Below are 72,089 nucleotides of genomic sequence, written 5' to 3' on the forward strand. Positions count from 1 at the left end.
TCAGAATCAAAAGCCCGCAATGACGCTAGAAAATGTGTTTGCTACCTGTATGGTGATCCCTTCCATTTTGCAAAAGACTGCTTACAGAATCGCCAAGAGAGGACGGGCAATCGGATGCGAAAAACCCGTCGTGAAATAAGTTGCTTGTGATGCAGTGATCTTGGACATATAGCATCGCAGTGCGAGGGAAACACCATAGGGTAGGAATCATAAGCATTAGTCTCTACTCCGACATTGAGAAGCTTCGCTCCCATGAAAGTAGGTGTAGAGGGGCAAAAGTGCACAGGTGGATGCTCTACTGAAGGAAGGAAAAGAACCGGTAGAATAAATGGATGAAGGCTAGGTGACTGACATGCATTATTAAAGTGGATATCCAAGTTTGAAACGAACGTTACCGAATTGGTAACTCGATTGAACCGCAAGTGTCCAAAAGAGACTTCTAAATCTGTAGTTAAAGCTTCCAAAATCTATCGATCAATAGATCCGGCACCTGTTCCCAGGAAACAAAGGAAAAGTTTGCGTTAAGAACAACTGGTTCATATTAACGATTAACTTTACCCACCGCAATTGTAAGAAGTTTCTATCATCGATTGTGGTCCTTCTAGATGTGAAAAAAGGCGGTCTCTGCGTCGGACAGGTGCGACTATTGTTATCCGATAGTTGGAAAATATTTTCCCTGAGCAAGAATGTGCAATAAATTATAACGTACACTGCGATGTCAGTGCCCCTACTGACCGATCGAAAACGGAATTGTAGAAGGAAGTAATAAAACCGTTAGACTATTGCAGTCAGAAAGAATTGATCAATGTTTGCCCAAAGGATGACTTTTAATTCCACATCATCAGCTGATCTGCAACATGGATATCATGTTCGAATAAAAGGCTATTAAAACTACCCATTGTCCAAACGTCATCCCTTTTCAACGAAGTACCCGACAAAGACGGAGCCAAGCCCCTTGCCCTGTTTGTGATTATTTGATCACAAGAGAGGGTGAGGAAAATCGTGGCTTACCTGTCTAATGTGTGTCGTGTTAATACGCGCAAGGAAAAATATAAATGGAGTCATCGCTTTTAATTTTTTACGATCACGTGTGAGTAACGCAAACTCTATGCAAATTAGATTATGCAAGCCACATAAAAAAACGGTAAAAGGAACGGCCGCTTACTTGAAAGACGGCGGTTTATGCGAACGGCCGTGTGCATTATTAAGATTATTGAAGCTGACACAAAAGATTGTAGACAGCACAGAACACGATTTTACAACTCCACTGAAATCTAATTTCAAACTAAACACTCGGTGTCGAAAAAAATGGAACTGTAAAGTAGGGCGGGAATGAGAAGACTGTGGCCGGCATGCGGTCAGAGAGAGAGAGAGAGAGAGAGAGAGAGAGAGAGAGGGAGAAAAGTCTATATCGGGCGAGGAAGACGATGGCGAGAGATTTTAAGTGATATACAGACAAGAGCAAACCGGTAATGAAATATATGTTAAATAGAAAAAATGCCGACCAGGATTTTTATTTATTTCCTTTCTTTTTTTAAACTAAAGTTAAACATATACCTGAAAAAAAATGAACAATCCAGGTTGTATTCGACGGTTGTACATCTAAACAATATGATATAAATGCGGATGCACCTAAAGGGTCGATCCTTGGTTTCTTATTATGCATGATAATCATAAATTCCATCCCTGATAAAGATGGATATATTTGCTGATGACAGGCACGAGAAGAAAGCGATTGAACATATATCCAATAAAATGGCCAGACCACTAGATGAAGACCTCCAATCTGTAATCGAATGAGGACAAAAATGGATAATCACATTCATTGCTCCCAAGACTAAGCTCGTTTCCTTTAATAATTACAAGAGGACTGCTCAACCAGCAATAACTATGGCTAATGATAAGATTACATGAAAGTACTTTGTTCAAACTTCTCGGTTTAACCTTCACAAAGAACATGCATTGGAACATATACATCGAGGGCATTGCCATAGCTGCTGCGAGGAAGGTGGACTCTCTCTCTACCGTGCTAGAAAGTTACTTACATCTGAAAGAATCTTGTGCCATTACAAGGCCACCATGCGTTCATGCATTAGGTACTCTTGTCACATTTGAGTTGGTGCATCTACTATTAGTCTTTCACTCGTTGAGAGGATTCAAAAGAGAGTCGCACACCTAATAGGTTCCAGGATGCCAGCTAAGTTTCAACCTCTGTTGACGAAATGCTGCACCCCTCTGCCTGTTTTCTAAGTATTTTAATTGTAGATGCTATGACGAATTACATCAAGGAAAATACCCTCGACAAACCCGACAACCAACAATGTTTTACTTATATACAGTAGATATCTTCAGGTACCATATAGTATTCTAATCTAATAGTGCCTTTCCTACAACTGCTAGACTTTAGAATTCCTTTCCAGATTTTTACTTTCCAAATTGTGCTGAGATGCAGTAGTTCAAAGTGAAAATATGTACAAACAAACACATACACACACACACATATATATATACATATGTATATATATAAGTATATATATATATATATATATATATATATATATATATATATATATATATATATATATATAAGGGAGAGAGTAAGAGAGGGATAAAAAGAGAGGGTGGGTGAGAGCAATATCAATGACTTCGATAAAATAAAATACACTTCTTATACCATTGCCTTTTTCCTCTCGGATATATATTTTCCCTGAAATGTCATATATTATAAATAGTTAGAAAACGACTTTAGTGCACTTCCCTCTCTGTTACATGATAAGGGCTGCCCCCTTTTCATGTAAGTATAAAAATAGAGAGATTTAGTTAAAATGAAAATGAAATAGAATAGACGAAATTCGAACCTCGTAAATTAAGTTTAGAAATAGATTACGAGAGATAATTAGAAAATGGAATGTAAAACAAACCATTGTTTAGCTTTGAGATCAAATAGTTTCAAGAACAGAATGTGCGTTGACAAGTTTGTTATGAAAAATTCAATTGAGGAAAGCAACTATACAAGATAATTTAATAAACATGTTTTTACCATATTGGAAAAATAGGTTATTGGGAATATAGGTTAAAATTCCTTTTGTAAACAAAGTAAAAGGTTTTGGGCACGCATGCGCAGAACACGTGAAAGAAGACACCTGTTTTAACATGTGTATGACGTCATGGAAAATGGGAAGTTCTAGATATAGTTAGAAAACTTAAAAGTTAAGACGAGAAACTGAGAGGGAGTCTGATGACGACAGACGGAAGTCCAGACATGACCATTCGAACGTCTGGAAGCGAGACGGTCACTTTTGAAACTTAGAATGTGAAGCTTTGAATTCTTGACTCAGAAGACCACGGCCGGTCGTGAGAAGAAATAAACCCATCATGTGTTTTTATAAACGTCGTCTTTGTGTTGTAATTCTACCAAAAGGTAAAGTGAAAATTGTTATTATATGTCTTGTATACCATGTGGTTTAAAATGTCTTTACATACACATCTTACATACCAATATGAACACTAAGACTGTCTGAAGACTGTCTCCTCATATTACAAATCTAAGTATGAACGTTTGTTTTAATATATATGAATACCGTCATAACACGAACAATCTCTCTTACAACAACACATCTCTCTCTAAGACTCTCTCTTTTAATAAGACTTAACAACAAACAATAACAATAATAATAACAAGAACAATAATAATAATGAAACCCCTAAATATAACATCTCTTTCACTCTCTCTCTACATATATATATGTGTGTGTGTGTCTCTCTCTCTGTGTGTGTGTGTGTGTGTGTGTGTGTGTGTGTGTGTGTGTGTGTGTGTGTGTAGAGCACATACAACACCTAAAATTCTCAAATGGTCACCCATCTGGTATTAAGTTCAACGTTGCTTAACTTCGATTATCTGCGAGAACCGGTGTGACAACGCGAGTATATATATATATATATATATATATATATATATATATATATATATATATATATATATATATATATATATATTAAGGCAATGATGAAGAGAAGACGTATTCCTTCGGAATTCATTTTATATTTTTAACAAAAGACCAAAGAGATAAGAAAAATGGATAGCGACTAAAAAAAAATTAGGGAAATAGAGGGGAAAAATCAAAACGAGTCAATTGACATGTTTCGCCCTCACTCATCAAAATTGGAATCGAGGGATTTACTTTTATTTTAGTAATATGTTTTCCTTAATGATACAATCTAAAATGAAACGGGAGTTACAGCAATCGTATGGTTGTATTTTAGAGGCTGATCACGTTCAAACCCAATAAGCAGGCCTTTTGCTTACAAAGGGAAGGCTTCCTAAGACGAACGTGAACAGTCTCCAAGGTTTTTAAATGATATACGGAGTGAGCTCGACTCAAGACGGAGAAAGAGTCGATGCTGAAGTTCGTTGCACAATCCCGGTATTTAATAAAGTGTTTCGTTATAACGGATCCATATGTGTTTTTTACAGCGTCGGTAGCTAGGAATGTTCCATTCCTGATTTTGTTCGGCACATGTTATTGTATGCGACTTTCCAATTTTAAAGACGTTCTACCTACGTAGTCGGCACAGCAACCGCATTTAAATGAATAAATTACATTACTAATATGTAGAAAATCAGTTTTATTGGAAGCTATTAATAGTTTTGTATTATGCACAACGCGAACACTTGAAGCAAAATAACATCCTTCAACAGTTGAACTAATTTTTTGGTGAATTTTTCAATTACTTTTCTCCAACCACGGCAATCGAATATATATATATATATATATATATATATATATATATATATATATATATATATATATATATATATATATATATATGTATATATATGTGTGTGTGTGCGTGTGTTTGTATGTGTTTGAATGTGTATATATGTGTATATATATACTTTATCATAATTCATAAATATCATTACTAAATTAAGTAAATTAGATTTTTATCGTCGTAATAAAATCATTAAGCAAAATAAAAAAAACAACACTGCATATAGTTTGAACATGATCGCCTCTCCCACCGATATCTGACGAGTATTTGCAAAATATTAAAAGTAAATTTCCTTGACGCATTCCAATTGTCTCGAACACTCAACACATAATCATACTTAGAGAACTTGGACGTAAATTTGAACTCACATAGAAAAATCTTTTAACCATCACACATAAAAAACCCTGATTTACTTCATTCGCTGCATTGCACTTTCAGCTCATTCTTCAATTCTATACATTATTGCATTATTTTTACATTAAAAACTAATTTTCTTTATAAAATATATATGATATTTTTACGTCGTTTTGATTCTTTGTCTACTATTCATCAATTATTCGTGAAGTATTATTATTGAATGTTTGGAAACATGTCGTTTTTCTTTATTTACATAATTGACTGTTATTAAAAAAGGTAACATGTTGTTGCTTTGTTTCAAATGAATAGTTCATTAATGCGATTATACAGTTTATTAAGTCGGATGTAATAGCCTATTTTCATATACAGCATATGCCACTCATTTGACAGTGCCATTCTTAGAAACTTTTTTATAAAAGAAATTATTCGAGTTTTACTATTATAAAAATACAAAACATCTCATTATATGACGTGTTTATTTGAGATGCGAATTGGTTATTCGCATTATCGGGATTCTTCGGGCTACAGTTCTGATTTTGAGTATCAATTGCACAGCGTTTCTATCGGTTTAAACTACGACCTCTTTCAAGTTGAACCTTGTTGAACTCGGAAATGTTTCTGTCACACCCTGGAAGTTGATAGTAATAACATGCGTAATTTTCCAAAGGCAAGGCTTAATATCAATGTCTGTACAAAACACCTTGGAAATTAATTCAAAACACTTCTTATATTAAGATTGTTTATATTCATTAATTTTTATTTCAGACTATTATTCTCATATTTATTAGTTATTGTTTTTTTAATCTTTTATTGGTTTTTGTTTATTCCCAACGTTTCGGCCAAGTATCCCTCTGGCCTTCGGCAGGGGGTAACCGCGACAGATAGGAACTTCGAATCTCCTAACTGCCTTCTCAGCCATCACTGCCATCTGTAGTTGTTGCCGTCTCACGACATTTTGACCAATTAACCTCTGGCACGCTTTGGGGAGGATTGAAACCGCTATCTTAAGACAATGTTCATCTGGAACTGTAGAGATTCAACGTCTCTATCAACTGCCCCACGGGCCCCGAAGGGCCATCAAAGTTCGATTCTTTGATCTTATAAATCCACGTTTATTTATCTGATCTTCTATAGTCGGGTCCGTACCGATTAGTATATGTATATATTATTCCTTAATTGGAATTCATTTTTGAGATGAGCATTATATATTAATGTATTTTTATTTCGGACTATTATTCTCATACCAAACCAATAAAAGATCAAAAAACAACAACTAATAAAGATGAGAATAATAGTCCGAAATAAACATAAATTAATATATAATGCCATCTCAAAAATGAATTCCAATTAAGGAATAATATATATATATATATATATATATATATATAAAGATTGTTAATATTATGATGAAATATACATATTTTTTGTAAATGTACACGTATGAATATATGTATGTATGTATGTATGTATGTATGTATGTATGTATGTACATGTATCGTCATACAGCATATAACAGACGACGTCATCGATTGAATAATAGTTTTCTTTTAAGTAGGGGATTGTATAGGAAAGATTTGAAAATTCAGGCAATCCTATTGGCCAACGGAACTTGTCACAGAAAACACGACGAACAAAAAGAAGTGCTCCTAGTTATTAGAAATGATATGAGAAAATGTATAGGAATGATCGATCGATTAAGTAATCAATATAACGATTAATGAAATAGCCCAAATGCACGTTCAATAAGTGATGAAATAAAAAATCAACTCTCGCATTATACATTTTTGATATACAAGTTTATATTAATATATATGTAAATTTAATATAATAAAAAATAATACAAAAGATATAAAATTATAAATGAGTACTGAAAATATACTAAATACGAAATATAAGATATTATTATGTAACTAAAGTTATCACACACACACACACACACACACACATACACACACACACACACACACATATATATATATATATATATATATATATATATATATATATATATATATATATATATATATATATATATATATATATACTCGGGTTTTTTTATATTCAAAAGTAATGGACTAATGAATTCAAAGAGGTTGTTAGATAGTGCTCAATAAAAAGAGCTGATAATATTTGTTTATTGTTATATAAACATGCTCACATCCCGCTGCTACAAATAGCCACTTGTTTCAATCAAACAACAGATATCATCCGGCAGCGACTTGACTATTCAAAAGTTCAATGAATAACACTTAATTAAAAAGCCCTTCCCTATGAATAACATACTACATAAAATTTTCAATAAAAATACAATAAAACTTAGTTATAGCTGTAATGAAAACCTTGAAAAAATAATTAAAAAACATAATAACAAAATATTAAACAAAAATAACACACCCATTGCTACCGAAAGTTGTAACTGTAGAATTAAATCAAAATGCCCTCTTAAAGGAAATTGTCAAATTACTTCTGGAGTGTACCAAGCAACTATTTCTACTAAGGAAAATCCGAATGAAAAAAAAATATTACATAGAAATGACAAATAACAATTTTAAAGAAAGATTTACCGGTCACAAGTGCTTTTTTGAAAATAATGAGTACAAAAATAGAACTTCCTTGTCTAAATATTACAATGAACTAGTAGAGCAAGGTTACTCCCCAATAGTAAATTGGAAAATTTTAAAGAAAGCTAAAACCTGTTCATCTTTAAACTCGCCTTGCTAACTATGTCTTCATGAGAAATTATTTATACTTACTTTTAGAGAAAGAGATAAATTATTAAATAAGAAGCACGAAAATTCAATTAATTGCCAACATTATAAAAACCATCTTTTAAGTAATTTAGTTTAGATATAAAATTTAAATAAATTTTAAATTGTCACTGATTTCTATAATTTATTAAAATACTATTAATATACTTTCTCCTCGCCTGATTTCATTCTTTACTTCCCCTATCTTATATACCTGTGTGTCTATGTGCATATGTATGTGTTTATGTATTTACTTTATGACCGTGTGCACTTAGATTTATATATTTCTATATTTTTTGGTATACCCTCCCATGTTTATTCATTCCATTTGTATGTTTCTATGTGTGTATGCATATATCTTTACTCTTGCCAAATTATTTGTATTCTTATAAATTTCTATATATATAGTTTATGTAAATTATACATATTTATGTGTGCGTATATATATGTGTGTGTGCGTTGTTGTATATTAGTATATGACTGTGTGCATATATTTGTGTATTTTTGTATGTATGTGTATACATAAAATTATATATATATATATATATATATATATGCTTATTTGTATGTCTTTTGGTTCTCTGTGGGTATATACATATGTATTTTATTATTTTTAATTTGGGTACTATCTAACTGTGTGTAGCTACTTTTGAGTACTTCGTTGATTTTATTACTTCTTTTGCCTGAATATATTTATATATTTAAAGGTAAGTGTACTTGTATCTGTGTTATTAGTAATCTGGTCTTGAATGTATTAATTTGTGATTTAATATGACTTTATATCTATACTTGAATAGCCTAAACGTTCAACTTAATAGTATCGTAACACCTTTACTTATGTGCATGTATATATATATATATATATGTGTGTGTATGTGTGTATATATATATATGTGCATATATACATATATGTATTGTATTCTTTTTATATACATAAATATTAGATTTTTATTTATAATTATTAGCCCTATTTAATTTATTTAATATTATTATTATCATTACTATTATGTTTATTATTACTATTATTATTATTATTAATTATTTTAATATTGTTTTATCATTATTTTTTTCTTTTATTTATATATTTATCTAATAAAAACGCGAAAACTTTAAACTTATATCATTTAGCATAAAGGGCCTAATTAATTGTAGACGTATGTTTGAACTGCGTTGATATTACTCGTGGACGTATGTAAGATGATAAATATGTTGGCTGGATACATTCGCTGTCTTTTTTTACATGTTCATTTCTGACGCTTGGATTGTATCTTCTGTTTGTATCTGTAATAATGTTTCATTACTGAATTGTATAATTGTTCATAAATTGGTTGACACGCAGATCTTTTTTCTTTTTCTATATACTGTCAAATTCTTACTTTCTCTCTTTCTCTCTTCCTCTCTTTAACTAGATCTCATCATTCTTTCCTTTCTTTTCCCTTCTAGTCCTTATTCTCTTAATAATAACCATTTATATCTTTTTTCTTTTCTTCTCCATATTATATATATATATGTATATTGATATATATTTTTTATCTCTATTTTCTTTCTCTATTTCTTTCTATATTCCTGTTTTTTCTCTTCTCAATCATTCTCTCTCCATTGTAATCTTTTAACTTTATTTAAATTGCCCCTCCCTCTTTACATTTTATAATTAAAGTTATGTGTTTTAAGTTTTTTAAATCCAACTTTTAAAGAGTTCCTACCTAAAATAAAAATCCATTATTCATTGAACTTTTGAATAGTCAAGTCGCTGCCTGATGATATCTATTTGTAGCAGCGGGGTGTGAGCATGTTTATATAACAATAAACAAGTATATATATATATATATATATATATATTTAAGGAATACAAGAAAAGGAGTTTTGTCATGATGAATTCATGATGTGTGTATAACAATGTGTAAGAAAACACATAAATTAACCGATAATATATAATACCACTATTTCTTTAAAACAAAAATGATATTTTTTTTAATTTAAAACATAATTTAACATATATAATTTCTATAATGCCATATCTCGTTTTATAGTGTAAACTCCTGCTGATTTCTGATATAAGATCATCTATTATATGATCTGTAAAATAGGAGATTCTATCGCTCGGTCACTAATTAAAATGGGATACTGGACCTATTTTCTCAAGTTTACCTACAAATTTGTTTATCGTATTTGGGTAGTAATTTCTTTTCCAGTTTTATCTAGCTTGGATCAGGAAGAATATTGAATACTATTACATATATTGTAAACAAATGTTGTTTAATTGCCGTTTCTTAGACTGATTTTCTGTAAGTTTATTCCACACATATACAACATTATCAGATCTATTATTGCTGTTCTGTTTGACGCACTTAATGGGTCCCATAGTTCACGGATCACGTTATCATCTTATTTCGTAATAGAACATTATGTTGTAATCAAATTGCAATCCTGAACATTCAGGAAAATAGTATGAACAAAACTAATTGCAGTACCTGAAAAGGAGAATAACATATTGCTATGAGACATCAAAGTTCAAACAGATAAAGCAATCCATAGAATGAGACCAGATGTCATAATAGTAAACAAGAAAATAAAATTCTGCAAAATCGTCAGTTTCCTCGTCCCAGTAGCTTAGATCGTGAATATCAAGAAGAAAGATAAGCGAGGCAAATATGAGAAACATAGCAGATAACTTGTAATGCTTAAGTGCTACGAAGAGGATCAGTATGTCTGCAATAATCAGTATCATAGATAGTACCGAAAATTTAGAAATAAGACTTGACAAATTTAGATTAAGGAGGAAATCTTAGTAAATACAGAGGGATGCAATAATAATATAAAAAATAGATAAGAAAAAACACTCCGATCACGAAACAGTTATTGTGATGGCTCAATCATTAACTTATTATTAACTGATGCAATTCTCTATCTATATAAAAGCCAATTCCGTCCAAGAATGGAATACTGCTGCCATATCTGGACAGGGGCTGCTAAAAAAAGCCTATCCTGCCTTGACAGAGTACAAAATAGACTTCGGGGCTTAGTGGGGGATGCCCTTTTCTCTTCCCTGCAACCTCTCTCCCACAGAAGAGACGTTACGAGTATGTCTTTGTTTTATTGTTATTTCCATTGCAAGTGCTCGTCTGAGCTCCAAAATCTGGTGCCCCCCTCGCCAATCCTTTACGAAAAACACCCGTCTAGCTGAAGCCACTGTCAAAAATTTTCTCCGATCTCTATCTGTGCCTAAATCAAAACGTAGATTTCATGAACACAGCTTCTTTCTTAGAACAGCACGCCAGTGGAACTCTTTTCCGTCTGCCTGTTTCCCACCTGATTACAACTTAGATGTCTTCAAATCCAACGTAAACTAATTCCTGATGAACCGCCCCCTTAAGTAGACACTTTATGAAATCTTAACACTAACGTACAACGTACTGTACATACAATAACCCTTTCTCCCTGAGTGGCTTCCGGGCCTTGATAAGTGGTGACCTCCTTGTAAAAAAATCTATTCAACATAGAGAAAGTTTGACGACATTGCCATTCTTGAAAATTTACAGAATAAAGTATTCATATTCTCTTCCTATCCATCTTTCGCTTTCTTCCTTATATATATATATATATATATATATATATATATATATATATATATATATATATATATATATATATATATACATTGAACGATAAGATAGCTGCCCTAAAAAAACACACGATTATTTTCCGTTAATAAAAACCGGTTTTAATTTTTTTCTTATAAACTTTTTAAATTTGGCCAGTTGTGCACAAATCCCAAGAGCGATATGAGCCATCTATTTTGTCTGAAATTGACACAATGTTAAACGAGCGATATCAGAGAAGCACCACTGTAAAACTCATGCTCCCCCCTCAAATTTATGACTAAGGAATGATTGCAAGCAACCCAAAATGCAAATACACTTAAGGGTACAGCTCAACGATGTTTACGGCAAAGTTATAGTTTTTGCGGTTTCAGGTGAGGGCCGGATCATGCAACCTCAAACCTTCGAAGAACATGGCGTGGCTTGTTTTTTTTTTTTTTTTTTTTTTTTTTTGATTGATCGGGAATAATTAAAATCTTTTTACCACAATGCCAGGGAATTTTCTAATGCCTATCCACTTTTGATATCATGCTATTTTTTATAGTTTTTTTGCGGGGGAAATTCAAGTTTCAGGATATCTTTTTTTACTATTATTAAATTGTTGATTGTAAGCCCATAATAGTTATATAACACCCTCCTCTTCATATTTTAAGAATGGCTTTCGAAATAATAACTTATGAAGATGTTTTTCTCAAACTTTCGGACGGCATAAGACTACAACAAATTGGGCGAAAAAAAGGTAGCTGCCATGTAAGAAAGCTTTTCATCAACCGGGCAGTTTTCGCTGATATGAGTTGTTAATATGGACATTCGCGTTTGAGGGTTTTTTTTTGTTGCCCTCTTGAACGCCACAGTTTGATAATGCACGCTGGTTTCAGCCGTAATTTTGCGAAGGTCCAGATCCGGATTGCTGTTCATCATTAACATTTACAATTTCCATATCTCCAGCATAGTCATTGGTAATATTTCCTCTTTTTGCAAGTGGGCACTAGCATCCATGTCACAATGGTGATTTTTTTTTTGTTTTTGTTTTTGACAATTGGTATCAAAATTAACATCTGCTGCTCGGGCGTGTGCATGCGCGTCGAGTAAAAAGTTAGCCCGCGGTGTTGTAATTGGATGATCGTGTTTTGACGTCAGCCAGCAGCTAAACACGAGCTATTGATGTCGTCTTCCGAGAAAAGACGAGACGAACGATTAGTTACGCCTTATTTAAAGGGTATATAAGTGCCAAATATAATTTAAAAATATAAATATATATCGAAATATAATTTTAATGTTTTAATATTATTTCTAGTTAATGAGTGGTTCATAACTGAAAATAAATATGTTAAAAACGTGAAACATTTATAGATTAATTTTCAAATTATTGGGAATTTTGTGCGGTATGATTGCATAAAATCCGACAAAAGTGTGCACCTCTTTGAACTGCGGAAGTGCCCTGTTTAATTTTAGAAGAGTACTTACAATAAAATGTTATTGTCTTGTTATACGATTTTAGAAGGTATATGCGGCGTTATTGGAGGTCGTATCTGTCATAGAACAAATATATTAAAAGTCAAGGTTGCTCAGGAGGAGTAGCATTAATTGTTTTTTTTCGGAATTGTCACGGATAAAAAGTGATATAGCAGCTGTACTCAAACGCAACTTCATCTTTCTTTTTTATATGGCCCGTGCAACGCCGGATAATCCTGTTAGTACACACACACATACACAGATATATATATATATATGTATATGTATATATATGTATATATATATATATATATATATATATATATATATATATATATATATAATTTCCTTCTGATGGGCTTTTACAAAACAGCCTGCAACATAAGCTCTGGAACAATATGCCGCAAAATTGGTAGCCAAATTATATTTAAATAGAATATTCCTCAGCATTTTGATGGCAAATGTGATAACAGTTGCCTGTTTAATCGCTCTATAAGCTTAACACCCATCAAATTTAAGAATTATTAAGTTTAATGCCTCGCTAGAATGTCAAATATATCCTACTCCTCTCCTTGTTTAAATATATAAAAGAAAAAATGATCGTGTGTCTTTAACAAATCTTACTACTGTATAGCAATAACATATTAAATTTCCAAGTGTTTAAAAACTACTTAAGGCATCCAGTATATGCGAAATTATTGGAATGATTTAGTTCTCCCAAACTGAACAAGACTTAATGCTGGTATGGAGCGATACCATGTAGATACTGATTGAATTAAAAAAAAAAGAAAACGCAGTTAAGAGAATACGTAAATCTGTATGAATTGATAGAATTATGAAAAATCATCAATTAGAACAATAATGGAAAGTACAAAGAGAGGTTTTAGAAGTTAGGGATTCTCACCGTATTTGAACTGTATAATGACCGACATGAATAGAATGTTTCTGTTTGTTCTGCAAGTTTTCCTCTTCTCTTCAACTCTTGCATCAATAGCATTAAATTAAATTTCTAGTTTTATGTCGTCTTTTTCCCCCCGTGTAACACATTAACATTAAGACTTTTTTCACTTCCCTTCTTTAAGTATTGTCATGTTAAATACGGCTTTTGGAAAATATATCCGAAACGCCCCATGTTAAGAAAGGCTTTCGGAATAGAAACCACTAACTTGCTCATCGTAAGAACGGCGTTCGAAATAGACACACCACACATCCATAGGTAGAAAAAAACGGTTTTTGGAGTAGAAAACCACCTTTTTAGGGGGGAATTTTGTTTTTCAAAATTTACTCGTGGTAATCGTTGCCGGAATCCCGTGACAAATGCTACAAAAAATTTGGGTGGATATGTCGATAGGAGAGAAATATATTGTTTTTTTCGCGCGTGTGTACAAATCTGGCACCTAATCTCTTACAGTGCATAATATAGGTGGTTGTACCTCTATAAGTAGTTGTCTCCGCAAAATTAGCATAGTCGAAAATCTATAAATGACATAATTCTAAAGAAAATTGTGTAGGTGGACCTAATGTACACCGCAAAAGAGTTAACTTATCCGCAATCCCAAACAGACATTAATATCATACGTCAGCTATTTTTAAAAACTGTTTATTTACATATTTGGGGAAAATAGATCCATCAAATTATCGCCCCATTAGCCTCCTCCCACTTTTTGCCAAAATATTTGAGACCATAATTAACCATGCTCTAGTCCATCATCTCACAGATGCTAAACTACTGACTGACAAACAATATGGATTTAGACAAGCCCGTTCCACAACAGACATCCTAACTGTGATCTCTGAACGTATATACCATTCACTGGACAAAGCGGGGGAGGGCAGAGCGGTAGCTCTAGATATATCTAAGGCTTTTGACAGGGTATGGGATGAGGGTCTCCTCAGTAAAATCAGATCATACGGTATCACTGGTAGAATACTTAACATAATTAAATCCTTCTTAGATAAGAGAAAAATCCAGGTTGTCCTCGACGGTCGTACATCTAAACAATATGATATAAATGCGGGGGTGCCCCAGGGTTCTATCCTTGAACCTCTATTGTTCCTGATATTCATAAATGACCTCCTCGACAACATTGCTTCTGAGATGGGTATATATGCTGATGACACTACACTCTATGGCAGGCACGACAGGAAGACGAATGAACACATTTCTAAAGAAATGGCAGAAACACTAGAGGAAGACCTCCAATCTGTAGTGGAATGGGGACAAAAGTGGTTGGTCGCGATCAATGCTGCCAAGACTAAACTAGTTTCATTCAATAATTACAAGAAACCCTCTCTACCACCCATAGCAATGGCCAACGACTCTTTATCTGAGAGTCCATCTTTCAAACTCCTTGGCCTAACGTTCACAGGAAACATGAGTTGGAACAATTACATTGAAGGCATTGCCAGGGCCGCTGCAAGAAAGGTGGGCTCTCTCTATCGTGCTAGAAAACTACTAACACTCGAAAGTATCCTGTACTTCTATAAGGCCACCATTCGTCCATGTATGGGGTATTGCTGCCACATCTGGGCTGGTGCATCTGCTACTAGTCTCTCGCTCCGTGACAAGGTTCAAAAGAGAGTCGCAAACCTGATAGGCCCTGAACTGGCATCTAAGCTTCAGCTCTGTCCCATCAACGAAATGTTGCATCCCTCTGCCTTTTCTACAAGTATTTTAGTGGTTAATGATCTGACGAACTGCAATCACTTGTGCCCCCACGACGTGAGCACCCTCGACAAACCCGACAGGCTGCTAAATCCCACCCCCACACTGTAGAGATCCCTAGATGTAAAAGATATTTTCACTCCAATAGTTTCTTCCCCAGAACCGCTAGACTCTGGAATTCCATTCCAGGTCCCTGCTTCCCCAACAGCACTGACGTGCAGAAGTTCAAGTGTAACGTTAACCGACACCTTGCTGCCCAAATCCCTACATAGTACCCCAGTAGTTGTTGCCCCTGATAGTAGCCCCCTACACTAAAGTGGCAATTTGCCTTGTTTGGGGTGAAAATGTAATAAAAAAAATATTTTATTTATTTTTTTTTGTTTGTTTACCATATGCATGCCGTTAATCCGGAATATAGGAAATGTCACAGCTCAGCCAACCATAATGAGTGGAATTAGTCTAAAGAGACGTTATTATTTTGATCGGAAAACTGAAAGATTATGTTTTATCGATGAGGTTATGATACAATTACGTGGATTGCAAGTACAATATATATATATATATATATTTACATAGGCATCACCACATTATCAAGGCCAAGAGGCCACTCAAGGATAAGGGTTAAAGAGTGTATAGTAGAAATTGGACAATATAGTAATCATTAGTAATGAAAATTTCGTAAATTTGACAACTTATATGGAACGGCTCATCAAGAACTTATTTACGTTAGACTTGAAGACAACCATATTGTAGTCAGCCGGAAAGCAGAAAAACGGAAGACAATTCCACAGGCGTACCATTCTAAGAAAGAAGCTTTGTTCATGGAATCTACGTTTAGGTTTAGGCACAGATAAAGAGTGGGGGGAATTATTGATAGTGTTTACAGCTAGACGATTGTTTCTTGTGAAAGTCTGACGAGGGGGGACCATAGATATAACCTCACTCGAACACTTACCATGAAAAGAACGATACATCACAGACAAACTCGCAACATCTCTTCTGTGAGATAGAGGTTGCAAGGAAGAGAAAAGGACCTCTCCTACGAGGCTACGAAGTCTATTTTTAACTCTATCAAGACAGGCCAAGTCCTTTCTAGCAGCTCCTGCCCAGATGTGGCAACAGTATTCCATCCTTGGACGTACCTGGCTCTTATATTGATAGAGAATAGCATCAGATAGATATCTACCGGATCGATAGAAAGATCCCACCATTTTTCCAGCGGCCTTGACAACAGATTTGATGTACGTGTTCCATTTAAAATCAGGAGTAATGGTCAAGCCCAGAAGCTTGTCAAAACTTGAGGCCTCCTGAAGACGAGAGCCATTCATTTCAATTGATGACAAATGTGGATCAGAATGTTGATGATTTAAAGAGAGAAGCTCGTTTTTAGATGCATTAAAAGTAACCAGCCACTCCTAACCCCATTTTACTACGTGCTCAAGATCAGAGGAGAGAGAATTGGAGAAAACGTTTACTGTCTTAGATGTGCTACCATAAATGGTAGTGTCGTCAGCATAAATGTCTACAAATGGTGAAAGGATGTGATTTGGAAGATCATTAATGTAGATCAGGAAAAGAGTTGGGCCCAGGATGGACCCCTGAGGGGCACCGGCATTAATACTGTGAGCTTCTGATTTTTGCCCCTCAACTACTACTCTTATGAACCTATCAGAAAGAAATGATTTAATAATTGAGAAGACATTTCCAGCAATATCATAGCTAGAGATCTTATGAAGTAAACCTTTATGCCATACCCTATCAAAGGTTTTAGATACCTCAAGAGCAATTGCCCTAGAAAGGTTGCCTCCGTTGAGAGATTTACTACTCCTATGAGATATAACTGTAAGCCCATCTGCTGTAGATCTAGCAGAACGGAAACCATATTGAGTGTCCCTAAGAGGTTATTTTTGTTGAGATGGTTGATTACTTCTGTATTTAACACTGATTCCAGCAACTTACTCATGACGCACAGGAGACTTATTGGCCTGTACTGAGAGGGGGATAAGCGATCACCTGAGTTCTTAAATACAGGGCATACTTATGAAATTTTCCAGGGAGATGGGAAACTATTCTTAAGACAAGGTTTAAATAGTTTTGTAAGTATGGGCGCTAGTTCATGAAGTTTTTTGAGTACTATAATTGGAATATCGTAAGAGCCAGTTGCTTTACTTGAATCAAGGTTTTTGATTAGCTTGGCAACATCACGTACAAATATACGTATATCACATAGCGTGTTTTCTGATACAGGAGGAAATATTGGTTGTGATCGCAAAGGGTAGAATTAGCTGCAAAGTTCTTGACAAAGAGTTTGGCTTTGTTTGATGCTGATGAGATTACCTCATGTCCATTGATAATAGTTGGGATGGAGCACACGCTTCTGTTTAGGATTCTGTTTGCTATTTGCCAAAACTGGTGGGAGCCAAGCCGCTGCTCACCTACTTTGGACATACAGATTGAACATACAACTCTCTTGCATTCTTTATTACTTTCTTACAATGGTTGCTGGCAGTCCTGAAAGCGGCTTTAGTTTCCATACATCTATTACGTTGGAAACAGTGGAAAAAGTGATTTCTGTGCGCAATGGCAGCAGCACATTCTGGAGAGAACCATGACTGGCTGTTAGGTTTTTGCTGAAACATTTTCGAGGGTATGAAACGACCAATACATACAAATAACCATTCCGTCAGATCTAATACTATAGAGGGACCATCCTTTTTAAACATGGAATGCAGAAGTAGAAAAGATATAATTGTACGGAAGATATCCCAGTCAGCCTTAGTGTATCGATATACTGTACGATGGAGAGGTACGTCTGGGGAATTATTACATTTCATTTTTATCTTAATTGATACAACAGAGTGGTCGGAAGAGCCAAGAGGCGACAGAACAGAAACTGAACATATTTCAGGACAAGTTGTGAGAAAACATTTAAGTTAAGATAGAAACAAAATGTAAGAAGCTCCCAGACATACCCCTGTACCGTACTGTATACCGATACTCTATGGCTGACTGGGATAGCTTCCGTACATTCATATCTGATTTACCTCTGCACTCCATGTTTTAAAAGGATGTGCCCTCTATAGTATCAGATCTGACTGAATGGTTAATTGTAGGCATAGATCAATTCATACCATCCAAACAATTTCAACAAAAACCTAACAGCCAGCCACGGTTCTCCCCAGAATGTGCTGCTGCTATCGCGCACAGAAATCACTTTTTCCATAGCTACCAACGTAATAGAGGCACTGAAAGTAAAGCTGCTTTCAGGTCTGCCAGCAACCAATGTAAAAGAGTCATAAAAAATGCAAGAGAGCTATATGCCCCGTCTGTTAAATCCAAGGTAGCTGATCAGCGGCTTGGATCCCACCAGTTTTGGCAAATAACAAATAGGATCCTGAACAGAAGTGTGCGTTCTATACCAACAATTATCAATGGACCAGAGGTCATCTCGTCAGCGTCAAACAAGGCCAAACTATTTGAAAAGAACTTTGCAGCTAATTCTACCCTATGCGACGAAGGCCATCAACTCCCCATATTTCCTCCTACAACACAGAACAAGCTGGGTAACATACAAATATCCGTGCATGAGGTCGCCAAGCTAATAAAGAACCTAGATTCCAGTAAAGCAACTGGCCCTGATGGCATCCCAATTATAGTGTTAAAAAAGCTTCAACCAGAACTTGCTGCCATACTTACGAAACTATTTAAGCGCTGCCTTAAGGAGAAGTGTTTTCCGACTCCCTGGAAGACCTCTTCAGTTTGCCCTATATTTAAGAATTCAGGTGATAAGTCATCTCCCTCTCAATACAGACCTATAAGTCTCCTGTGTTTTATGAGTAAGTTGCTGGAATCCATATTAAATAGAGAAATAGTCAACCACATCAGCAGGAATAACCTTCTTAGTGACACACAATATGGTTTCCGCTCTGCAAGATCTACCGCAGATGTGCTGACGGTTATATCCCAGGATAAGTGAATCTCTTGACAAAGGCTTTCTTTCTAGGGCAATTGCTCTTGATATATCAAAGGCCTTTTACAAGGTATGGCATAAGGGTCTACTTCACAAGATTTCCAGCTACGGTATAACGGGGAATGTTTTCTCAATCATTAAATCATTTCTCTCCGATAGGCTCATAAGAGTAGTGGTCGATGGACAAAAATCGGAGGCCTGCAATATAAATGCTGGAGTCCCCCAGGGGTCAATCCTGGGCCCAACTCTCTTCCTGATCTACATCAATGACCTCCCTAAACACATACTTAAATCATTCGTTGACATCTATGCTGATGACACAACCATCTATGGCAACACATCAAAAGCTGTAAATGACAAAGTTCTCTCTGATTCTCTCTCCTTTGATCTCGAGCGCGTGGTTCAGTGGGGGAAGATGTGGCTAGTTACCTTTAATGCATCCAAAACCAAACTCCTATCCTTACATCATCAACGCTCTGATCCCCATCTGGCATCAATTGTGATGGATGGCTCTCGTCTGGGTGAGGCTCCGTGTTTTGACAAGCTTCTGGGTTTGACCTTTACTCCTGATCTGAAATGGAACACGTACATCAAGTCTGTTGCCAAGGTCGCTGGAAAGATGGTGGGATCCTTCTACCGCTCCAGAAGATATCTCACTACTGATGCAATTCTCTATCTATATAAAAGCCAAGTACGTCCAAGGATGGAATACTGCTGCCATATCTGGGCAGGAGTTGCTAAAAACAGCCTATCCTGCCTTGACAGAGTACAAAATAGACTTCGTGGTTTAGTGGGGGATGCCCTTTTCTCTACCCTGCAACCTCTCTCCCAAAGAAGAGACGTTGCGAGCCTGTCCTTGTTTTATCGTTATTTCCATGGCAGATGCCCGTCTGAACTCCAATCCCTGGTCCCCCCTCGCCAATCTTTCACGAGAAACACCCGTCTAGCTGAATCCACTGTGAAAAATTTCCCCCCACCCTATATCTGTGCCTAAATCAAAACGCGGATTCCATGAACAAAGCTTCTTTCTTAGAAGTGCACGCCTGTGGAACTCTGTTCCGTCTGCCTGCTTCCCTCCGGACTACAATTTGGATGTCTTCAAGTCCAATGTTAACAAATTCCTAATGAACCGCCCCCTTAAGTAAACACTTCAGCAAATCTCCTCACTATCTTAATGTACTTGCAATAACCCTTATCCCTGAGTGGCTTCCGGGCCTTGATAAGTGGTGACCAATGTGTAAAAAAAAAAAGGTCTAGTAGGCTCGCATACTGGCCGTCATTGTCGGGCAATGTGTATATGTTATCCCGGTGTTGATGTGGAACGGTACGAGGGAAAAATAGGAATTACTTCAACTAAAGATTTGTTCGATTGTAGTGATGTTGCTCCTAGGATAAAATGTAAGAGTTTATTATAACGACTAAATATGTCTAAACTGTCGTTCTTAAGTAACAAAAGATAGTGCTTGAAAGGACATTCCTAATAAATAGATGTGGCATCTGTTGTTGCAAACTTATTGTACTTTGGTGCAGACATGAATTTCTACAATCAAAATATTATATATGGAAATGAATTTTTTAGCGCGGGTCTTCAGCATCATGCTAATTAATTGCCATCAAGCAGATATTCGTTTACCATTATAAATTTCGCATCCATGTATGTTGTCTCTTGTTTCTTTTTACTTCAATCAATATTCTCATGTGGCAACAAGTTGATGACTATCTGAGATATATAGATAGTCGAATACTTTATTAATGTGCTTTTTATTTCTCAAATATATGTTAATAAAAAATGTTTAAAAAAATTCCTCTCCGCTCACCGATTGTCTAGTTTACAGGCCAATAACTTATTATGTGTGATTGTGTATTTAATTTTGTGATTTTTCTTTAGAAACATGACTTTGCGAATGGTCGCGCATTGCTCACATTAACCAAGGCATGCTATGCATATGCAGGGGATGTTTGGTGGGGAATCTTATCTTCTTTCTTTATAATTATAAAGAAAAATCTAGGGATTACGTTTTCCTCGACTGAGTACGAATGTGTGTTTATTGATATACACCATGAATGTCTACGAAAATATGGGCAGATGTGAATTTTTAGATATTTTCAATAAAACCGGCATTCTTTTAATATTTGCATTTTCTATTACTCGAATGGGAAAAAAAAAGATTAATTTTTCTCATGCTTGAGGACAAATAATGAAACTAATAACGAATTAATAAAATAAAGAAAAGCAAATGTTCTGTAATAAAATGTGAAACAAAAACCAATCTACTTCACCTTCTTCATTTGTTGAAGTGATGTGTTTATTCTCAGTAATAAATTAACATAATTCTTAAAATAGTTAGACTAGCAGGTGGCCGGTCGTTTCTAAGTCGGTAAATACGCTTAATTATGATATTTTAATTCTTTTGTTTTTTTTTATTTCTTATTCATTATTATAGAACGAATGTTTGTCTTGGTAATTATTTTACCTTTTATATAGTAGTTACTAACTGTCTGCTCGGCGTTGCTTTGTCGTACAATACGCGTAAACATATTTTAATTCATACAGAGTGCGTATTTATCATGGTAGCATCAATTCTCTATTAAATATGATATGAGAAACAATTTGCCCGTTAGAACAATTCGGAAAACAATAACAAAATAAAAATAATAATAAGTTTATAAAAGTCCGTCTGTGTTTGTTTACAATATCACATTAGATAATATATGGGTTCGACGATGAATGCCTTGTAAAAGTAAATTCTTAATAATGTTAGTTTTGAAATATGCAAACGAAGAAATTATTTGCGCTGGTTTTAAATGGTACCTCTTCTTTTATCGTAAATTGAACTGATTAATAAGAAAACAAAAACGAAATAAAATGTTGACGTACACCTAGGCTTAAACAGAGACCATTTCATCTGTAATCGAATGCTCTACCACTATGCTATATCCCGAGATTAAAATAAATCTGTTATTTAAGAAGAAATGATTTGCTGAGATTTAATCATCTCTTTTTTCTGATGTAACGTAAAATATTCTCGTAATAAAATTTATTCTTTTTTATCTGTAAGAGAGAAAAGTTTTTTTAAGATCGATTTCTTCGATTTTTTGTACTTGCCGAATTAATATCTATACAATACATATCTAAGAACAATGCCAGCCATATAAATTAGCTTTGTGTGCTATTTGCAAAAGATAGCCTCAGCCGGTCTGGGACCTATGCACTAGGAACTACCACCCACACAAATTACTTTTATGTAATAGCAGAGAAAAGACAGGTGTGAAGATCTAAATAATTTTTGATAAACTGCCAGAATTATTAAAATTATATAATAAGTTCTCTTGATATACAATACTAATTGCTCTGTAGTATTATAGGCGTAAATAAGATAGTTTATTATGATATATCGAAGTATTTATTGACTATTATGTAGTACCCAATATATATTGGGTAGGAAAATTAGATCATATGGAATCACTGGAAGAATTCACAATGTAATTAAATCCTTCTTAAGTAATAGAAAAATCAAAGTTGTCCTCGGCGGTCGTACATCTAAACAATATGACATAAATGCGGGAGTACCTTAGGGGTCTATCCTTGGACCTCTATTATTCTTGATATTCATAAATGACCTCTCTGATAAAATTGCTTCGGAGATGGGTATATTTGCGATGACACCACTCTCTACAACAGATATGAGGTGAAATGAACACATATCAAAGGAAATGGCAGAAACATTAGAGGATGACCTACAATCTGTAGTAAAATGGGGACAAAACTGGTTGGCCACATTCAATGCTGCTAAGACTAAGCTTGTTTCCTTCAAGAACTACTAGAAACCTTCTCTACCACCAATAGCAATGGCCAAGAACACATTGCCTGAAAGTACTTCTTTTAAACTCCTCGGCCTAACGTTTACAGGGAATATGAACTGGAATAGATACATTGAGAGCATTGCCAAGGCTGCTGCCAGGAAGGTTGGCTCCCTCTACCGTGCTAGATCTTACTTACGCCTGACAGTATCCTATATCTCTATAAGGCCACCATTCGCCCATGTATGGAGTACTGTTGTCACATCTGAGCTGGTGCATCTGCTGCTTGTCTCTCGCTCCTGGACAGGGTTCAAAAGAGAGTCGCCAAACTTATAGGTCCTGAACTGTCATCTAGGCTTCAGCCTCTGTCCCATCGACGAGATGTTGCATCCGTCTGCCTGTTCTACAAATACTTTAATGGTGAATACTCTGACGAACTGCAAACACTTGTACCTCCCCGACGTAACTACCCCCGACAAACCCGACAAGATACTAAGTCTCATCCCCTTTACAGTAGAAATTCCTAGGTGCAAGAAAGCCTTTTACTCCAATAATTTCTTCCCCAGAACTGCGGGTATTTTGAACTCCCTTCCGGGAGTCTGCTTTCCCAACTGCACTGATATGCAGAAGTCAAGTATAATGTTAACAAACATCTTTCTACTAATCTCCCTTCATAATGACCCCGCTAATTAAGTCCCTTATAGTAGCTCCCTACTTCAAAGTGGCACTGTGCCTTGGTTGGGGTGAAAATTTAATTTTAAAAAAAAATTAAAAAAATATGAGTAATTTCAAATGTGAAATAAAAAAAAAAATATGACTAAGGTGTCATCAGCAAATATCGAAACCAAATCATTAAGCGGTCTAACTTTACGTGTGCCATGTTTTAATCGGCACCATCTGCGTGAAAATAAGTTCGTCCAAGACCTACAAAAAATCCGACGCTAGAGTCGTTCAGGAAGTAACTGTCGAGGTAGTTCTGGCAGGGTGTCAGTATTGACGAAATTGTTCGCATCATTTCAGGTCCTGTCGACGGAATTGTTTTGGGCCTTGCAGTGAAGTATCAATATAACCATTCACATCCTCTCGAGCTGTGTAGATGGATTTGTTCGGAATCGTGTCAGATTATGGTAACGGAATTATTCGGGACCGTGCCGGGTTGTGTCGAAGAAAGTGTTTGGTAGTGTGTCGGTTGGTATCGACGGTAGTGTTGCTGATGAGTCCTGTAGACAAAACTGATGAATTTACGTTTGTTGTTTAGTTGACTTGACGGTTGACGCAGTCGTTCTGCCGCTTGTGACAACAATATATATTTGTTTGGGCTTCTTTCTCATCAGGTTGCAAGCTATTCCTGGCCGTGTGTCTTTCTTCGAAAGCTTATCCTTATGGATTACTGCAGTGACACTGGACAGTCAATAGTGGAATGGCAGGAGTATGCTGAGTGGGGTAATGCGTTTCAAGTTTGTCTTTCCGATGCATTTCTGAGTCGGCGTGTATCGTGTATACCAGTAACTAAGTGAGGAAAAGTATAAGCGACATATACACCGAAAATGGCTAGGTTATTTGGCAATATAGAATCAGTAGCAGAATTACATCTATTAAATAATTTTATGGTAGCATATATATTCTGTCACATAGACGATCATCGAACACTCACATAAGAGACTATTATTTATTGTAAGAAGAGAAATTCTTCATCATTCATGATAATTATATAAAACTGTAAAGTACGTGAGGAGCAAACAGATCATGCGAAAAATACTGATTATATTTATTGGCCCACGTTACACTTGTTGATATTGTGTAATGAGAGGGGTTCCAATTTTCAGTTCATAGTCTATGTACTAATATTAAAACACCATTGAACATTAGAAAGTTGTCATAATAATGGGTGATTGCTACTTTATAGAACAAATATGACTGATATTATTACATTTTTATTACAACAATATTACAGACTACTACATTACACATCACGCTTCCGCATCCAATTAAAATAACACACTATAAGTTGTGTCTACAAAATGTCAGCATACATTTTTTTAATTGTGTTTTTCGCAAATAAATCAAGCACAAAATGTTGCCTTAAAGCTGAAATTATTTGTTATTTTATATTGTTGTATATGCATAACGATACGGACGTAACGGATACGAATTATCAGTTTAAGTAAACCTCGTAAACATCACAGCATATTTTATTTTAATCTCATACTCTTTTCAATTTGGAACTATTAAATTTAATATATTTCTCCTTGAATATTTAAAAATGAGAATCTTACATTATTAGTATACAATAAACGAAACAAGCATTTAATGTTGTATTTCAACCAATTCTGATATTATTCATCAGGAAATGAAATAATATTCCACTAAAATATAGGTTGTCGTTGTATAATGCAACAAGTTTTTTTTTCGAACTATTTTTCACACCAAACAATCCCTTTTAACACTTGACATGTAAGCGGCATGTTTAGGTCAGTCCCTAACAGAAATGTATCATAGGTTTAATAGCGAGCTGTTTGTTCACATTATATTTAAATTCTGCTGGTTAGTTCAGCAACGAAAGCAGGAGAAAGAGAGGGAATTCCAATGTTTAACAGTTTGATAGAAGAATATATGAGAGTAGAAGTTGATCTCAACCACAAATATGAAAGATGTTTCTGCTTGTAGAGTGAGTGAGGAGTACGTACAGCAAGTTGCTTCATGTGCTGTGAGTTGAGGGCATCTAATTAAGTGCTTTTAAAATAGGCACAGGGATGCGATATGTTCTCGATGATATAAAGGAGCTTGATCGATAGTGTGGGAGGTATTGGATTTGTAACTGTTTGAATTCTGTCTGAGAGGGAGATAAAATTATTACATGCACTAGTCAAGATATGGCAACAATAATCATTCCATGCGCAAAATGTAGTTTTGTAAATATATTAAATGCGCCCGTGAGCAATTTTCTACAAAGCGAGAAGGATGGCACTTTCTTTATAGAATTTTCCAACATTTTATAACATTTTACAATTTAATCAATGCATTTGTTTTCATTTCTTTATGTGAATGTTAAGGCCGAGGATTTAGCAAGAGCAGTTCTCACGTAAGGCGAAATCTGTCATAATCGAGAGACGTTGTAGTTGTCACAGTTAACATAGTTTAGGTAAATATACAATGAATCTTTCGGGATTAACTTAAATAGATATATATATATATATATATATATATATATATATATATATATATATTCTGATGGCAAATTCCATTTAAATAGACACTAAGGTTCATAAAGTTTGAAGTGCCGTAAAACAGACAACCTTACCAAAACTTCCTTGATTTAGATGCAAAACAATATATGACGGAGGGGGCGGAGTTTAGCGTCATGAAGCGACAGTCTGGATGGTAATAAATGATTAGTGTAATCAATTTCCAGACGAACAGGACGAAGGAACGACGACGTTGTGGAAGGGCAAAAGGGCTTCATGAATAAATGAATGAGTAAAGAATGAGTCAGAATTGGGAAGTGGACAGCGGTAGAGGTTTGGGTTGATACGACAACGTGTTGCGATGTAGAGTAAGTAACTGGGAGATGGTGGGAAAAACATGCAGATAATTAGAGAAAGCGATTCATATAATAATAAATATATGAACAGACGCATAGTGTCTACAAGTGAAGTATACATGCGTTCCGGTATATATTTATACAAACACACGCATTTACATACATATCTATCCATCTATTTCGCTACTTCTCTCTCCATCTATATAAATACAATTATATATATATATATATATATATATATATATATATATATATATATATATATACTAGGCATGGACGAGATTGCAGACTTTATCTAATTTACTTTTGCTCCCTCATGCATGATGTTATAGGGAATGTCATACATGACGTCATCTGCGAGGACGTTATGTTTGATGTCACAGATTATGATATCATGCCCAAGGTCATAACACACACACACACACACACACACACACACATATATATATATACATATATATATATATATATATATATATATATATATATATATACATACCATATACTATGACGTCGTTGTGAACAAACGGAAAGAAATACGGGTGTATTATATATATAGTATATATATATATATATATATATATATATATATATATATGCATGTATATATATATATGCATATACATATATATATATGTATGCATATACATATATATTATATAACATATATACATATATATTATATAATATAACATTATATATATACATATATATATATATATATATATATATATATATATATATATATATATATATATATATATATATGAAGGTGGGATTTGAATGAGCGGAGAAATCTCTTAAGTTATCTATATCAAAAATATTGTTTCGGTTTACTATTACATATTTAAAATTTTCCATTGGTATGTTAACGTATGAATAATGCATGGAAAAAAATGCATGACATCAACCTATGAAAAACTAATAATTTTTATAATATCGATATTTAAACATGTTTCCCAGAAACAAGAATGTTAGGAAGCTTTTTTCCAGTTATTAGTCTTATGAAGATAGATTAAAACATCAAATTGTAGAACGCTAATAATCCAAGAAAATTAATTATTTAATTATAAATTATTTCAACATTTATGCAATATTACGAATAATATTTTCTCAAAAAAAAAAAAAAAACGCAAGTTTTAAAATACTGAATGTTGATAGCAAAAGAATGACGATAGCTATCGTATTTTATTCGGATCGAAAATTCTCTATTAAGATAAATAAACATCTAATTAAAAAGTAGATTTCATATAGATTTCATATACATTTCATATAGATCCGCGTCACATTTACTTATTTACGTTATCCATGCGTTCCTGGCATTTTGGGGCATGTGCCAGTCAATAGTGTCACATTAATTGTAAATTCAATGAAATGTTTGCATTACATTTTACCGCATCCGCAGGCAATACTATTTTTTGCACACGAATATATGTGCATTTTAAGTTCTTATACGAGTATATTATATTTTATGCTATAATTTGAGCATGTTGCAATTATATCGATGATTTGAGTTGCGGATTCTTACCATTTCGAATGATATTTTACAGAAATGGCCGCTCTATATTCAATAGAAGTTGGAATTACCATCGGTTATTTCATAGAGGACTGAGTGACCTATATGACTCTACAAGATAATAGGAATTTATGCAATACGGCTAGAAACATGATGTCACACCTATCTTCCATGATTTCCCTTTCTTATCTTGATGTAACATAAAACATATTTTAAATTTCACTTAATGATTGAGTGAGAAAATGCCCGAACGAAGGCAGTGAAAAATAATATTCAAAACAGAGAATCATCAACTATGTCCCAGAGCCTAGCTGGATCCCGAAAACGGTGCTCCCGTAATAATAATAAATGGTTGAGTTCGGGGCTCCTAACAAACGGTTCCTCACTTCGATACAAAACACCTGATGAAGGGCAAAACAGCCGAAATGTTGTGACTATAACAACCAAGATGAGTAAGTCAGTCCGACAATCTCAATATATATATATACATATATATATATATATATATGTATGTATATATATGGATATATATGGATATATATATATGTATGGATATATATATATGGATATATATATATATATATGGATATATAAATATATATATATATAATTTAAAGGATATTAGAACAATAGTCTAAAGAGCTGAGTGTATTTTAATGTAGCAGTGAAATTACTAGTTAATTAAAATACAGGAAATAGAAAGAAAAACTAAAAGATTCATCTGCCTTACTTTTAATGCTAGGTTTATTTATGGTGTCTTTTAAATTCTATAAAAACCCTCCTAAATTTGCTGATGAGGAGACCTTGCTTACCAAAAAACTATATAAAATTGTTCTACATAACTTCATATATACCACAATAAAAAGCACGGATTTCCGAAACGATCGTACAGATAATTGACTTTGTTGTTGTTCCTTCTTATGAAACTGATTTTTAATTTAATTAAAATTTGATTTTTAAATTTAAATTTTTTTTTAAATTTTTAAATTTTTAATTATAAATCACATTACTTAATATATATATATATATATATATATATATATATATATATATATATATATATAGGGTGTCCAAATAAAAGCATAAATTATTTACATTATCTCAGCTTACTACATGAATACGCAATGCCACGTTCCCAATTGATGTTTAGGAATACGGAATGTCATTTCCAAGTTCCAGAAGGCTGGAGCATTTCCCCACTATCATCATGACATAAGAACATATCTTGATAATCACCGACGGAACCGATAGGTAGGGCGTAGAGGAAGTATCGAATACTATACACGCTCACAAGATTTTACCCCCTACCCATGGATTTTCACTTTTGGAGGGGGGCAACTAGGGGATAGGAGCATCTTAAAAACAGAGTTCACACCAAAAAAGTGTTATTGAGATGTTTACATGTTTTCGATAATAATACCTCAATTTATATATATATATATATATATATATATATATATATATATATTTATATATATATATATATGTAAATCATATTGGTATTTTCTGCAACGTATATTCTTTTAATATACCCCGTAAATACCCTCGAAAAACATGACAAGTAGCAACATCCTATCCCTACTTAGTAACAAACCCCACATTCAGAAAACCTTCTAATCTAATACTTTCTTTCCCGAAAATTCTACACTTTGGAATTCACATTCGGGTTTCTGTTTCCCTGACTTTACTGACTGGCAAAAACTAAATCATTCCCCTTGCTGCTAATCTTTATACATAGTGTATTTTTAGTGCTATTTTATTGCAGATAGTAGCCACCTACCCTACATGAAAGTGGCACTGTGCCTTTTTTGGGGTGAATATATGTATATAAAATACAACGGGTTTTAATGGAATATATATATATATATATATATATATATATATATATATATATATATATATTCTATTAAAACCCGTTGTATTTTATTCGTGCTGTATGTAAATAAATGTAGTGTTGTAGATACATGAAGGAAAATTACACAAATTACGGGATATTTAAAAAACATTTTTTTACACAGTGATCACCATTAACAAGGCCCGGAAGCCACTCAGATTGGAGATTTGATGAAGATCTAAGAAACTGTTATCATTATCATAGTAGCTTACAAAGCTTTTACATGTAAACAACGAAATCAATGGCATCCAACTAAAGCAAAGCTTTGTAAATCAAGGAACGTGTAGACTAACAGACAGAACTCCGTAATTGAATGTTTTATAATCTCAACGTTTGCTAATTTACTCATATGATCATCTGTATGAAACGGCTCTGACTTTTAGCAATTCAGCTATGTTTTTCTTCTTATAAATGTAATGATAAAATGCGTAATATATTATATTTTTAAGACAATTTTTAAACTATTGTTATTATACCCATCAAAATTTTAAGATTTTTATTTACATATAATTATAATACGATCAACCAGTCACTGAGGCGTGAGCGACCAATGTGCTAAACTAAGATTGGCCATTAAAGAGGGTCTAACATTCCAAGGAAAGTATACTGGAGATGTTTGATGTGGGCGTGTGGCTCCTTCAATCTCTCAAGACGTCTTGACTCTTGCGGCATTCTGGTTGGAACCTTCCGGTTCCTCAGAGCGGCTTCATTTTTTTAACACGGGCATATATGGCAGACACAAATAAACGACGCACGACAACAAACGCACGGAATATATTAGAAACATAATAAACTATTTATTTTTAAAATGTATATATATATATATATATATATATATATATATATATATATATATATATATATATATATATATATATTACAGTATGAACATACAATTCACAGACCCTACAATTGATTTTCACCATCACTTATTTAAAACAAACTAACCTTAGTAGTGTTGAGGAAGAGGGGAAGCCCCCCTCATTTACGGAGAGACAAAAATATGCGTCTAACCCCATGCTGTCCGGACGAAAAAAGGAAAGAGAAAAGTAAGGGAATTATGGGAGTGCATTCTGGTTCTTATGTATCCCTCCGCCTACGTCCAAATAACCACCTGGCATGCATGGGTGGGTGTTAATAACCACCACAACCGGGGCACTAAGATATAGCACCACATAATGCTTACTGCCATGTATATAAAATGCCGGCTTCTGACCTTTTCGGCTATTTTTACGTGGTGTTTTAGGCATCGCTAGTAACCTTTTTAGAATCTTAATCTGGGTGTATAGTAATACAAGCTCCAAACCTTGGAGCGTATAGTAACTTATAAGTAGCATGTGCTTAATGACTTTTAGTACTGAACTGGCTAATCCGGAGGAAGAGATGTTGTGTACTAATGCTTTAACACATATAATAACATATAGCATATAAAACATATAAACCAAATATATTATATTAACTCAGAGAGGCGTGAGACAGACAAATGCAATCGGTAACAAAAATACGATCGCTGATTTGCTGTGAAACAACTCGTTGTAACGAGATTATTTAATTTTAGTCCATTAGTAACGATATTACATTTTCGAATTAGCGACAATAATAATCATGTTAATTTTTCTAATCACAATATTAAGGATAATTCGTAATATCTAATGCAATGATGAGTACTGTGTTTAAAGAACTTTCGTAAGAGAACTTTGTATCCGTTTGATGTTTGCTTAGAAAAAAATGTTGAGAATTCGAATGTGGTTGATCAGATTATGAGGTAATAGTAAATATAAGGTATAATAAATTGTCATGTGTTGTGTGGAATAAATATCCCAAAAGTAATATAGAAATCAAATTTGATCTGGTAGGGAATATTTCCTGGACATCTTTTAAACATTTGGGTAAGACTTTATCTTAAAAAAAAACACCTACTGTAGAAAATTTATAATGTCATTTTTATCCAAATCTATAAAAACACACTAAATGTATATGTGTGTAAATACTTAACATGTGCACTCTTAAACTACTGATCACATTACACTGAATGTTACAGGAAATAGTAATTATACACTAAGGGTGTTTATAACGAGTAAAATATTTCTTTGGGTTGATGAATAACGCGTACAGACATATATCGGCAAGTTAAAATTCGAAATCTGCATTTGAACTGGTCGGCATGTTTTTATTTTTTTTGCGCCTGCTCCATAAAACTCTTTTTTTCAAGTGTGTTTATATTTAGACTTAATTATGTTTCTCTCGATATAAATATCGGTAGAGAACGCGGCTGAAACGCTAAATGTGTTGGTTTCAATTTTAGCTGATAGCACCAAGACGTGTTTTTCTTTAACTTTTCTCATCATTTCTTTTTATTAATAAATGCGATTATTTGCATGAGTGTATATGTATTTAAACGTGTTTGAAGACAAGTACAATCCAAATATTTCTATACAGACTTAGAAAATGAAACTTTCATTTCAAATTTCTTATAGTTTTTATTTTTAAAACGCTAAATAGTTTTTCCTAAAAACCGCCATGAGACTGAAATCAACTAATGAAAGATTGTCACGAAACCACTTATTCCAACATAAACAGAAGTTCTCTTTCCCATGATTTTATACGGGGTTCAAATAAATTTAAATTTGCTTAAAAGATAGATTTTATAAAGTTTATATTAGTCCGCCCCGAGCCGGTAGAAGTGCCAAGCGACGGTTATTAAGCCAATACAATATTGTAAGTACAATTCTGTTCTTTGTACATTGTATTCCGAAATCATTCTTAAGAAGAAATTTACATTATTTATATTTAATCATCATGACAATATAAGTTAGTTTCCAAATGGTCAAAAAGAGAAATATACCTTACAAAACTTTAGAGTCTGCATTTAATAGTTTAATAATCAAACAAAATGCTTTTTTCCTTGGGAAACGAAGGTTTTATTCGGTTGGCATTTCTTTCCATCTAAAATGTGATATAAAAATCCAGCACTTCTGCAATACTACGTGGTAACCACGTTTTTTAGTTTTCAGTTTGGAGAATATTACTATAATGGCACAATTATTTAAGAGGCAGCCTGTCGCACTTTTCTCAAATGACCCTCTTTCTATTATCACTGTTCAATAACATTGCATAGATGTCTTTACGTACGCAAATTACCGCGTGGCCAGGCGGAAAATTCAATAATGGACTTGCTGACTAAGTTTTTCACAGATATTTCTCAAGATTTGCGCAAGTTTTGATAGCCGCTGCAAAGAACCCTATTGGCCTCTAGAAATGATGTTGTTGATATCATCAATCATCATTTTTGCAAGAGTAAACACTCCGTCGGCTATTTTACATAGTGGTTACCACTTATCAAGGAAGCCACTCGGGGATAAGGGTTATTGCATGTACAGTACGGTAGTATTGGAGATTTGATAAAATGTATACTTAAGGAGCGGTTCATCAGAAATTTGTTCATGTTGGAGTTGAAAACGTTCAAGTAATAGTCAGGTGGGAAGCAGGCAAACGCAAGAGAGTTCCACAGGCGTGCACTTATAAGAAAGAAGCTTTGTTTATGGAATCTACGTTTTGGTTTTGACTCAGATAAAGAGTGGATAGGTGTTTTGGCAGTAGTTTCCGTTAGACGGGTGATTTTCGTGAAAGATTGGTGAGGCGGACCAGAGATTGGAGGTCAGACGAGCAGTTGTCATGGAAGTAACGATAAAACAAAGACAGGCTCGTAACGTCTCTCCTATGGGAGAGAAGTTGCAGGGAAGAAAAAGGCATCCGTCACTAAGTGATGAAGTCTATTTTGTACTCTTTCAAGGCAGGATAGGTGTTTTAGCAGCTCCTGCCCAGATGTGGCAGCAGTATTCCATCCTTGGACGTACGTGGCTGTTACATAGAAAAAGAACTACATCAGTAGTGTCTTTCATTTCAGATCAGATGCTTATCAAAACATGGGACCTCCCTCAGACGAGAGCAATCCATTTCAATTGATGTCAGATGAGGATCAGTGCGTAAGGACTGGAGCATGGTTTTAGATGTATTAAAGGTGACCAGTCATCTCTTCCTCCACTGTACCATGTGCTCAAATCAGTGGAGAGAGAAGCAGGATAGATTGTGCTTAGCAGCTCCTGTCCAGATGTGACAGCAGTACTCCACCATGAACGTACTTGGCTTTTATATAGATAGAGAATGGCATCAGCAGTGAGATGTCTTCTAGAGCAATACACGGATCCTACAATTTTTTCCAGAGACCTTGACGACTTGAAGGTCTGGATTAAAGGCCAAGCCCAGAAGCTTATAAAAACATGGAGCATCCCCAAGACGAGAGGCATCTACTTCAATTGATGCCAGATGGGAATCAGAGCGTTGATGATGTAAAGATAGGAGGTTAGTTTTAGATGCATTAAAGGAACCAGCCACATATTCCCCCCATTCTACCACGCGCCGGAGATCAGTGGAGAGAGAATCAGACAGAACTGTGTCATTTACAGCCTTTGATGTACTGCCAAAGATGGTCGTGTCAACAGCATAGATGAGAACGAATGATTTAAGTATGTGTTCTGGGAGATCATTGATGTAGATCAGGAAGAGAGTTGGGCCAAGGATTGAGCCCTGAGGGACTCCTGCTTTTATACTGAGGGCCTCTGATTTCTGTCCAATCCAACCACTAACCTTTGGAGCCTATCAGAGAGAAATGATTTAATGATTGAGAAAACATTTCCAGTTATACCGTAGCTTGAAATCTTGTGAAGTAGGCACTTATTTCATACCTTATCGAATACCTTTGATATGTCAAGAACAATTGCTGTAGAATGGAAGACTTTGTCGAGAGATTCATAAATCCTTTGGGATATAACCGTTAGCACATCTGCTGTAGATCTGGCTGAACGGAGACCATATTGCATAAGAAGGTTATTTCTGCTGATGTGGTTGACGCTATTTAATATGGATTCCAGCAACTTACTCATGATACATAGGATACTTATCGGTCTGTACTTAGAGGGAGACGACTTATCACCTGAATTCTAAAATACAGGGCATACTAATGAGGTTTTCCAGAGTGTTGAGAAGCACTTCTCTTTAAGGCAACGCTTAAAGGGTGTTTTAAGTATGCGGGTAATTCTGGTTAAAGCTATTTCAACACTATAATTGGAATGCCGTCAGGGTCAGTTGCTTTACTGGAATCTAGGTTCTTGATTAGTCTAGCGACCGCACGCACAAATATGTGTATGTTGGATAGCGTGTTTTCTGTTATAGGAGGAAGTACGGGAAGTTGATGGCCTTCGTCACAAAGGGTAGAATTAGCTGCACATTTCCTGGCAAATAGTTTGGCCTTGTTGACGAGATGACCTCAGGTCCAGTGATGATGGTTGGGATAGAACGCACGTGTCTGTTCAGAATCTTGTTTACTATTTGCAAAAACTGGTGGGAACTAAACCGATGCTCAGCTACTTTTAATTTAACGGACTGAGCATATAGCTCTCTGGCATTTTTATTACTATTTTACGGTGGTTCCTGACAGTCGTGAACGCAGCTTTACTCTCATTGCATTTATTACATTGGTTGCTATGGAAAAAGTGATTCCTGTGCGCGATGGCAGCAGTACAGTCTGGGGAGAACCATGACTTGCTGTTAGGTTTTTGTTGGAATATTTTGGATGGTATGAATCGGTCTATGCATAGAATTAACCATTCGCTCAGGTCTGATAATATGGAAGACACATCGTTTTTAAACATGGAATGCAGTGGTAGATCGGATATAAATGTACGGAAGCTATTCCAGTCAGCCGTAAAGTATCGATATACAGTACGGTGGAGAGGTACTTCTTAAGACTATTTGCATTTCTTTTTTATCTTAACTGATACAATCGAATCGTCAGAAGATCCAAGAGGAGACAGAACGGAAAATGACAATAGCTCAGGGGAAGTTGTGAGAAAAAGATCTAGAAGGCTAACGTACTGACCGGAAGGATTGGGCACACGGTTGGGTCCGTGAACAATCTGGGCGTGGTCATAGGCAATGTTGAAATCATGACAGATCCTCCCCTCATCATCTGTCTTGTTCAAGCGTGTCAGCCATTTCACATTGTGGACATTGAAGTCACCACAAATGTGGATGTTAGCCGAAGGATCAGCAGAAAGGATGTGGTCAATTTTCTCAGATATACTCTTAGAGAAAGTAACTCCGCTGTTGTGGGGAGTTAGAGGGCAAATATAAATGCAGTGGTGTAAGAAAGTGCAACCCACAAACATATATAAGGTAAATTAGGGTCTTCATTGGAGATATCTTTACAGAAACGTAAGCCATCTTTAATGTAGGCACATATTCCATGCCTATGACGATCTCGGGGGTCAGATTTAGATGTTAAGTTAGAGTAACATTTAATTAAATAAATCTCAACACTAACGTACTGTAAATGCAATAATTCTTATCCACGAGTGGCGTTCGGGCCTTGATAAGTTGTGACGACCTTGTAAAAAATATAAACCAGTCTTTTCTTTCATTTGCTCATCCTTTTCTTCGTATTCTTGTATTAATTCTGCTGTCAAAAGATCATTCTCCAAGAAATAAATTTCGCATTAGTGGTATGACAGTATGTTCAGTGCTCTTCCTTGGCATATTACCATTCTCTCAGAGAGTGCCTCGTCTTTTGCAGAGAGTAGTGCATTATCTGCGATGCATTATAATATTCTAGCAATTATTACAGTGTTGATATATATATATACATATATATGATATAATAGCAGAAGATTTTGCAGCTAAATTTTATTATTTATAATCTAGATATTAGCAAGAACCTACTTATATGGCAGATGAAGTGTGATCGATGCCAAAAAGTGTTATGTGAAATAGTGTTTACATTACGCTAGAAAAGAACGTGTTCATGAATTTAATGCGAAATAAAAAATATGTTAAAACAATATAATTAAAAATAGAAAACTAATAAAGTTCTTACGAAAATTAATATATAATTAATCTAATTTTTGAAGTGATATGAGCTTTTTTACTGAATTAATAATTATTATCAATTTATCAAAGTTAAGATGAGAAATAACTTGGAAATATCCTTAATTAGATTATATATATCAATAGTTCATATATTTTGATAATATCCTTTATTTAATTTTATATATATGAATATATATATATATATATATATATATATATATATATATGCGTGTGTGTATACGCACGTACACACGCATATATGTGTATATGTGTATGTGCTTGTGTGAGTGCGTTTGTGTCACTGGGAAAATATATCTAATATAAATGGGCGTCTTTAATATACGTGTATATACATGTATGTTTATTGATGTGTTCATATATGAACATAATCGAACCATGAATATTAAATGAATAATGATAGTTTAGAATCGAACTGATCAATATTACGTTGGCATGTAGAAAAATAAACGGTAATTTCAGAAAAGTGTGTTGTTTTTTTATTAAGTGATTAATGTGTTTTACAAATGTTGCTTAAACTGCAGCATCCATTATTATTTATTAGTTTTCATTGTTATTAAGTTTCCGTAATAGTAAGAAACTACAGAAATATAAAATAGTACAACATATTGTTATATATTTGCGTTCCTCTCTCTGCTGTATCGTTAATTTCATGGCAAGTGCCCGATTGAACTTTAATATATAGTTCCTTTTACATAAACCACTGGACTAGCTACAACCATATCTGTTCCTAAATCTAAACTCTGATTCTATGAGAAGAGATTCTGTCTCGGAACTGCCCGTCTATGGTGCACTGTTCCGCTGGCCTACTTCCCGGTTGAATACAACATGGTAGCCTTCAAATCACAATATAACAATGTTTTTTTGAGCCGGTCAAAAAATAATCACATTCTACCCAAATTATACCATTAGAAATTACTATACTACCACCTGATATACGTTATCTATCGTCGAGTGGGCCTCATGCATTCAGAAGTTGTGACTCCCAAGTAAAATCAATGTTTGCGGTGGAGCAAAAACGCTAGAATTATCAGTAGGCAACCGATTCAACTTTCATATTCTGCCGAATAGAGAGAAGACACTGCTCAAGCCACTAACATGCACATGAAACAGGGTCGTAGTAGGTAATATATAGTATATGATGGCACGTCTCTTGTAGACGCTCTTGAGGACCAGAGAACACTTTACCATCTCCGGCGAACACGAGGGACTTGTAATCTAAGTGGGGAGGAATCATTGACTTAAAAAGCCTATTTCTACTATGGTATTCATAAGGAATTTTGTAGTTCCTGATACACAACACGTGAAGCTTTCTATATAAGCATGAATACTAGTGAGTTGAGAGTTACAAAGAATAAAATATCAGGCGAGTTTAACTTGATTCCTACGAATTGATATTGGTTGGATATCATATCACGTGATTTAAACTTTCATTCCTACCTCTGTTTACTTAACACAGCTCGCAGATTCCGTTAGCAACGTGTTTATTAAAAACAAACAATTGCACGTCTGTGGAAATTTCCTACTTTACGCTTATGTTTCAGTCGACTGTAAGCATCTTCTTTTTTACCACTTCTTTACGTCCAATTAAATTCTCAGAAGTTACTTATTTTTTGGCGTTGTTTGATAAACTCCTAAACACTTATACGAGTATTTGTTACCGTAATAAGCTGTGATTTATGGAGCAAGCTAAATCAGCTCTTAAACACGCAGTAAACGATAATAGTTGATACCATATAATTGATAATCATTTCGACCGCTTTCTCTCTCTGTTCTCTTTCTTCATCAATAGCAAGCTATATTTTTTTTCATTTGCACGTTCTGTCCCCAACTGATCGATGCCTATTCGTCCATTATCTTTATTTTTCGGAGATTGAAACAACTTATTTGTAAACGGTGATATTTAAAGCAGAAAATATCACATAAATCGGTTACAAGAAAAGTACTCACCAGCTGATGTAGAATAAAAATCTGTAGACTTCATTAGATGTTTTACAATTTGATTATTGCCAGTGTGACACAAGGATGTCATGGAACCAACTACTTAATTCTTACATCCTTTTTCGTAGACTCTCAAATTCATAGGAAACATTACATTACCACAAAATGCTGATCATCCATTTATAATACAATAAGACTCAATACCCGGAGTTGCCCGGGTGTTTAGAGGTGAGCAAAAAAGAAAAGATCTCGTAGGCAGGTAGGTTCTAACCCGTACCGCAAAAGAGGCAAAGCACGTGAAGTAAACCTAACGTCTTTGCTGTTGCAGATATTGTCAAACCGGAAGTGATGTAGGTTTAAATTAAGTCTGGGCAATGGAAAATATGGATGACGTTCGAAAATATCGGCGAAACAAGCCCCCCCCCCCAGTAGACAGTTCCCAGTTTAGAGTGGAGGAATGAATGTGTTTGGCCGATTTTTCGTATTTGTCGTCGGACAAGTCGTGCTTCAAAATGCTACCGATCTTGTGAAGATCTATCATCTCTTCCGAAAGTTTAAGGCAGACGTACAAACATACATACATACATACATACATACATACATACATACATACTTACATTTAAACCGGCAGGGTAGATTTATATTATAGATTACATATTTCAGCATGAATAATAATAATAATAATAATAATAATAATAGTAATAATAATAATAGTAGTAATTATAATAATAATAATAATAATAATAACAATAATAATAATAATAATAATAATAACAATAATAATAATATGTATATTTATATATCATTGAAGTTTTTTGGAAACAAAACTGAGAGATCCGCATTTTTAATATAAAAACCTGCGAACTTGACAGCTACACCTTGTTTCATCGTTATTGTTAGAAAACAGATTCATAGTTTATATTTGTTAAAGAAAACACGAAAACAAAAAACAATCAACATTTTGAGAAATCTAACACCAGGAAATTGAAAACTTACAAAAGGAAGATTCCAAATGTTTTCACAACCTAAATAATTATTAAATTTAAAATTTCTTCTTATTAGTCCGAACAAGTACCCGCCGATCATATTAAACAGACTTTTCCACACTTTAAGTATGGACATTTTTCAAATTAACTTTTTTTAATTAATATATATATATATATATATATATATATATATATATATATATATATCGATCATATTAAAACGAGCTGTGTATTGATTTGAAGTATATCTAATAATTAATAAATATACGTGTTGTTGTTGGTGGTGGTGTTTTTTTTAATCAAATTTATCTTGTTTGGAATTCGAAAAGTTCTCCTCGCCATTAGAATTTGAAACTAATAACTCATTTTTTTATTCAAATGTAGCCGGGGTTTGCACTACATTTGTGTGCATTCAAAAAGATTAGAAATTCGGATAAAACCAAATATTTTAACAAAATTTGACGTGCATTTTTTTTTTACTAACTGATTATTTAATAGTACATACCATTAAAATTAAATCTTCTAAATTTCCTAAGCAATTGGCTAAATTTTATCTCACAACAATAGGAAATCTCGGCATATTTTGCTATTGTTGTTCACGAATAGCTTCATGCTTAATATCTTGAAGAAAAATGAGTCGCCCGGTTCGCATGAATGCCCAGTTAAATGTCCTGATTTAACACGAGAATTTTCTCTGGGGTGGATTGACCGAAAATATCTACTCAACAAAACAAAAAATTAACAAGAAGTTGAAGAGATAATACATAAAGTTATGAATACTACTCCGCAAGATTGTGTTATAAAATCAGGTTATGCTGTTCTTGGTAGTTGAAAATCTAGTGGCGAACAAAAACGCTTACATTGAATTTTCATGAAAAAAAAATCCATTCATTATGAATTCTTCACTTATTGTATAGTTTTCCAAAGTTCAAAACTAAATTTTATTTTAAAATATAGATTTTTGTCAATCCACACTCTTTCTTCCCCCTCTCTCATTCTTCCTATTTCTATTTCTCTTTCCCCCCTCTCCCTCTCTCTCTATACATATATATATATATATTTATATATATAATGTATGTGTACACCTATATATATATATATATATATATATATATATAAATATATCTATATATACATAGATAGATAGATAGATAGATAGATAGATGGATGGATAGATACATAGATAAAGAGATATAGACATGTGTATGCAAAATATAGAGGGTTTTTACGACCCTTTCTTTATATTAAAACTCTAGTTTTCTATTTATAAATGTAATTTATGAAAACGAACTTTTAATATACTCAGCCATTGGCATGTGTGTGATTGCATGAAGATAATTCCTTATGAAAACGAGCACTTTTTAAATTACGTAATTATTTTATGGTTTAGATGATCTGTTTTATGTTAGGATTTATTTTATTTTATGTTAGGATTACGCTGAATTCTATTTATACATTATTTTGTAGATTTGAAAGAGAAAACTCTGTAGCGCACACACACACACACACACGCATATATATATATATATATATATATATATATATATACATATATATATATATATATACAAAGCGAGAGAGAAATATATATATATATATATATGAATATATATATATATATTGTTTGAGTCAATGAGAATTCATCAGTCGACTCTGAATCAACAAAAAAAAGATGGTTTGACTGAAACAATAAAAAAGATGGTTTGACTGAAACATATGTATGTTTGTATAGAGCAAATAAAACTTACCATAAGAAAATAAGAAATATTTTTACCTTGTAATCGAGCACTATCTAACAACTGCGGTGAATTCATTAGTCCCTGAATTTTCTCAAGCCTGGATTTATATATAAAAAAAAAAACTGTCGCTGTGTGTACGAAAAATTTCTCCCCAATATCATTACAGATTACTTGTTAAGATTTTATATATAGGGTATTTGGATATGTAGCACACTTTATATTTAGTTTTAGGCGGTAAAATAGTCATAGCTTCGACTTGATGACTGAGGACTGTAATTGTTTTTTTTTCTGCGGATAAGTTAACATTATAAGTTAAACAACATTACTTTAAAATTACATTTTTTTTTTACACAGTGATCACCACTTCTCAAGGCCAGGAAGCCACTCAGGGATAATGCTTATTGCAAGTACATTACGTTAGCGTGGAGATTTCATGAGGTGTTTACTTAAGGGGGCGGTTCATTACGAATTTTTAACGTTGTACTTGAAGAAATCCCAGGTGTAGTCCGGTGGGAAGCAGGCAGACGGAACAGAGTGGTACAGGCGTGCAGTTTTAAGGAAAGAAGCCTTGTTCATGAAATCCGCGTTTTGATTTAGGCACAGATATAGAGTGGGGGAAATGTTTCACAGTGGATTCAGCTAGACGGGTGTTTTTCGTGAAAGATTGGCGAGGGGGGCCAGAGATTGGAGTTCAGACGAGCACCTGCCATGGAAATAACGATAAAACAAGGATAGGCTCGCAACGTCTCTTCTGTTGGAGAGGGGTTGCAGGGTAGAGAAAAGGGCATCCCCCACTAAGCTATGAAGTCTATTTTGTACTCTGTCAAGGCAGGATAGGCTCTTTTAGCAGCTCCTGGCCAGATATCGCAGCAGTATTCAATCATTGGACGTACTTGGCTTTTATATAGATAGAGAATTGCATCAGTAATGAGATATCTTCTGGAGCGGTAGAAGGATCCCACCATCTTTCCAGCGACCTTGGCAACAGACTTGATGCACGTGTTCCATTTCAGATCGGGAGTAAAGGTCAAACCCAGAAGCTTGTCAAAACACGGGGCCTCACCCAGACGAGAGCCACCTATCACAATTGATGCCAGAGTGGGATCAGAGCGTTGATGTAAGGATAGGAGTTTGGTTTTGGATGCATGAAAGGAAACCAGCCACATCTTCCCCCACTGAACCACGCGCTCGAGATCAGAGGAGAGAGAATCATAGAGAACTTTGCCATTTACAGCCTTTGATGTCTTGCCGTAGATGGTCGTGTAATCAGCAAAGATGTCAGCGAATGATTTAAGTATGTGTTTAGGGAGGTCATTGATGTAGATCAGGAAGAGAGTTGGGACCAGGATTGACCCCTGAGGGACTCCAGCATTTATATTGTAGGCCTCCAATTTTTGTCCATCTACCACTACTCTTATGAGCCTATCGGAAAGAAATGATTTAATGATTGAGAAAACATTTCCAGTTATACCGTAGCTGGAAATCTTGTGAAGTAACGCTTATGCCATACCTTGTCGAAGGCCTTTGATATGTCAAGAGCAATTGCCCTATAAAGGAAGCCTTTGTCAAGAGATTCACTAACCCTGTGGGATATAACGGTCAGCACATCTCAGGTAGATCTTGCAGAACGGAAACCATATTGTGTGTCACTAAGAAGGTTGTTCCTGCTGATATGGTTGACTATTTCTCTATTTAATATGGATTCCAGCAACTTACTCATAACACCCAGGAGATTTATTGGCCTGTACTGAGAGGGAGATGACTTATAACCTGAGTTCTTAAATACAGGGCAAACTGATGAGATCTTCCATGTAGTCGGAAAGCACTTCTCCTTAAGGCAGCGCTTAAATAGTTTCGTAAGTATGGGAGCAAGTTCTGGTTGAAGCTTTTTTAACACTATAATTTGGATGCCATCAGGGTCAGTTGCTTTACTGGAATCTAGGTTTTTTATTAGCTTGGCGACCTCATGCACGGATATTTGTATGTTGCCTAGCTTGTTCTGTGTTATAGGAGGAAATTTAAAGTGCATAATTCATAATAAGTTAAACAAAATTTATTTAAAATTATGAGTTTAATAAAATTGATATAAAATTATGAATTGAACAAAATTAATTCAAAATTATCAGTAAAACGACATTAATTTTTTGTTATATAGAGCTTAAACAATGTAAATCTAAAGGTGTACGTTAAACAATATTAATTAAAAATTATAATTTGAACAGTATTAATTTTAAATTAACGGTTAAACAACATGAATTGTATAAGTTAAATAAGATTAATTAAAAATTATAAGTTAACGAACATAATTTAAAATAATTAGTTAAACAATATCAATTTTAAATTTCAAGTTAAACAAATTTAACATTATAGTTTGAACAACATAAATTTACAGTTATAAATAAAAACATTACGTTAAGTTATAGATTAAACAACATTAATTTAAAGTTATGGATTAACCCACATTAAATCAAAATTATAGATTAAACCACATTAAATTAAAATTATAAATTAAAATTGAATCGAAATTATAAGTTGTACAACATTAATTTAAACATATAGGATCAACAAGATTAATTTTAATTTTTATGTTAAACAACATTATTTGAATTTAAAAGTTAAGCAACATGTATATGAAAGTATAGATTAAACAACATTAATTTAAATTATGAGTTAAACAACATTTTTTTTTAATTTTCGCTTAAGCAACTTTAATTCAAAAGTATAAGTAAGACAACATAGTTTTAATTATTTGTTAAACAATATTAATTTAAAAGATAAACAACATTAAGTTTAAATTATTTTTAGCAATTTTTCAAGGCATGGGTTTAAGTCATACGCCAAGAATGAGTTTGGAGAAGAGTTATACGTTTTGATTTCGATTCTAATTTATGCCACGCAATTGTTATAATTTTCATTATTAATTTATGAACTTCTTTATGTATTCAATATAAATATGCACCCATATTATTGCTGAAGAGGAAATAAATAACACCGTTTCATTCCTTTGAATGCAATTTAGAAAACTCTGTTTCTATTTTATTTCACGTGATGTGTTTTCAAATGTATCCTCGAACACAAAGCGATCAGTGCGTGAGAATAATAGATAAAGAAAATAATAAAAAATAATATACATATATTTCAAAAAGTGTAAGAGATATACTTCTATGCATGCTATCTATTGATCCATATATATATATATATATATATATATATATATATATATATATATATATATATATATATATACGTTTTATTTTGTATTACCGTATCTTTCTGTTCAGTTACATTATTATTTCAGCTACCCCGCCGTTTTTTTTACAGTCTGTAGCTTCCTCAGACTTTTACAGAAATGTTCCTTATTATGGGATGAAAGAGTGAAAGAGTGAATGAGGTCGGGGGGGGGGGGCGAGGAGGGCGGAAGAAAGAGAGGAAGGGAATAAGGGGAAGGTGGGAGGGGGTTCATGGTATGTCGGCAATGTTTTAGTTTTGGAGTTTAATATTCATATATATAAATATATATAATATTTATATATATATATATATAAATATATATATCAATAGAGAGATATATAGAGTGATGGAGAGAGGGGGGAAATGGCGGATAAATAGATAAATAGATGGATAAGATGATAAATAGTCATGCAACAAAGGCCACGAGAACATAAACACAAAAATCAAGCTTAATGCGTAAGAATATCTATTTAAATATTTGAATGTTCTATTTTTCAAAACCTGCTCCAACTTCAAGGACGTTATTTGAATATTTTCTATGTTCCTCAAATAGAAATTATATTTTATTTCTATTATAGTATCTTACTATTTTTGTTACTTAGTTATAACCCCAAGGAAACTGAAGGATTATTATTCTGATCATTTTGATGCTGAAAAATTGAATGCTAGAAAGAATGTATGAAGGCCGAAGATATCTTTTAGAATAAAATATTTACGTTAGAAATGACAATAAAATTTAGTTTTAATAGAGACTACATGCTAGCCAGATAACCAAAAATACGTGACAGACATCAGCCGATGGTCAAAGTGATACGTATTGATGACGTTATTAGAATGGAGATGTGTTTGTACACGTATGCTATTAGTCAGTTAGTGGTTGGTTTGACGGAGACAGACAGGGAGTCGAGACGACAGGTCGTAATGACTGGGAGCATTTGCTGAGAGCAAAGTGGTTAGCCTCTTTCATATGTATGGAACGTAGGACAAGCACGCATTTTTTTCACTGGAAAAAAAAACACCCAGAATAATTTTGCTTATAAACAAACGCGAGACTTGCTTGTTTCTTTGAATCTACTTTGCACCATTCAGTAAAACAAAACTAAAGGTGTATCAGGAAGGTGTTCCTTTTAATTGATGTCAATCATCAGAGAAAATTTAACCGTTCCTTTTTTTCTTACAAATTGTTTATGTCACTTGAAATGTATCTTTGAATATATCGACACGTACAAACAATGGAACACAAGACGATCATAGACACACTGGAAAATATATACACATTATTTATATCAACGTTTATCCAAGAAAAATGTTATACATCATTGTTTATGTATAAAACTCTTTGGGCAGTCCGTACGAAAATTGAATACATCTTTTCTCCTATCGAAAACGCGACGTTTAAATCAGTTTCTTTCCATTCAAAGCATTTTCCGATATCGAAATAAGCTGGTTTTCATCCACTCTGTGGAACACCGACGTTGTCGATATGATTGTCGCTCCTCGAATGAAAAAAATGGTAAAAATGAATACTTTCCCATCTATTTGCCATTTTATCTGGGAGTAAATACATGTATGTAAGAATTTTAAAACCCATCGGTAAATCTTTCTAGGGTCGTAAAAACGTAAACCAATGTTCTTTCTATTAGTCTAAGATGTTAGATCTTTGCAGATTTGATGATGATGATGATGATGATGATGATGCTGTATATTTCTCATGTTTTATTGCACATCCTGGCACTATTAATTTCATATTTCATGTATTGGAAATTCTTAAGCGTTTGAATATAAAGTGGGATTACTATTTCTTTATCAAAATAATTGGTATGATGAATATAAGTGAGACAATATTAATCTCATTTAATTGTCTCGTCTTTATAGATTCCTTAAATTCAGACATGTTGATTTAGTATCGTATTGTAAGTTATTTTTAAATACCCGGTGTTGTGTATGAGAGGACGGAATCAACTACTTTCAAAGACCAACATCATCACCTGCAACATCTGGTATATACATGTGACTGAATATGCCTTTATAATTTGTTGTACTAAAAAACATCTTTTTCGGGGAAGTTAGATTAACTGATTAGGTTGAATATAAGGTACTTTAACAGGAACACTAAGGAAAATCGCCACGTTTCTTTTAGATGTAAATGTGTAAAATTTAATTAAGCACTAACAATGATTAATTCTTAAACCGACACATTGTATACCGTAGGTAGCATCCTTTAAATTTTTATGCACTTACACTCTCTTGCTGATAAACTCCCCAGATGAGGTTCACTTACGTCTTATTTGCACTTTAATTTGTTTAGATTGAAATAACAATAAAATATTGATGTCTTGTCAAAGTAAATGAGTTGGTGTTCAAGGGAAAAATTTTAAACTAAAATATTCAAAAGTGAATCCTATAAAAACACAATTTTTTAATGCAAACCGACTTTTTTCTCGGCTTTCTTTATTTTCATTTTATCTTAGGAAATATAACACAAATAAAATTAAACTAAATTGTATGCCTGCATCAGTAATTTACCGTTGATATATTCCTTAATGGAAATATTTTAGATGCAGGCTTTTTAGATCAAATTTTCACTCTGTGGCAAAACATTTATTCGATTTAAATTACAGAAATTTAATGTGAATAAACCCATTTCACGTTTCATAGTTTGGCTAAAACTAATGCTTACTATATTTATATTACGCCCGCACAGATTAGTGGGATGTTGCAAATTGCGTTGCTATTATTACTGAATCCATGCATTTATGAACTGAAGGTTCTTTTCTCTGTTGAATATATTAACGACCAGATACACTACAAATACACTTGTCATGAAATAGGTGAATGTATATTTCAATGTAGAAAAAAACTAAACCGAGCAACATTAAGCAGTCCCTGTTAAACGTTTGCGAAACCGATTCACGTAATTCAAAGACAGTTAAGGGATGAGTTTGAAAATTTCAGAGTGGCGATTTGATGTGAATGAAAAAATGCGCCTCGAACTCCCTTGTACAACAACACCCCTAAGAAAAGTCTCGACAAACTCAGTAAAACATTAGTTTGATAACAGTGGCTTAAATGTGTGCTACATTTCTGCAGTTAAATGAATTAAATGTTAAATTCTACACATTGCTGTAAAATAATCACGCTAATGCAACACTCGACGCTCTCTTGTCAAAAATGAACTCCCAAACTCGACATATACTCTCAAAACTCAATTGTAATTCTACTCTAACATTTAAATTCAAAATCAACCTCGTATCAGAAAAATGATGCTTTTTATATCCAACGAGAAGCATCTCATTTGCATGTTATATTAAATATCACAAATTTATGAAGAAAAAAAGGCGGCACATTATTTCTGTTTGGTCCATTCGTTTTGTCCACACGGTATCTACAGACTGTACTCAAACAGGTTTGTACTTATGTTTTAAGTGCTTGGATACAGGAGAGCAGCTTTGTTAGTCCTTTGGTAGCATTTTAGACCACGGAATACCCAACCAGAACGCCGTGATCGAAGCCGAGAAAGAACTTGTGGTCTTGACAGATTCTGACCTTATGACCGATGCATTGAACTGAACAGCAAACTGAAAATGAGAAAGTAGACAGGAAATGCTTCTAGAGGAGCAATGCAAAATAGAAAAAACGAAAAAAAATTATGACATATGTGCCGACAAGTGCACGACTTAACGAACGATTATAGATATAGCATGGCGGATCTTCAGGAGAGGCTGTTTTGAAGCACTCGACATAAGAGAAATTGGAAAGAAAGATAACACCTCACGAAAATCTATTACTAAAACAACAGGATAATAATTAGAAAACATTAATACTTACACAAATAGACTGAAAAAATAATACGAAGCAAAAGAACTCAAAAATATCAAACAATTTGTTTCCGGGGATAAAAACAAAACTGCTGTCACTAAGAAAAAGACAAAGGAAGAAATTAAAATAAGAAATAGACAATGTGAGCAAACATATTCAACATAGCTTGTCACACACTCTTACAGATCAAAAATTCCATACATGCTTGGGTACAATTATATAATCATTAAATAAAAAAACGCAACGTAAAACTAGACGAATCCATACGTCTGCTAACACTTGATGGAAAAGAACGTTGGAAAATAAATGACCAAACTGAGAAAAGTAACAAAAATCATTAAAAAGAACAAAGAATCGTGGAGCAAAAGGGCATTAATTACGCAAGGTAAAACTAAATAAAAGCATAATAATAAAATGAAACAGAAAAAGAAGGAAGAGTGATGAGTAAAATACAAATCTAAGCAAAATCTGTGAAAAACTGAAAGTAATTTTATTGAAATTTGAATAACAGGAACACAGCAAATTGAGCCGTAAGAAAATATGCATTTTGGGTCAGATAGAGTGACAGCCTTAAGATCCAAATGGAAACACCCAATAGCTGAGAGACATAAATAATAGACTTCAATAGACTTCAATATTTAGAAAAAAAAATAAATTAACGAGGACACGAGGGAATAAAAGGAAAATTGTGAATTAGAAAGCACTATGTCAACAATTTTTACATAGATGCCGGCTTGAAGAATGCACAAGAATATTATATTCTGATGCAAAAGCGGATACAACATATCTTCAGAACAGAGTTTTAGAATATATTACCAACAAAAGAACTGCATTAAAACAAAAAGTCGATAAAAATGGAGTAATCCTTTTAATGCTCTTACACTAGCGATCCATATAAATATGCTGGAAATATAAAACAAATAACACGCAAAATATGTTGCTCTATCCAAAGTATATTGATAAAAAATTCGTGATTACAACTACTGTACATAATAACCATGATTTAACGCAGCTATAGACTTAGAATACGTGAGGACCGAAAGAGATTACAGACAGAGTAAAAAAAAAACATAATCAGAAAACGTATATAGATAGCACGAGGTAATTTGCAAAACCCAAAAACGAACTAGTAAAGCGGATACATACAACCAGAATGCATATCCAGGATTGTGAGAGGCAATCGGGAACAGAAATTTATGCTCTACGACGGATGAAACAATGTCATATTGAGATATATAAGTCATATTGAGATATATAAGTCATATTGAGATATATAAGTCATATTGAGATATATAAGTCATATTGAGATATATAAGTCATATTGAGATATATAAGTCAGGAAACGGACTAAGAAAAAGCTGAATAGGACGATTTGAAACATGATATTTACAAATAGTTGGGAGTTCTGGATGAGACTCCATCATTGTCGTAATAAGTTATGAGAAAATGTGAGACGAGTAACTGAAACGCCTTGTAACATAACAATACTTAAGAAAAGGAACAAACAGATATTTGGGTCATTCATATGCTGAACCGGAGATTATATAATTCATCTTGATGAGGAAGAACCCTAAGACAATACACAATTTCATTACACCCGAAAGATGATAGAAACTGAATCTACGTGAAAAAGAAGGCAAGGTTATGAGATCTGATAAATGGGGAACACTCTTTAGAGTTGGATGAGTAGATGTGTCAATAAACAGAAGGATTGATGACCACGCGGTAGACACTGATAAAGAACAATATGGGAAGCAAAGAATAGGAAAACAAAGTGGGAAAGCAAAATGGAAAATTCATAAAAATAACAAGCGATGTGAATAAAAAATCACTTGTACATTGCTAGAAAAACAGCAACAGTTAAAATGATTTTATAGTGAAACTTACGGAAATCCAGGTAGTTAAAACGAACGATATTTATTGAACATATATATTAACAACAGGAAAACAATAAATAAAAGTTTAGTGCATAAAAAGCGAAATATTTAATGACACAAAAAATAAACGAAATATTTAATCACATGAAAAGTAAATGAACTATTTACTCACATAAACAGTAAATGAAATATTTAATCACATAAACAGTAAATGAAATATTTAATCACATAAACAGTAAATGAAATATTTAATCACATAAACAGTAAATGAAATATTTAATCACATAAACAGTAAATGAAATATTTAATCACATAAAAAGTAAATGAAATGTATAATCACATAAACTGTAAACGAAATATTTAATCACATAAAAAGTAAATGAAATATTTAATCACATAAAAAGTGAATGACATATTTAATCACATAAAAAGTAAATGAAATGTATAATCACATAAACTGTAAACGAAAAATTTAATCACATAAAAAGTAAATGAAATATTTAATCACATAAAAAGTAAATGAAATATTTAATCACATAAACAGTAAATGAAATATTTAATCACATAAACAGTAAATGAAATATTTAATCACATAAACAGTAAATGAAATATTTAATCACATAAAAAGTAAATGAAATGTATAATCACATAAACTGTAAACGAAATATTTAATCACATAAAAAGTAAATGAAATATTTAATCACATAAAAAGTGAATGAAATATTTAATCACATAAAAAGTAAATGAAATATTTAATCACATAAAAAGTGAATGAAATATTTAATCACATAAAAGTAAATGAAATGTATAATCACATAAACTGTAAACGAAAAATTTAATCACATAAAAAGTAAATGAAATATTTAATCACATAAAAAGTAAATGAAATATTTAATCACATAAACAGTAAATGAAATGTTTAATCACATAAAAAGTAAATGAAATGTATAATCACATAAACTGTAAACGAAAAAATTTAATAACATAAAAAGTAAATGAAGTATTTAATAACATAAAAAGTGAACGAAATATTTAATGACATAAAGGTAAATGAAGTATTTAATCACATAAAAATATACGAAATATTTAATCACATAAAAAGTAAACGAAATATTTAATGACATAAAAAGTAAACGAAATATTTAATCTCATAAAAAGTAAATGAAGTATTTAATCACATAAACAGTAAAGAAAATGTATAATCACATAAACTGTAAACGAAATATTTAATTACATAAAATGTAAAAGAAATAATAAATTCCATAAAAAGTAAATAAAATAAGTTCTGACCTAAAAAGTAAACGAATTATTTAATAACATAAAAAGTAAACGAAATATTTAATCTCATAAAAAGTAAATGAAATATTTAATCACATAAAAAGTAAATGAAGTATTTAATTACATAAAAAAGTAAACGAAATATTTAATCTCATAAAAAGTAAACGCATAATTTAATCTCAAAAAAAGTAAATTAACTATTTAATCACATAACAAGTAAATAAAATAATGATTAATATAAAAAGTAAACGAAATAAGTAATCACATAAAAAACGAAATATTTTCTAACATACACATGTAAATGAAATATTTAATCACATAAAAAGTAAATGAACTAATTAATCACATACAAAGTAAACGAGATAATAAATCACACAAAAAGGAAATGAATTATTTTATCACATGAAAAGTAAATGAACTACTAAATTACATAAAAAGTTTACGAAATATTTAATCACATTAATAGTAAACAGAATATTTAATCACCTGAAAATAAATGACATATTTAATACCATTAAAAATTAATGAAATATCTAATCACATAAAGAGTAAATGAAATATTTAATCAGATGAATAGTAAATTTAATATTGAATCACATGAACGGTAAACGAAATATTTAATCACATAAAATGTAAACGAAATATTTAATGACATAAAAAGTAAATGAAATATTTAATCACATGAAAAGTAAATGAAATATTTCATCACATAAAAAGTAATGAAATATTTAATCACATAAAAATAAAAGATATATTTAATCACATAAAAAATAAACGAAATATTTAATCACATAAAAGGTAAATGAAATATTTATTCAAATAAAATGTGAATGAAATATTTAAGCACATAAAAAGTAATAAAATATTTAATCACATAAAAATAAAGGATATATTTAATCACATAAACAATAAACGAAATATTTAATCTCATAAAAGGTAAATGAAATATTTATTCAAATAAAATGTGAATGAAATATTTAATCACGTAAAAAGTAAACGAAATATTTAATTACATAAAAACTAAATGAAACATTTAATCACATATAAAGTAAATGAACTATTTAATAATCTAAAATGTAAATAAAATATTTAATCACATAAAAAGTAAATGATATATTGTATCACAAAAAATATAAACGATATATTTAGTCACATAAAAGTGAACGAAATATTTTGTCACATCAAAAGTAAATGAACTATTTAATAACATAAGAAATAAATGAAACATTTGATCACATAAAAGGTAATATAAATATTTAATCACATAAAATGTAAACGAAATATTTAATCACATTAAAAGTAAATGCAATATTTAATCTAATAAAAAGTAAAAGAAACGTGTTTAATCCCATAATATGTAAAGTTAATACATAATCACATAAAGTTAAACGAAATATTTAATCTCATAAAAAGTAAACGACATATTTAATCACATGACAAGTAAATGAAATATTTAATCACATAAAAAGTAAATGAAATATTTAATCAGATAAAAAGTAAATGAAAAAATGATTAATATAAAAAGTAAACGAAATAAGTAATCACATGAAAAACGATATATTTTCTCACATACTCAAGTAAATGAAATATTTAATCACATAAAAAGTAATGAAATATTTAATCACATGAAAAGTAAATGAAATATTTCATCACATAAAAAGTAATGAAATATTTTATCACATAAAAATAAAGGATATATTAAATCACATAAAAAATACACGAAATATTTAATCACATAAAAGGTAAATGAAATATTTATTCAAATAAAATGTGAATGAAATCTTTAATCACGTAAAAAGTTAACGAAATATTTAATCACATAAAAAGTGAATGAAATATTTAATCACATATAAAGTAAATGAACAATCTAATAATCTAAAATGTAAATAAAATATTTAATCACATAAAAAGTAAATGATATATTGTATCACAAAAAATATAAACGATATATTTAGTCACATAAAAGTGAACGAAATATTTTGTCACATCAAAAGTAAATGAACTAGTTAATAACATAAGAAGTAAATGAAAGAGTGGATCCCATTTAAAGTAATATAAATATTTAATCACATAAAATGTAAACGAAATATTTAATCACATTAAAAATAAATATAATATTTAATCAAATAAAAAGTAAAGGGCATGCTTAATCCCATAATATGTAAACGAAATACTTAATTACATAAAGTTAAACGAAATATTAAATCTCATAAAAAGTAAATGAAATATTTTATCACATAAAAAGAAATTGAAATATTTAATCTCATAAAAAGTAAATGAAGTATTTAATAACATAAAAAGTAAATGCAATATTTAATCACATAAAAAGTAAATGAAATATTTAATCACATAAAAAGTAAACGAAATATTTAATACCATGAAACGTAAACGAAATATTAATTACATAAACAGTAAATTAATATTCAATGACGTGAATGGTAAACGGAATATTTAATCACATGAAAAGTAAACGAAATATTTAATCGCATGATAAGTAAATGAAATATTTAATCACATAAAAATAAATGAAAAATTTAATCACGTAAAAAATAAACGAAATATTTAACCACATAAAAATTAACCGAAATATGTTGTTCACATTAAATGTGAATGAAATATTTAATCACATATAAAGTAAAGGAAGTATTTAATCCCATAACAAATAAATGTAATATTTAATCAGATAAAAGGTAAATGAAATATTTAACCACATAAAAAGTTAATGAACTAATTTATCACATAAAATGTAAATGAAATATTTAATGATATAAAAAGTTAATGAAATATTCAATAAGATTAAAAGTAAACGAAATAGTTATTGACATAAAAAGTAAATAAAATATTTAATCACAGAAAAATAAACGAAATATTTAATCACATAAAATATAAATGAAATATTTAATCACATAAAATGTAAATGTAATATTTAATCACATAAAATGTCAATGAAATATTTAATCACATAAAATGTAAATGAAATATTTAATCACATAACAAGTAAACGAAATATTTAATCACATAAAATGTAAATTAAATATTTAATCAGATAAAAAGTAAATGAACTATTTAATGCCATAAAAAGTAAATGAAATATTTAATCAGATAAAAAGTAAACGAAATATTTAATGACATAAAAAGTAAATGAAATATTTAATCAGATAAAAAGTAAACGAAATATTTAATGACATAAAAGTAATGAAATATTTAATCAGATTAAAAGTAAACGAAATATTTAATGACATAAAAATAAATGAAATATTTAATCAGATTAAAAGTCAACGAAATATTTAATGACATAAAAAGTAAATGAAATATTTAATCAGATTAAAAGTAAACGAAATATTTAATGACATAAAAAGTAAATGAAATATTTAATCAGATTAAAAGTAAACGAAATATTTAATGACATAAAATAAATGAAATATTTAATCAGATTAAAAGTCAACGAAATATTTAATGACATAAAAAGTAAACGAAATATTTACTCAGATAAAAAGTAAACGAAATATTTAATGACATAAAATGTAAATTTAATATTTAATCAGATTAAAAGTAAACGAAATATTTAATGACATAAAAAGTAAATGAAATATTTAATCAGATTAAAAGCAAACGAAATATTTAATGACATAAAAAGTAAATGAAATATTTAATCAGATTTAAAGTAAACGAAATATTTAATGACATAAAAATTTAATTAAATATGTAATTAGATTAAAAGTAAACGAAATATTTAATGACATAAAAAGTAAATTAAATATTATATCAGATTAAAAGTAAACGAAATATGTAATGACATGAAAAGTAAATTAAATATTTAATCAGATAAAAATAAACGTAATATTTAATGACATAAAAAGTAAATGCAACAAAAGAAAATTTAAATCAATGCAAAAACAGACAGCTATGCTTATCATAGATAACATCTTCCAGAAATCCAAACCAAATTAGACAAAAACGCTAACCAGTCATTAAAACTGCAACAACATTAATAAAAAGAGTAACGTAACATTTCATATATAAAACAATTAGCTCTAAATTGTATTTTTCCGACCACCCCACAAATATTCTAGTGCTAAGAAATGTCAAGGTGTATGGATAGACCTCATTACAAAAACAGTAACCAGTCTTCCACTTAATGAGACGTTGTCTATCAGAAATCAATGAAAAACGGCTGTTGCGATAAAGCAAATTCATTTGCTGCGGTAGTTGAAAGACATATAAATTATTGGAAACCTGGTGAGACTTGTTGTTACTCAGATTTCCGGAAACATAAAAGGTTATTATTAGTGATTAATCTCTTATAATGACCTGTGTGAGAATCCCTAGACAGTACTACTACTAATACTACTACTACTACTACTACTACTATTATTATTATTAATAATAATAATAATAATAATAATAATAATCGTGTTTCCAAAAAGTGTTTTCTGTAGCTGTGTTTTCATTGAGTCGATTACAATAAGTGTCTTTAACAATATCCAGTTCAATTCATCACGTATTTTGTTGCTGGTTAAAAGCTATTAAATTTCAGAAAACAATTTCTGGAATGTTTTTTTAAATAAATAAAATATCGTGATACATATCATCTTGCCAGTTACAGAAGACGTGTTTCGTAAGTAAACCTAGGCGGTATTGTTTTATAAGAGACGTTAAGTGGATGGAATAGAATTAATTTTTATTTTTTTGTGTGTAGAATATTAATGTAAGTGCTATATTATCTAATATCTATTAGACTATGCTCGTGTTATACATCATTATAAATGATAATTTGCCTTAACACTTAACGATCTGGTTAAACCAATATGCTCAGTTGTAAATAAATTAATGTAACGGCATAAATAAAATGGGAATGGGTTGAAAAACACTTTGTACGTATTAGTTTAATATCTGGGTAGATACCAGATATCTTCTGATTGCAATTGTCTAACGCTATCATTCAGAATGCCGCTTCTAAAATTAACAGTAAATATAATAGTAATAATCTATATCATAATTCAGATCATAAAGGATTAGTTATTCTGGCACGCAAATTCCTTTAAAAAGCCTGTCGTTATAAAAGAAAAAAAAATGGGTGTGCTCATATATAAGCACGTGCGACTTGAAAAAAAGGTAACGTTTGAGCGAAGGAGGAAATATAGATGTTATTCAGTACTTTATAATAGCCAAATAAATAAATGAAATGTGTAGAAGGTTTTACAATGAAGAAGTGACGGAACGACACAAGCTGAAGCAGGTGAGAAAGTTTAATTAATACAAAATACAAATACATGTGTACTTATTCAGATATTTCATATACGAATTATATTTATATTTTCACCGGGATCACCTGGAAAATTCGGTCTAATGATATATCCGTGTTATATAATATTTCGAGAAATATCGCTTCGTCAGATATTTATTTGACTTTGGTTCAAACGCGCTGCTGTGGGAGAGCCGCATTTCCTCGCACATTAAAAACCGATCTTGTGTCCAACACTGCCCTCGTGGGAAGGCAAGTGAATAGTAACAGTAATTTAAACATTTCTAAAAGTTTAATGGCTCAGAAAAGACACAGAAAATACTTTAAGATAATTTGTACTGTTCTAAACAACGGAACTTTGTGCCATTACCTACTTCAGCACATGGGCAGAGTGAAGCTCCTGGTTGTTATTTTTCTAATATAAGTAATATGCAGCTTATCAATAAGAGACGGTGTGAAATGTGGCGAAATAATCATTGTCAGTGTAAATTAATTAGTCATACTTTCACCGAAATTAAATTCATACCAGGTACTATACTTTCCTCCTTATCATTGTAAATGCACTTTTGTCGTGACTTCAATCAGATATCAGGATTTTGATTTTTAAGATTTCGACACTGCAGATATCTGCGAAACTGAAATAAATCTGCCCGACTTTAATACATAAGTTCAGTAATAATAAATGTATATTCAATCCCGCTCTTATAAATTCGGACTAAATAAATATATAGAGGATATTACTTCTGAATATTCCTCGTAATTTCTATGAAAATGTTAAACAGCTGGCATTATGTTGATTATCACATTTTTATAAGTTAAAAACCTAACGTTCGGAAATGAAATTGAACCGAGTACATTTAATGTTACTGCTACTTTCGTCTCGAAGAATTACATCATTTGAAAGTAAAATCTATATTCACGAGAATGTATACTTCTGGTAAACAATTCTAGTAAATAAACAGCGTTTAAAATTAAACTGTTGAAATACTATCAGCAGATTTAGCGTAACATATCGTCCCGGTCTAAATTACTCTCCTGGATTATATTCTGTTATTCTATATGGAATCTCTAATTACAGTTTGGCATGGTTTCACATAGGGTAATACATACACTAAGATGTTAAAGCGAATTTCTAAAAAAAACTATCAAATATAGCGAACCTTATCTCTGGATCTTCATATCATATTAACTTTCTTATCTTAATATCCGTGCCATGTTCTCATGTATATCAGACCAAAAAAGCAAGGTGTAACCAATTTTTCGCTTAAAAATGCCAGAAAACGAGATAGAAAATAAAGCATGTATCAGTTGTTATCATTTAATATAATATTGTTTTGACTTCAAACGATAATTTATGTAGAGTAAACCATATTATAAACACTATTTAAATAAAAAAAAATCTTCAATCAATGACGTATAAGAAAGTGACGATCTTGTAACATTTTTAATAGGTAATAATAAATGGTTGGTTTGCGAACATTAGTGATGAAACGATTCCAGTAGTTTCCTGATTCCGATACAACTAGCGATTCCAAATTAAGGTCCCGATCCCGTACAAGTACATATCCCGATTCCGATTCTTTATAAATCTCTAAATATTTAACTATGAAGTTGTTATTTTTCATGATTACCGTAAAACTTGCGTTAAATGTGCAGATATTTTCTCAAGTGTAAATAAAAAACATGTGAGGGTGATATAGAGTTTTTTACTTTTACTGATTGTTTAAAATCAATAAATATTTCTTCTTTAATATTACTATTTAATGTGGAAGATTTTGTTTGAAACGGAATTGAATAAATAAAGACGACTGAAAAATCGTTCTTGGCATCGAAATATAGGAATAATTTTGTTGATTCTCAGTATCGATTCAGATACAAGCAAAGTTCCGATTGTTCCAATTTCAGATTCTGATTAATCGTACCAACATTAGAGAATTATAACTTTTTATTAGAAATCTACCATCACGTTCCTTCTGTGCGCAGTTTACATTTTAAGTGATTTGCACTTCTATTTCATCTCAAGAATAACATTAACATGATATTTACGTATTGTTTTATTTGGATTGATCGGACGATTGTTTCCATCGTGAATGTTATCTGCGCAACGTGTCGGTCGATATATTATCCATCCTTCTTCATGTATATCAGTCACCAGGTTTGCCAAACAAGAAATTGGTTAACACTTTACTACGAGATATCATATTTTCATCTGGTTGAGGGTGATATTACAATGTCTGGACTATGGGGAGACCGAGGAATTGTCTTGATGCCCATCTAATTCCAATAGACTGTGACAAGAATGGATTAGTGGACTACACGCTTCGTATAAAACTTTCGTATTTTCAGTCCCTCGCAAATATATGTATGTACAATTCCCATACAAACATCAAACTATGCACGTAGTTTCTCTATAGACAAACGACGCTCTATATGCAGGAAATTCGTTATTGAACAATCAACTATGGTTTTCGTATTTCATTACTCCTCCCACGCCTCTTATCATCACTTACAGATTCCATGCCTTTCCTGAATCCTTTATGCCATTCAAAAATTGATGCTCGATTTATGCAAGATAGTCCAAAAGTAGTATAAAGCATTCGATATGTTTCAGAATTTTATTGCATATCGTTCTTGTCAAATGTCCTCATGTAAAGGTTACATTTTAAAAAAATCACCAACTGTGATAATCAGACTTTAATTGGGTGCATTCCAATGCCTTCTGTAGTAGTTTATTTGTATCTGAAATAATAAAAATTCGTCCGTCATCTCTTAACATATGTACCAAAAACGTACTAAATTTTGCAGATTCTAGAACAATTAATAATGCATGTAAAAAAAACAGTCTCGAAACTTATTGAATACACATGGTAAAAAACTTATAAAAACGCATAGTGTTGGCAGATATAAACGAGGCAGATGTGCGAAGTATAGAAGTGTCCAGAGATCTCGATCGTGGTTGTTTCCTTTCGTGACACCGTACTGCCTCCTTATTCAATCGAGTGCTTGCACATGATGATAAGTGCGCTCTCTACGTAAGGTTCGAAGCATTTCAGCCATTGGGTGTCTCCTCAGGCTATTTCCCTCATAGCGCAAGATCGCCCATGCAAGCAGACAAGATAATGCTCCATGTATGGTTTACAGGTCGTCATGTTTTCCTATTATGACGTGCTACCAACGGACTAAACGGTTAGTGGAGACCTAAACTAACGGAAATTGAAACGTGTGCAACGTGCATTGAGCCAGATTGAACCAACACTGATGAATTGGTGAGCTTTTTTCTCCGGGAGAATGTTAGGCCGCCTGTCGAGCAAATGGTGTGCAATACCATAAAGCAAGTTTGGTTGGAGACTTACGCCGATTACTTTATTCGCTGACTTGATGCCATTCAATTACCACCTCTTTCACTTCATGGATAATCATCTTCATAGGAAATCTGTCACCAACGAAGCAGACTTGCGCACAGACCGTAGTGAGCTGTTTTCCCCCTCCCCTAATTCTGCAACAAGAAGATTGAACAGCTGAAAATACGCTTGAGAAAATGATTCAATAAAAATTTCACCTACTATGAAGCGTTTCCTTTTTACCTTGATAAAAACACACACAACTTGCTTGGTTAGATTTTAGTTTGAAGTAAAATAAAGGTGTCATTCTACTACAACATACACGTGTCTGATGAACGGGAACAAGAAAACATTAACCGCTAGAAACTATAGTATAAACATGGTATACATCAACATACTAATAAAATGACTCATAAATGTAAACATTCGTAAGTTGCCGAAGATAATGGATTCGCAGCACATGGTACTTTAGTGACACCAGGTATTTGAACTCCAAACAGAGATTACTCCTGAAGATATAAATATTTAACCTATAATTTGTTTGAATGATCTCTCTTCCTTGTGCATATAAAACGTAGATATGCTATTGATTAGATAACCCACAGTGGGTCACAGGAATTTCTATTCTAACGTCAACTATTTTACTAATCTGCTATAAACTAAGCATCACACCATGTAAATTCTTGAGAAAAGTCGGTCAGAAAAAAATAAAAATAAACATTTCAAGCTTCTTGAGTAAGATCGATTTATTGTTTCTCGTTATACATACCTGAAATAAAGGAAACGAGATCTGTGTACGTTAACTTAAAATAAATGTTTTATGTCAAACACACGGTATGAGTTGATGGGATTAATGCATATAAATCCCTATAATTATCTAACTGCGTATCGAACAAATATTAGAAACTTTAAGTTCCTATACCTCATTATACCCAAACTCCACACAGAATTTCAGCCTGATTGACTGAGTAGTCAGAAAGAAGACTTATTGAGTAAATGTGGTATTTTCCTGATTAATTCTTAATCTTTATTGATCCTGAACTGAGTATCGAACAGATAATATAAGACTTTGTATTAAAAAAAATTGTCATAGATATTTGCAGTGCAGTCACATTAGCCTATATTATTTTGGAAGGAGGGGTTGAACCGACAGACAGACGGACTAATAGAAATGTTATATTGATAATGACTCGTAAACGGCAATAGAGAGATTTAAGAACAAGTAGGTGCTATACTGTTTGCTTTTCCTTGTTTTAAATGTAGAATATCGTCACCTTACGAGCAATTCCTCCTCTATAACGATATTATAGTCGAACAGGGATGTACAATCTCAAAGTCAACTTGACCCGGATCGCCATTGCTTAAGTTCAGGAACAAAACGAAATTCTGCCTTGAACAATAATTGCTGTACTAGCGGCTGATTTACTTGCTCGAGTTTTATATAAAAAAATAGGTTTCATATTTTCCGTCATTTTCTCTTTCTAATGAAATAAGGTCGAAAGCTTATCGTTTGAAAGTATAATACGGGCGCACCCAGTCGACTCGAAATAAATTAGATTAATCCAGTTTATAATGCGTTCTTTGTGTTTTTCTTCTGTTTTCAGGATCGCTGATTCTGAATGTTTAAAATTTTGATCCCAGTCTTAACTTATCATAGTTAAGACTAGAAAATCTATTTACCATGTGTTCAACTCGCTTGAAGTATTCTTCTACTTCGACTTTCTCACACAATTCTTAAAACTCAAAGCAAAATTAGGCAATGAAGTCTATTATGTGAAACGGGGTATAAACTCACGTGTAATCAGACGTTAGTGTGAAAACATATTGATATCAATTACTGATTCATTTAAGCGTATTTTCATATTTTTCTTGTCTTTTCATAGTTTTATATCGCCAAAAAAAGTAGAACGATAAATTTGTCGCCCTAAAAACAACAGTGCAGCTTTATTTTAAAGTTTTATTGAAAGGAATCAATTCATGTAGCCACCTTCAGCCTCAATTACCGCATTGATACTGGTTTGAAACTGAGAGAAAGCCTTTTCCAAATGTGCCGGCGGTATCTTGACAAATACTCGGCGGATGGCGGCTATCAGGCTGGTTTTGGTGTTGAGAGAGGTCATGTTGGTAATTTTCTCGACGTAGGATCACATTATAGTTCGGGGGGTTCAGGTAGGTGAAGGGGAGAAGTGAGAGAAAGATACAAAGTCGTAGCACTCTTTCCGAAACAAAGCCTGGGTCTCTTTGGACTTATCGACCGGCACCGAGTCCTGCTGCTACACCCAGTGTCTGCCAGCGGCCACCTGGTTGTACCAATGTATTAGCACAATCTCTAGTGCATCTAAGTACACTTTAATGTTGATCTCAAACCGATTTCGAAGATGTGACGTTGCATGATGTTGACCTTACTTGAAACCACACCGAAGAACATAACCGTGGCCGGAAACCTCGCTCTTGGGATTTGTAGAGAACTCGTAAACTAGTAGATGGTTTGCAACAAAAAAGAAAACTGGTTATTGTTTCGTTCCACGAAAAGCAATACTAATACAAGGAATTAGCTTTTTATAGCAGTATTTTTTCTAATGCACTCAGCTCCAAAAGACAGAAAGTCTGTTCTATTTGCTGTTTATATACGGGGGCTGAGAGAGGAATAAGAGGGAGAAGAAGCGGTAGTGGTTGGTTTTATAAGAAAGAGGGTGCGAAATTTGAGAGGAATAAAAGACCGAACTCGGGCGGATAGGCGGCTGTGCTTTTGTTCAAGCAAAGAAAACGGGAAGTGAGAAAAGTACCTCTCTAAAAAAAAGTCCCAGCTCAAGGTGAGAAAGCAAGTGAGGCGGAAGGATGTAACTGCTTTAACTTTTATCCATTTGTTGTTTTATATTCTTGTTTTTTTTTTACTCCAGGTGAAGGTATTAGAAATAAAGGAGTCCCCTTTTGAGGGCTAACATGTTATCTGCTATATCCGATACATATGCATTCGAATATGTCATTAAACGTTCTCTTTTACCTTTTTTTTACACAGTGATAACCACTTATCAAGGCCCGGAAGCCACTTAGGGATAAGGGTTATTGCATGTACAGTACGTTAGTGTGGAGATTTGATTAAGTGTTTACTTAAGGGGGCGGTTCATTAGGAATTTGTTAACGTTGGACTTGAAGACATCCAAGTTATAGTCCGGTGGGAAGCAGGCAGACGGAACAGAGTTCCACAGGCGTGCAGTACTAAGAAAGAAGCTTTGTTCATGGAATCCACGTTTTGATTTAGGCACAGATAAAGAGTGGGGGAAATCTTTCACAGTGGATTCAGCTAGACGGGTGTTTTCCGGTAAAGATTGGCGAGGAAGGGGACCAGAGTTTGGAGTTCAGACGAGCACCTGCCATGGAAATAACGATAAAACAACGATAGGCTCGCAACGTCTCTTCTATGGGAGAGAGGTCGAAGGGTAGAGAAAAGGGCATCCCCCACTAAGCCACGAAGTCTATTTTGTACTCTGTCAAGGCAGGATAGGCTGTTTTAGCAGCTCCTGCCCAGATATGGCAACAGTATTCCATCCTTGGACGTACTTGGCTTTTATATAGATAGAGAATTATATCAGTAGTGCGATATCTTCTGGAGCGGATAGGAGTTTGGTTTTGGATGCATTAAAGGTAAACAGCCACGTCTCCCCTCCCCCAGTGAACCACGCGCTCGAAATCAGAGGCGAGAGAATCAGAGAGAACTTTGCCATTTACAGCCTTTGATGTCTTGCCGTAGATGGTCGTGTCATCAGCATAGATGTCAACGAATGATTTAAGTATGTGTTTAGGGAGGTCATTGATGTAGATCAGGAAGAGAGTTGGGCCCAGTATAGACCCCTGAGGGACTCCAGCATTAATACTGCAGGCCTCAGATTTTTGTCCATCTACCACTACACTTATGAGCCTATCGGAGAGAAATGATTTAATGATTAAGAAAACATTTCCAGTTATACTGCAGCTGGAAATCTTGTGAAGTATACCCTTATGCCATACCTTGTCGAAGACCTTTGATATGTCAAGAGCAATTGCCCTAGAAAGAAAGCCTTCGTCAAGAGATTCACTAATCCTTTGAGATATAACCGTCAGCACATCTGAGGTAGACCTTGCAGAGTGGAAACCATATTGTGTGTCACTAAGAAGTTTCTTCCTGCTGAGGTGGTTGACTATTTCTCTATTTAATATGGATTCCAGCAACTTACTCATAACACACAGGAGACTTATTGGTCTGTACTGAGAGGGAGATGACTTATCACCTGGATTCTTAAATACATGGCAAACTGATGAGGTTTTTCAGGGAGTCGGAAAGCACATCTCCTTAAGGCAGCGCTGAAATAGTTTGTAGGTATGGGAGCGAGTTCTGTTGTAAGCTTTTTTAACACTATAATTGGGATTCTATCAGGGCCAGTTGCTTTACTGGAATCAAGGTTCTTGATTAGCTTGACGACCTCATGCACGAATATTTGTATGTTACCTAGCTTGTTCTGTGTTATAGGAAAATATATGGGGAGTTGATGGCCTTCGTCGGATAGGGTAGAATTAGCTGCAAAGTTCTTTGCAAATAGTTTGGCCTTGTCTGATGCTGACGAGATGACCTCTGGTCCATTGATAATGGTTGGGATAGAACGCACACTGCTGTTCAGGATCCTATTTGTTATTTGCCAAAACTGTTGGGAACCAAGCCGCTGCTCAGCTACTTTGGATTTAACAGACTGGGCATATATCTCTCTTGCATTTTTATTACTCTTTTACAGTGGTTGATGATAGTCCTGAAAACAGCTTTTGTCTCAGTGCATCTATTACGATGTTAGCTATGGAAAAAAGTGATTTCTGTGCGCAATAGCAGCAGCACATTCTTAAACAATCAGTTAGTAAAGAAGAGAACTTATTTTTTATCTCTCCAAACTATTTTATAAGATACCTTTCTGTGGTATCTTGTTTTTACTGGAGTCCAGAACGAGAATTGGTCGCGACTGGTAGACGCATGTGTGTGTTCGTCGTAGATTTTATTAGCTATCATACTTACACAACCGGAATAAACTTTTGTTATTTCGGTTTGCATAATGATGTAAAACATATTTTCACTTTTACCTAAACGGGAAATTTCTCCTTACCTAAGATTGTGTAGAACAATTGATTTTGACAACTTGTTCATTGTACGTGCAACTTCAGACTATCTCGTCTATAATAAAATATTGTTCAATTCATTGTAAATTAGTAATACTATCATACCCTCCCCACATTTTTTGCGCGGCTACATAAGTCAGTTAGCAGAGCATCAGACGTAATAGGTATATGTCTCTGTCAAATGCGTCTTCGTGAGGAGATAGGATTTATCGCAGATCTCGTGACTTGCGTGTTCGTTCTGGAATTTCATTACCTATGGAGAATAATCAATGGCGGCGCACATGAGATATGTCATTAAAAACTGGGCAGTCTTCCTTTCCTGTAAGAAGCAGAAAAAAAAACATCATTCTGCCAACGTAGGTACTGAGTTACCTCCGGGAAGATTCTTCTGCGTTTCACCGTAGTATGGTTAAATTTTATTCAAGTCATCTTAACGGGTAGAAAGGTCTTTGTATATAGGTTAAACAGCTGGGTTGAACAGGAGGTGGCTAATCTTACTACCGGGGAGATAGCGGCCTATCGTGATTGTTCCTCTAATAGAACGTATCAAGGTCGAAGATAGCAAAAATATAAAACTATAAAATCACGAAACTTGCAAGTCGGGACATATGAAATAAAAAAAAGTTGCATTAATATATATCCTGAGACTTGAAGGTTGTTCATAGAGATTAGCATTCATAGCAGCCTTCGAAGATCAAGACTAAAAACTACAAATGAAGATATATTTTCTGTTTGCGCGGATGTAAACACCAGGTATATTTATCCGTCTCTTTTTTTATAATACTGCCAGGTTGCAAATTGTTATAGTCCGTATGTGTTGAACCGTATCTATACGTATATGCATTTATAAATATATGTGCACACCTAATGGACGTCATTAAACATTTGTATGAACTCCAGTAAATATGGAAAAACAAGACGATCAAAAACACATGTTGCATTCACACCATCAGATACATGCCACAGTCCCAAATGATTTCGGCCTTAAAAGAGCTGAACGAGAAAAGATAACAAAATATCAGGACCTAACAAATGATCTAAAACGACATGGTCTCTTAAAGAAATAAATGTTATACCATTGTGATAAGGGCAACTGGCTTAATAATAAAGAACCTTCAGAAATACTTAGAAGCAATCCCTGGAAGACCAAGATGTAACGAAATACAGATAGCAGACATAAACGGAACAGTATCTATTCATAAAATATTCCTCGGATATAAATTTAAAATATAACAGAATCAAGTGTTAGCTCCAGGAGGGAGCCCCTTGATCTCTTAAATCTTAGTGAAGTAAATTTTATAGTGAATTAAATAGAAACGTCACAGGAATTAAAGATACAACATTATATAAATCGACTGAAAGAGATAGCTAAATCGTAATATGCACACAGCTATGACACATTTGGGTTCGAATACTAACATGTAAAATTATTTCGGAGATGAATATAACTGATAGCATGAATTAGGTTTTAGCTTTCGTGACTAGCGTTGATCGATCCCCGATATGTGGAGCGTAACTGAGTGCGATTGTCCAGTTTACGTTGCAGTTCATCATTGAATGGTTTCCTGTATTTTATAAAGACTATCAAGATTTTATGGATAAACATCTGACTTAAGAATACTTTTATTCATGTTTATTTTCTAACGGATGTTTATTAAACTAGTGAATTCCCAAGCGAAATTTTCTTGGGGACTATCTTATCGGAAAATCATTGCTGTAGAATTAATTTACGAATCGATCTGTATTTGTCCAATGTGATACAACCAGGAACGTTGAACGGATGTTGGTTGGCGAATCTTTTTTGTTTTAATTTTTTCTATCTTTTCTAACTCAATTTCCATGTTTTTTTTATATTTTTTCGTCACAATTTTATTATATCTTTCTAAATGTTACTTCAACTTTATTGTTTACCTCTCTACTGCAAGCCGGCTAATACCTTCCTGACTAATATGCCTCCTTTTGATTCTTTGGACCTTTATTTTTCGCGTTAATTTACCCTATGCTTTTGTATACCCATATACTGTTATAGTGCCGTGTTTTTTTTCGTTATATAGGAGGAGCATTTCTCTTCGTGATGTCATGGCCTTACGATTTAATTTTCCATTTTCCTCTATTTTGCCATTATCGACCTAGTTATTTCATAAGGTTCTGTGTCAATTCTAATGCTCATATCAATAACTTAAATTTAAAATTGCTCTTCTTAATCGGGAAAAATTTCTACTCTTTTAATTCAAGTTTTTTTTATTAAAGAAAATATCTAAGGTCAATCATTTAAGCCACTTTAATGTATATGTATACGCATACATATATATGAATATATATATATATATATATATATATATATATATATATATATATATATATATATATATATATATATATATATATATATAAGTAAATGGTAGTTTGCTCGAAACATTTCTGGTAAAGGAAGATATGGAAGTTTTTTTAAAAACCAAAAGCAATGCGGCAATGACCGGAATAACAAGAGTAAAGAAAAGAAAAAACAAACAAACAAATAAACGGGTATGTTTAAGTAGAGAAATGTCTAACTATTTATTTATCTATCACTCCTCGCTTGGATATATAATTAATTTTCAACCAGGTTGTGTGTGTCCATTTTATATACACCGGACATACTAGAACCTTGGTTACAAATTAGTTATATAACGAGGTGTGGAATGATACATGCATGAACATTGCTTTTGGCTTTTAAAACTTCCATATCTATCTATATATATATAAATAAATATATATATATATAAATAAATATATATATATATATATATATATATATATATATATATATATATATATACAAGTTTAATACTTGGATAGTAGTAAATAACAAAAAAATACCTATGTAGATAGTAACATTATAATGCTAGAGCCATAATATTTTACACATTAACATTTTTGGTAATAATTTCTTCACATGTATTTGAAATCTTTTAGCATTTTTTTTTTTTTTTTTTTTAAGCATAGATATATATATATACTTAAAAAAAAGGAAAAACATAATCTCTATTACACATGTCTGGAGATGATAGAGGTATCGCCGTCGAAAGCGCTCGCTATGGATCCAACTCATACAATTTTTGAAAAAAAAACACAAAGAAACACTTCGGAGATTGGAGAAGATGAAAAGGAAGATAAGAAAAAAAGAATTCCGTGCTCTTCAATGACATTTATTTGAACGACAAGATGCAGCCTTCATATATATATAATATATATACATATATATATATATATATGTATATATATACACACACACACATATATATACATATATATGTATATGTACGAAGACAATTTAAATAGAAAAAAATTATACTACTATTATTAAAGTCAGAACATATACTATACTTCAATTTCTGATTTAAAAATAATAACCATCATTTCCTATACGGATTAGACATATAATCAGCCAAATTTATTAAGTAGGGGGGCGGATGCCGTCGTTTGACTTCCCTAGTTTTAAATAGATTGTGTATTCAATCCGGCTTCATTTTTTTACTTTATTATTTCATAATTTCTCACATTCATTTAAGCATTTTATGCAGTATATGTTATTCAAAATACTAGGGGCTCTTTATAGATGACCTTAGTTTTGCATCAATATATACGTAATGTTTTATTATTATTATTATTATTATTATTATTATTATTATTATTATTATTATTATTATTATATTATTATTATTATTATTATTATTATTATTATTATTATTATTATTATTATTATTATTGTTTCGTTGTTTATATTATTGCTACCGATATTAGTGTTGCTATTATCATTTTAGATTTTGTTTCTATTGTTGTTGGTGGTGATAATGGAAATAGTAGTGGTGATGGAGAAAAAAGGTCGGGAGGGGGTCATTGACCTTGGTGAGGAACCCTCCTAGAGATAATGTCTCGATAAAACTATCGGTGGTGGTGTAACCTAATATTCACTAACCCCATTTATGGGAGAATGTCAAATCAAAATATTGAAAATAACGACGTAAATGAGGCTAGAACATCTTGTGATGTTCTACCCTCATATAGGTGTCCCACTGGCCAACAGGGTGGGTCCTGTCGTCATCATACAACTGTTCGAAATTCTGAGGAGGTGGCTGGATATAGGGGAAGTGAGAATTGCCAGAGAGGGTCCCAAGACACGAAGTGAGTTGGAACAGGAAATATAAAAAATCATGGACGGATGAGGAAAGAAGAGTCGTGTAGGAATGCTTTGTAAGAAGTGGAAGTATCAAATCTGGTGGATATATCCGAAAAATGAAGGAAGAATGGGAATCGAGAGGAGGGGGACCTAGAAGTGTCGCGAGTGGTATCCAAGTTAAAGCAAATTAAAAATAACAACCTACTTTTAGTGATTGCAAGAGAAGAGATTGAATGGATGGTTAGGAATGAAATGAATAACGAAAGTAAAATTGATGAAACAAGTTCTGATGAAAGAACTGAGAGAGTGGAAATGCAGAAGGGGAATGTAAACGATGATGGGAGGCGCACAACTGAGGAGGTATAGAATCCTAGGGGAAGTAATGAGAAAGAGTTTGAAGGATCTAAGGCAGATAAGATCATTGGCTCTGAGACAATGGAGCCAGTGTATGGAGAAGTGGTGATGAAATTCGAACTTTACTTCTGTAGAAAAAGAAGTACTTCAGGAGTTAAGAGAGGTTCTCTCTAGAGACGATATCATAAATATTCCAAGTATGAAGAGTGGTGACAGGCGGAAGGTGAGAAACGCGGTAAAAATACTTCAAGGAGTAATTCACAACATCATAAGAAAGAACATATCGATTACGGAACTTAACAGAATTCTATATGCAACGTCATACGTTATTGCTAATCGTATTGGCTTATTACAGAAGAAAAAGGGGAAAATGAAGGATAGAAGGCCACACTGGCAGAGGCGGCTTAAAGAAAGTATTAAAGGGTGGCGGAAAGATATTGGTAGAATCGAAGAAATAAGAAAAGGAGTTAAACTAGGACAGAAAGCTAAAGACGAGCTTCAAAGGAGGTATAGATTGCTGGAAAAGGGAATGATGAACGTTCTAACAATCTTGAAAGAGAAGGTCGACACTGGTGGTATGAAAATTAGGAACTTGTTGGAAAAAGTGTTGCATTTTGGCAGAACAACCTTTTCTGGAACAATCACTCTCAGCTGTATAAAGAATTAAATGGTAGTAAACAGGCGGGAAATAACAACACTCCAAATGCAAAAGATTCAAGGAAGTTCTGGAGTGAGATTTGATCCGTCGAAGGGCGATATAATGAGAAGGCTAGCTGGTTGGGAGAGGTCACAGAAAGGCTATCAGAAATTTTGCAAATGAAGAATGTTGAGATAACCACCGATGACGTTAAGGCTGGCATACGAGGGATGACAAACTGGAAGGCACCTGGTCAAGATGGAGTGATGGGATTCTGGTTTAAACAGTTCCCATGCCTTTATCCACCTATAGCTGCTGCTCTGCAAAGGGTTGTAGAGTCGGGAGATGTCTTGTGAAGGGAAGAATAACACTGATTAGGAAAGATCCTGCAAAAGGAACGGATGCCAATAATTATAGACCGATTATATGTCTTCCATTGATGTGGAAACTGTTTACTGGAATATTTGCGGAGAAAGTTTATGAATATCTAGAAGGCAATGGTGTTTTTCTTGACGGACAAAAGGGATGCCGGAGGGGCTCGAGAGGTACTAAAGAGCATCTACTAATTGATAAAGCAATAATTAACGATGCGATTAAGAAGAGAACTCTGAGCGTAGCATGGATCGATTACAGAAAGGCTTATGACATGGTTCCTCATTCAAATACTATTGGTGGTGAAGGTTGCTGAGGATGTGGTAGGGCTTTTAGGACAAGTATGACTCAATATAAAACGGTGCTGACAGCAAACAGAGAGGAGATGGGGCAGGTTTGCATTAAGCGTGGGATATTTCAAGAAGATTCGTTATCGTCACTTCTTTTTGTAATGATAATGATGCCACTGTGCATCCTCTTGAAGAGAAAAAAACTGGGGTATAACTTTGGATGCCTCAACCATCTACTGTTTATGGATTATTTGAAAATATTCGGTAGAAATGAAAAGGAAATTGAGAGACTGGTAGAACTTGTGGGGACATACTCAGAAGACACTGGGATTGAGTTTGGGATTAGTAAATGTGCGGTGCTTGTGATGAAAAGAGGAGTAAAGCTTCATTCGAATGGAATAGTGCTGCCAAATGGAGTAAT

Source organism: Euprymna scolopes, chromosome 19 (assembly GCF_053919585.1).
Source record: "Euprymna scolopes isolate OS-2025 chromosome 19, ASM5391958v1, whole genome shotgun sequence".
In the NCBI taxonomy this organism is placed as follows: Eukaryota; Metazoa; Mollusca; class Cephalopoda; order Sepiida; family Sepiolidae; genus Euprymna; species Euprymna scolopes.